Below are 66,056 nucleotides of genomic sequence, written 5' to 3'. Positions count from 1 at the left end.
TAATATTCCCTTGTGTGTGTGTACCATAATAGATGTAGCCAAGACCTACCTGAAGGCCTGTTTTGTTTTCAGTTTAAAAAAAAAAAAAGCCGAGATAAACCTCTGGTTCCTATTTTATTGACTGATTTTACTATGTGATTTGAATTTTATCCACAAGGGGGAAGCAGGCTACTGTGAGAAGACAAGCTGAGATTTTAAAAAAACAAAACAAACAAAAAAAACCAGAAGAAAAACAACCCAACAACAACCACTAGAAAGGACTTTGGCATACATAATAAGCCTACCCCCAACCATGTGAGGTGGATATTAATCTTTCCGCCTTTTTATGGATAAGGAAACTGAGTGTGGGGAGAAGACGCGAGGTGTACAGATTATCACCAACCAGTGCGCCAGAGGAGAAATTCCGAGCTGGCCCCTGACTCCCTACGGCTGGCTCTCTCCTTTTCACTGCAATTCCAGAGTTGACAGCAGTTAAGACCGTACCCCCACGTTCAGTTCCGTTCTAGAAACTGCTGGGATCCTACTCACAAATAAATAAGAGCATCCCTGCTCCTCGGGGGGGTTATTATCAAGTGTGAGGACAGGCTTATACATGAATAATTGATTAACGAAATGCCCACCAGAACGCACAGAGCCCAGGAAGGCAGGGAAGTTGCTTTGACAGTGAGGCTGGGCACAGCTTAACAAAGAGGCACGATAACAATCAGAGTTAAGGCTTATTTAGCATTTTCTCTCTAAGAGGCAGAATCTCATTTAAAGCTCCCCACAGACCAGGAAGGTATTATATCCTTTTTACAGAGAAGAACGTTGCAACCCATGCCCTTAATGTTTGTTTGGCAGGACCTAGGAGGGATGGCAGATCTTCAATGGGCAGAGCTCGGAGAAAGACTCGGAGAAGAGGAAACACAGAAACAGAATCTGGGAGGCAAGAAATACTGGCACTTTTGTGAATACAAAGGGATCAGTGTGCATGGGGTGTAAAAGAGGAAAAATCTGAAGAGATTAACAACTAGAGGGAGAAAATGGAGCCAGGCTGGGGGAGGCTGTGAACAATAAGCCAAGGAGATCTTACAGTATTTTATACTCAGGTGGGGGACCACCCACAGAGAACGGCATCCCCTGCGCTTTATGAAGATTATTTTGGGGCACGGTGTGAGGGAACAAGACCAGTTAGGGGTGTTATTAAAACAATCCTGGCTAAAAATAAGAAGGAATGAGAGCCAAAAAACATTGCTGAGATAAAATCCACAAGATCTGACGTCTCATTATGAATTGGGGAGAGAGAACTATGGTTAATGTTTCCATGTTTGGGCAACCGGCAGAACATGAGTGTGTACACCACGGGAGGGGGGAGGGGAGGAAAAGATAAGGTCATTTTTGTTAAGAGATTGAGGAACCGGATTGGCCTCTGGGTGGGGAGTTAGCAGTAGGAACCTAGTGATTTAGATGTGTTAACCTAAGAACCCGAAGAAATGACCCCTGGAGGCAGCCAGGGAGAATCTATAGCTGAGATTCAGTGGGGCACGTTCATCCCCTAGGAGCTGTTGAGAAGAGACTGCTCCAAGTCCTGGCCGCTCTCTGACCCGTGAGCTGGACCTGGGTTACAACGCACATTGCTTCCTGCAAAGCCCCCGTGGAGAATGACTGTAATCTATGCCCATTCTGACATAAACCAGCACCCCTCCCCTGCCTCCTGGTACATGCCGCTTCCTGGAACAGGTCATTGTCCTAACCTGGTCAAACATGGACAGTACCTTCCCATACCTGGTAGCATTCACGTGCTAGCACCCGTGAATACCCCCTTTTACTTTTTATGTAATTCTTTGGCTCCTGCCAAGTGGTGCAGGGATCCATTTGTCTTGCGGCCACCCAAGACACGCCTGCTATATAAGTTTCTCTCAAGAAACTCTATTAATTAGCAGACTGACATAGCCTGCTTCTTCTCCTGCCCTCCGCTTACAGAGGCAGATTTTCAGGCCCAGGACCTTTTTCTGAGTCTGTAAGCACTTCAGGTAACCTGTAATTCCAGTGCCAGATTTCTGTCCTAGGGAAATAAAATCACGTGTGCACAAGGTGTAGGAAGGCTATTCACAGCAGCACAGTTCGTATCCGTGAAAGGCTGGGTGAGGGGAGAAGTGAGTAAATAAACCATAAAACATTCACACTGTGCCATGGTTAAAAATTAAGTAGCTCTGGCTGGTAGGGCTCCGTGGATTGAGCACTGGCCTGTGAACTGAAAGGTCATTGGTTCAATTCTCAGTCAGGGCACATGTCTGAGTTGTGGGCCAAGTACCCTGTTGGGGGTGTGTGAGAGGCAACTGATCTACCAATCGGTGTTTCTCTTGCATATCAATGTTTCTCTCCCTCTTTCTCCCTGCATTCCCCTCTCTCTAAAAATAAATAAATAAATATCTTTAAAAAAAATTAAGTAGATTAAAAACACGTTCATGGACAGATCTCTAAAACACACAGTAGTGAGAAAAGCAAGTTGCAGCACAATAAATAATGTGTGATACTACTTATGAAAAAAGGAAACAAATGCTGTCATATATGTATTCTTTAATGGTGTGTGTGTGTGTGTGTATAGAGAAAATTCTGGAAGAATAAGCATACTGCTAATTATGCTAGAGGTGAATTGTGACAAATATGGAGAGCCAAGGGGTGAAATGGGATTTTAGCTTCAGCTGTCAAATTTGAATTTTACAAGAAGAATGTAATCATGTATTACTCATGTGGATAAAAACTCTCAAACTATTAAAAATAAATACATAGATTCAATGGGAAGAAGAGAGAATGAAAGAGATAGGGACATTCTGAGACTCTGGGTCTCAGACTCTGGGGGAATTTTCTAGAAGGGCAAGGTGGAGGGGGCAAGCGCCGCACTCACCACCCCAGCAGAGACCACCAGCCGGACGAGTCCTGTGAGCTCAGTTAGTTTTTAACAACTTTCAATTACAGCCACAATCCCTGTGTCCTCGAAAAGTCACATGCCCCACCACTTGCCCTGGAATGAGGCTGTGTTTGCGCTGTTCTTTTCTCAACGGTAAATATCCTATGACTTTTCCTCCAATTCTTGTGTTTGGACATGCCCTCTCTTTCCCAAAAATACCCCAGTGGTTGTCCTCATTCCAGTCCTTCAAGCTGCCTATGAAATCCACTTCCCCCACGTCCATCCCCAGCAAACACCTACCTCATCGTTTGTCCCCCATTCAGAAATAATCCCAACAGATCGCTTGTGAGAGGATTAAGGGGTCTTTTATGGACTCCCCAAGGGACACCTGGAATAGATGTAGCTAACACCGAGCACAGAGGCGCCAGACACTGCGCCAAACTTCATAGAACGTGTCTCGTCTAATCCTTCCCACAACCCACTCGGTCAATACTCTCAGCACCCTCATTTCACAGCTGAGACTTGGGGTGTGGTGGGAAGCCTGGGGTGGGTGCGTGTGCACCTCACTACTCGAGTTTGTCCTGAGGGACTGAATGAAGGTGGGACGCAAAGACTAGGGAGGAGGGACAACTGCTCAGGTGTTTAGCGGGGGTTCAGTTCTCCAAGTGCCTGCAAAGCCATGATTTCCTTTGCTTTCACCACAGGGGTCTAATGGTGGGGGGCCTGAGGGAAAATAGTCAAGCTTTAATTCCCTTAAAGTGGCAACCACTGGGTCAAAGGCTTTTCGGGCCCACTCACCTAGGAGGCGGCCTTGAGCAAGTGGGCAAGCGGTGATCACAGACAGGATGTGTGCTCTCTGTGGCCCCTTTTAGCCTGGCTCGTTAAGGATCATTAATTCCTGGCAGCCGCCCCTTCAAGTCTGGAACTCTTGGCCAGCCACCTCCGGCCCTCCACGCCCGCCCATCCGGGAGATAAAGCTAAGGAGCCAGTTTCCCTGTTTAATAAACAGGCTGTTTAGATCTCGCAGTGGTCACGGGTGAGGGGCAGATAGGTGGGGAGATCACGGCCCTCTGCAATGGTGAGCTTTCTCATAAACATTTGCCCAGGGAGCCCTCTGGGATGAAGGACAGCTGCGGGCCCATCGCCCACGCGGGGCAGAGCGCCAAGGCCCCGGGCCTCAGCTCCTTCGCCCTCCTCGCGCTTAGAGCCTGCGGGGAAGCTCACGGGCCGGCCTTGCCCACACTTCAGCCAGGGCCTTGACTGACTGGGAGGGGAGGATCAGCAACAAATGGGCAGTGGCAGGAGAAGCAAGAAAGGGGGTAACCTGAGAAAGAACTTCTTCCTCTCCAAAAAAGTTTGTAAGTTAAAAACATAAAATTTATAGATGATAGGAAGTTGACAGTTTAATGTAGTGTAAGAAATGTATGATTTCTATTATACAGTCTGTCTTGCCACCTGTGTGGGAATCCATCTGTGATGTTCACTACCATATGCTCAGTACCCACCCCAGGACCTGCCTATACTCAGTACTCAATAAATATATGAAAAATGAATGAAAGTATGGGTGGAGAATGAAACTTGGGTCAGAAAACCTGCATTTTAGGGTTTAGCTCCATGACTCACTACGACCCTTGGGCAAGTCATTCCGTCTCCACAAGCCTCCGTGCCTGTGAAATAGATACCATGGTAGTTTGTACTTTAAGGCCTTTAAAAACATCAAGTTCAGGCTGGGTAAGTGTGGCTTAAACAACAAATGTCAAGCTGACGACTGTATTTCTCCAGAGTCCAAAAGATTGCCGGGTGTAGCAATCTATTCAAAGAGCCTTGCCAAAGCAGGCCCAGGGGAAGGCCGCAAGTGTGGCTTTAGGAATGGCAATTAAACATGAAAAGGCCTTGTAAAGCTTGGAGAAATACACCCTCCAAGAAGGGTTCAATAGGCAAAAGAGATTCTTTCTTCCCTAGGGTTTCTTCAGCTTTGCCCATTCAGAGGATCAGTTAGCATTATCTGGAGCACAGATAGCCTTAGGTCTGAAGAGCTTAGAGCCTGTCTAATCCACATACCTCCCCCACCTCCTACTGGGAAGAAGACAGTAGCCCAGTGAGGGGTTTAAGGGTCTAGTGACAAGGAGCAGGTAGTCTAGTCTCAGCTCAATGCTGCTGTCAGCGTACCACGTTCAAGAGGGAGAATATGCAAAGACAGGGAAAGAATGCCTCCAAGTAGCAACGTTTTATCTTTTCTTTTTTGTTTTTTTAAATTCTCACCTGAGACATGTTTATTGATTTTAGAGAGAGAGGAAGGGGAAGAAATAAACATTGATGTGAGAGAGAAACATCCGTTCACTGCCTCTCGTGCACACCCCGAGAGGGGATCGAATCTGCAACCTAGGTACGTGCCCTGACTGGGGATCGAACCTCACACTTTGGTGTACAGGGACGATGTTTCAACTAAATGAGCCACCCAGCCAGGGCAGCCATGGTTTAAAAAGGGCTTAAAGAAGAGAATTTAATTCTTACAATAATCTTATACTGTAGAATTATTATTAGTCTCGTCTTGCAGATGGGGCAATTAAAAAGAAGAATTAGGTCTATTAAAACATAAGGTGAGAACTAGATCCCAATGTCCTATTACACTAGATGGGAAAAGGTAGATCAGGAGCAAGGCAGGCAGCTTTGGGAACATCTGTCAGTGGAGTCCAAGGGCCACATTTTGAGTAGCAAGGAGCCAGGTCATCTCTAAGGATCCCCTGGCCAGGTAGTCTCTAGGAGGTTGAGATCAAAGCCTGAGATGAACAAGGACCGATTCTGACCTGTGCCCGAAAAGACTTCAGAGCTCAGCGTGAAGGCCAGGTTACTTATTTCCCATAGTCTCCAGATCGCTTAAGAAAAAATAACTCTACGTCCAGAGCTCAGTCAGGCTTTCAGCTTCAGGGTCAGCTTACCCGGACCCTCCTCCCTAACCCATTTCTTAGCCTCGCCTACACTTCACTACCTGAAAGCAAGAGACAAAACTTTCTGAGCCACACCCGCCCCCTATGGAGTGGGGGAGGCAGAGGCTTGTCCCTAAATAAAGGCACAGGATGAACAAGAAACAAGACACATTCTCTTATTCCCCCACTTTGTTTTTCCCATCCATTCATCCATCCTTCCATTCATTCATTCTTTAAAAAACTATTTATTGACTACTTTATGGGCCTAGTGCTCTGCTAGGGGCTGAAGTTACAACAGAGAATAAAACAGATATGGTCTTGGACCTCATATTGGCTTACATTCTAGTTGGGAGGAGGATGGATAGACCATAAAGACATAGATAAATAAATGAATGAAGTTATTTAAACCTGTAAAAAGAACAAAAGACTAACTAAACATGCAATAACAGAACAAAATGATGATGGTCTTCTTCTGCCTACTGTCCTCAAGGTAAACTCCAAGGCCATCAAAGCCCGTCTCCATCTGTCCTCGTTTACTGCCCCAACCTTATTTCTTGTCACTTTTTCCCTTCAGCCACAAAGGACATGGAAAGAGCCAACCAGCCTTTGATCACATGGTTCCTTCCACCCCAAATCCTCTTTCCCTTTTCCCCTACCACTTTCATGTTTCTCACCAAGCTCACTAGGTACTTCCACCTGGAAGCTAGCCCTGCCACCACTGGTCCTAGGGTAGTTGTCCCTCTGTGCTGTCCCTTTGCACACGAGAGCATCGATTATTCTGTGCAGTTGGTTTACTGTCATCAACTCACCACGCTGTGGGCTCCTTGAGGTCAGGAATCATGTTTTATTTGCTCTGAATGGTCGAATCCTCAGCAGCTGGCACAGTGCTTAGCACATAGTAGGCACTTAATGAACACCTGTTGAACTAATTAACACTTAGTAAGTTTGAGAGCTCAGGAATACGAGGAAAAGACACGGGCAAGACATGGTTTTGGAGACAAAGAATGAATTGGAAGGAAAAAACTTCAGTCCTTGCTGGAGTTCATATCCCAGCGTCTTTCGGTCCCCCCTTCCCCCCATCAGGGCCTCCTTAACGGCTTGGTGTGTAGGCAGGGAAGAAATTACGGACCTCAATTAACAGGGGGGAAGGTCACTTCCCCATGAGATGGGAGACATTGTGGAGCCCAACCTCTTCATCTTGCCGGGGACGTGGGATGGGGTGGTAACATGCAGACTCTGAATTAAGCGTTCTTGCTCATTTAAAATCAAAATAACCATTTGAGGGGGACAGCAACCACAGAGGAGAAAACAGCATGATTGACCCATAGTCACCCTCACCCTGTCACCCAACCCCAGCTGGGCAGACGCCCAAGGGCACCACCCCATTTATCCTCAGGAAATCCTCCCGTGGGGTCAGTTTCTGAGAAACTGTGCAATTATAGACCGAAGAGCACAGACAAGACCTCTCAGTTTTAATTTCTTCATTTCAGAGTTGGGGGAGTCCAAGGCTCAGAGGAAAAGACTAGCCCAAGGCATATACTGAGACAGGATCAGGACTGCAGAGTCTCAGTCCAAAACTCTCCAGCACCTCCCAAGTCCCCTTGACATGAACCTTCAAAGTTGGGGACGTGGTAAGAATGATGTGGACCCGACTTGACCATTTTTAAGCTGAGGTCCTGTTGGGAGAAGAGAGGCAGGACACGTAAGAGGCTACCTAACCCATCTGGTTGTCCTGCTCTAGAGTTTATTGGTTCCCTCTAGATCTCATTGGCTTTGTGCATTGTTAGCTAACCACAAGGAGTAGGAACTGGGCTGTTTACAGTTTAGTGACTGTTTATAAAGATTGTTATTGCTACTCCAGTACTGTGGTCTCCCAGCTAACAATGACCTAGAGAGGTTGGAGGGTGGGCGGAGTGAGGCGGAGTATGCCTCTGTTAAGAGGCATAGGTAGGGAACCCTGCTAAGATATGGGAGAAAGGGTACTTGTTTTGGGTTCCAGCAACATATAAAAACATCAAGAGAAGGGAAGGGAATTTTTTCTTTTCTTTTTTTTTTTTAGAGAGAGAGGGAGAGGGGAAGGGAGGGAGAAAGAGAGAGAGAGAAGTATCAATATGAGAGAGAAGCATTGATTGGTTTGCCTCTCGTATGCGCCCTGACCAGCGACCGAACCCACAACCCAGGCATGTGCCCTGACCGGGCATCAAACCTGTGACCTTTCAGTATGCATGACGACGCCCGATCAACTGAGCCACACTAGCCAGAGTGGGAAGGGACATTTTTAACTGAAAGCTTGGAACTGTATCCAGCCTAGATCCAACTCTTACGGACACCTGTATTTGCTGTGGGAGCCTGGACAGATCACTCAGTCTCTCTGAGCCTCAACCTCTCAGATGAGAGGGTTGAATGAGATAGTTTCTAGGGCCTCTTCCCCCTTTTATAACTCTCCCTCCAGTAAAGCAGACATTGGAGGGAGTGGGGGTCATTAATTACATTATACCATGTGCAAAACCGTATTTGCCAGGCCAAGTCCTGCTGAAATTAAACCAGGAGACAAGAAAAGCAAGCAGGCCTGAGACTGCTCTTCTTAGAAGATCTGCTTGTGCCGTTGGTCCTTGGTTGGCAATCAGGAACTTTGATTTCAAGAGCATTTCTATTGTTCCAGAACTGATAAGAGCAGCTCACTGTGCCTCAACTGTTTGTACCAACAATGTGGTTTGTGCTGAACACCTGCTTTCCTCCTGGGAGTGTACAATTACATGCAAGGCAGATGATGCCCGCATGGCTAGCCTGCAGCACAAGTCCTGGGCGCTGAGTCTCTAACAAGCATCCCTGGTAGACAGCGCTTGACATGTGTTGTCGCAGTTTGTTGCTAGAGGAATTCAGCTCATCCTGCATGGCTCACCTGGGAGAGGACTCTTGGAAGCTTGTACCTCGTTTCTTCTAGACTTTGTCCCATGCATCTTTTCCCTTTGCTGATTTTACTTTGTATCCTTTCACTGTAATAAATCATTGCTTTGAGTATGATCACAGGCTGAGTTCTGTGAGTCCTCCTAGTGAGTCACTGAACCTGGAGGTGGTCTTGGGGGAACTCAGACAGGAGACAAGCCTAGATTTCACAGAGGCTATAACCCTATACTGATCTCTTATTTTCACAGAGGCTATAACCCTATACTGATCTCTTATGAACAAATAGCTTAAACCAGCGCTATCCAGTAGAAATATAACATCAGTTCCATGTATAATTCTAAATTTTCTAGAAGTCATGCTTTAAAATTTTTTTAAAGTGAAATTAATTTCAAGAAGAATGTTTTCTTTAACCCAATATATAAAAATATTAACATTTCAACATATAATGATATAAAGATTTATTGAGATATTTTTACTTTTTTTTTTTTCATAATAAGTCTTCAAAAACCAGTGTGTACTTTATATTGATAGCACATCTCGATTTGGACTAGGCATATTTCATGTGCTCACTAGCCATCCATTTAGTGGCTGCCCATTTATGTTGACAACCCAGGCTTAGAGATACTGGCAAGTACTCTGGAGACAGTATATCCGGGTCAGAATCCTTGTTCTGCCACCTACCAACAGTGTGACCTTAAGCAAATAGAGTTAACTTCTCCATGTATTTGTTTCCTCATCTGTAAAATAGAGATAATAATGTTAGCTGCCTCATGAGGGTGCAGAAACTTCAAAAAGTGCACAAATCTAACACCGTGCCTGGTGCGTATAGGATGTTGGGTGAATGCTGGCTGTAACTCTTATCACCCAAAAGCTTAACCCTCGAGATCAACTTGCCTGACTCCTTGTTCCATAGAGGAGGAAACTGAGGCTCAGAGTTTGGACGACACTGGTTTCCAAAGCAGAGTTCTAGCCACCTCGCCTCCTGATAGACTCCCTGCCTCCTGACTGCCTCTCAGTTCTTCAGTTTCTCCCCTCAGTTTCTGCCCCTTCTTCAGAAAACAAGCGTCCGGCCCTACCTGGGTTCTGCAGCCCTGTTTTGATCGCAAAACAGGGCCACTAGCTGAAGTTGGCATTGAAGCGCTGGGGGCTGGGCCTCCCTGCTGTTGCCTCCATCGGGGTCCATTCGTTGGGCCGGCTGACCCCATCACTGAGTCCGGCACTTACTCAACAATGGTGGGGCTGGATTCCATTGTTTTGGTTTTTACAGCTTTTTCTGTTTATTACCTCATGTTCTATGTTCCTTGGAGACACAGAACATCAACACCTTTTTGAACCCCCTTCCAAGTCATCTGCAGTCCCTATTCACCCTCCAAGCATGTATGCTGGTAAGTAGTGAGCTTCCTGTATGTCTCAAAAAAAGAGGGTGAAGAGGGTGGGTGCCCCCTTGCGGGGGATGCAGTAGAGCACTTTCTCAGGTTGTCCGCAAAACTGGCTTCCGATGTGTCTACAGCATCTGCCTCCACCCCTCCTTTCCCAAAACCCAATGCCAATCACTTACTGTCCTCTGATGAGCTCACTCAGCATAACTCGCCTGGCTTGTGAGTCTTCCTATCAGGTGGAATCAGACCAGTTTTGTGGGCTCAAACTTGTTAACAGGTGCTGACCTGAAGCTCTGCTTATTCTTCAGGCGAAATAGTGTTTTATTTATTTAATAGGTTTTTATTGAGTCCTGTGCAAAGTACTGGGAATAAACCTTTTGGGTGCCTTATGATTTAGTGTAGAAAACAGACAAGAAATGACAATAAAGCATCACAAAGGGTTAATATAGAAAGTGTCAAATGTTCTAGAAGCCTTAAGGGGACCTGAACTATAGTAAAGGGACTGTATAGGGAGCCCTGAACCAAACTCTTAAGAAGTGACCCTGAAGCTGAGACCTGAGAAACGGTAGGAGAGGACCTGTTCAAGAGAGACAGCGGAGAGCTCTAGGCACAGAGAGGAAAAGCCCGGAGACAAGAGACTGAAGTCCAGCACAGCCAGGATGCAGGGCATGAGGGGTGTGGCGAAAGGCGGGAAGCCACTGGACTTTGAGGACATTGCCTGAAGCACGAAGGAATTTGGACTTTATCCTGAGGGCAAGAGGAAACAGCCTAGTGGAGAACAACATCTTTCAAAACAGAGGGTTCCTGGGAACAAATCGACCAAACTGTGCTTAAAACGCTGCTGGTGGGAAGGCTGAGGAGTGCTGTTTTCTTCCTTGCCTTCCTGCGCTTTGCGCTGAGGCTCAGGCCTCCTCTGGAAGCCATCTCGCAGCCTGAAGGCCTCCTCAGGGCCAGGCTGCGCTCCCCTCAGCCCTCACTCCACGGCCCATGAGACCAGGACTCCTGAGTGTGGCGCAGACAGGCCTTCCTGAGACCCGTGGCTCTGCAGGGCCATGGAGACCACTGCCGGGAGGCTGTCAAAGACCCTTGTGTACCAGATGGACCCGCTGAGGCCCAGAGAAGGAACGTAACTTGTCGATGGCCCCACGGCAGGCCCCAGGCCTTTAAGGCCATCTCTTTTCCGCCAAAGAAACTGAACAGCAGGGCTGGGACTAGGGTGAGGCAAGTCAGGCACACAGGGCGCAAAATTTCAGGAGGTGCTCACTCTCAGACACCAGCTCTGCACGCGCATGACCGTAGGTGCTCAGCGTGCCCCATCCTAGGTGCCCACTGGCCTCATCAGAGTCCTCGCTGTAGTGAACATACCTTGAGAGCAGAGATTATAACTTCCAGAAAACTCTTTGACATCTCTCATGGTGTTAACGTGATGCGAGGCACACATTTTGAGGGTCATTCAATGGCTACAGATACAAATGATCAGTGGATTTCTGACAGACTGATAGGTCTCATCATCATATGGATGTTTGTACCTTTGGGTACATATGACAATCAAAAGATGACAGAACAAAATGAAGGGGGCCCGAGACTGGGGTCTAGAGACCTGGGTTCTGGTCTCCTCACTGCCACCTATTTGCTACGGGAAGTTGGGTAAATTATTCCCCGCCCCCGGGCTTCAGTGAAATGGGTGGTTGAATAAATCACATTTATTGAGCACATACTCTGTGTCAGCCACTGTTCAGATGTGTCTGTGCTTTAACTCATTCACAGACTTCCTGGCTGGCATTCAAGATTCCCTTTGTTTCAACAAGCTGTGGTTTGAGGTAAGGAAGGCCTCACAGAAAATGTGGGACTGGAGACTGGCCTCTCAAACTCCCACAGGAACACGTCTTAAATCATAATAAAAACATGGTATCTCAAGGTACTTCTCCATGAGAAGACGGAGACTCACTTGTCCCAGAATCCCCTTTGGAACCCGTCTGAAGGCAGAATCTCAGCCTCTGCCCCCAAGATTCTAATGCTGTGACTCTGAACTGGGGTCTGGAAATCTGTATCACAAACTTTCCAGGTAGTGAGACATGTGGGAAGCACTGACCTCAATGCGCGCCCCCCATCTGTGGACAGAATCATACCTGGACGGCACAGACCTGGAGCTGCCTGATCTGATGATCGGTATCTCCAAGCAGGGAAATGAATTCACTGATTGAGCAATGCAGCAAATATTAAGCACCTGTTATATTCTAGGCTCTGTTCCAGGTGGTAATTATGGTCCCTACTCTAGAGGGACTCCTGGTCTGTCACTTATTTTAGGAGCAAGTCATCTAGCCAGAACAAGCAGGGCTTTAGAAATCATCAACCACTCCCATGACACAGGGGGGAAACTGAGGCCCAGACAGGGAAAGCCATTGGTTCAGACTATACAGGCAGCAAATGTATTTTCTCCTCCCAAAGCAGCTGAGGCACCCCGAAGTCCTCCTAAGAGCGGGCTGCATTCAAAATCCTAGGGCAACCAGTTTGGTTCTTCTTAAACATTAAACCTACACAGAGTAAATAAATGTTCCTGGAAGTCTAACTTCCGATCTGGCTGACATTTTAAATCCTCAACATACCTTCAACCGGAATGGGGGCAGGAGGGAAGTGGGAACACCACGGGGTGCTTAGAGCCTGCGAATATGAAGTGCGCCCGAGGACTGAGCCCTCCCATCAGTTCTTCGGTGCTGTCTAGAGCGCTGGCTGTGCTGGAGGGCGCTGTGCCTGTCTCCTCCTGCACTTGAGAGCCAAAAGAAGGGGGGGGGGTGCCTTCCAGGTGCACGAGGACCCGACTCCCCACCTCTTTGCCCAGACTTGCTTACGTCACTGTCGCCCCGAGCTCGGGGAGGGGGAGACGAGGTTAAATCGTGCCCGCCCCTGAAACGCCAGCCGTCCTGCGATTGGCTACAAGGACTCCGGGCCGGCCGCGGATTGGTCATCACTGAGGGCTTGAAAGGTGGCTGAGAGCGCCGGACACCTCAGTCGGACGGTGGCCCGGGATCGGACAGCGTCTCAGGCGCGAGCCCGAGACGTCCTCCAGCCCGCCATGGCCCGGCTGCTCCGGGCATCGTGCCTTTTGTCCCTGCTCCTGGCCGGCTTCGTCCCGCCGAGCCGGGGGCAGGAGAAGTCGAAGGTGAGTGAGCCTTCGGGGTGGGGGGCCGAGGAACGCGTATAGCCCGCAGGCGTCCAATCCTCGGTGGCGAGGCACCCCTCTTCCTGGGCTCCCCCCAAGGAGGGCGACACCTAGGTGAGAGGGATGCCCTATACTCCGGTTGCTTCCCTCTCGTGCGGGGGGACCCGCACCCCAGACCATCGGTCTCCTCGCAGTTCCATATGTGGGAGACGTGGGTGCCCAGGGTGGGCAGAGTGAAGAGGGGAGCAGAGTCCCTCTCCCCGAGTTTGCAGTTTCTTCCCCCAGGCTATCTCAGGGTCGCCTTGCTACATCCATGCCACCTCTGAACCCGAGCTACTGCCCTCCAGTCAGACCTGAAGGGGGTGCGGCCACAGAAAAGGGCCTAGAGCCTGGGCACCTGGTTGGCAGCGAGGTTCCCAGGGAGACTGACAGGCCCCAGGAGCAAGGGAGGGATAATTGCAGCTGGGGTGGGGGGTGCTGTTTTGAAGAACTGCCTTGGGGGTTCTTCTAGCTCAAGAAGAAACGCAGGTAGAAATGCACTTGGATTTGGGGCATTGGTAGAAGAAGCAGACATCTGTGACGGAAAGAACACTGCACTGCATCCAGGACCCTGACTAGGTCCCTGCTCCTTTCGAGGCCTGTTTATCCACCCTCAGGAGGTGTATGGGGGGCGGGGGGGACAGTGGCCCAAGGGAGCTGATGATTTCAGCAGGGAGGCTTGGAGAAGCTGCAAAATCCACACACTGTTCCCTGAAGGGGTTCCTGCTCTGGGGCAGCCTCCCCACCCACCACCTGCTGCCCACACTGGCCTGAGCACACCTGGTAGTCGGAGCAAGCTGGGGACGCCGGCTCAGCAGGAGAGCAGAATGTTCCTGCGCCTCGGTCTCTCCCCAGCCAGTTGTGTGACCCTTAGCTAGGCCAGGATGACCCAGCACGCCTATCTCCGTGGATCGTGTATGCCAAGGCAGGCCCTGTAGACTTCCCCTCTTCCCCAGGATAGGGAGGCAGAAGCTGGGCAAAGACCCAAAGAGAGAGCTTTCCGTCTCCAACCTACACACACACTCTCACTCTCTCTCACACACACACTCTCTCTCTCTCTCTCTCTCTCTCACACACACACACACACACATGCACCCCATGCTTGTGTAAGCTGCAGGGAAGCTCTGATCCTCTGGGTTTCTAGTATCTTCTACATCTTTATTCTGAGATCTTAAGAGTCTATGATTCTGTTTCCAAAATCTTATCCACTGCTCAGGAAGCCCATTACAAGCACAGGGTTCCTTCTGTCTGCTTCTATCCCCTATCCTGTCCTCAGCTGAAACCCCATTCAGTGTGTCCATCCTTGGAGTCAGCCTAGACTAGATGGCTGTCAAGCCTCCTCCTTTGTATCCAGACCTGTTCATAATCTCCGACTGAAGTGGCATTTTCCAGAGCAGGAATGGGACTGATTTCAAGATTAGGGTGTGGAGTGAGGTGGGAACAGACCACCGGCAGGTCAGCACCATGGAGTCAGACCTATACCCTCAGTTTGGGGAGAGCCAGAGAAGGGAAGATTGGGCCCTCCCTCAGGGAGGCTGGAAGTAACAACACGCACCCCAAGAACAGTGCCATAGCTGTGTGTTCTCTGCAGAACTCTGGGAAGGAATAGGGGGTTCAGAGAGAACAGGGTGGGTATGGTCTAGAAAAGTCTCAGGGTGAGGTATGATTATATCAGATGCTACTCGCTAGGACTTGTTGGCTAATGGTTCTAGGACTCAACTGCTTACCCTACCCCCACCCCAGGGCCAAGAGGTGGGGCATGTGGAGCATGGGATAGACCGAAGGTGATGGCCCCAAAGAGATGTTTGCCTCCTCCCAATAAAGGCATGGGCTGGAGGACAAAGGGAATTCTCCTTTCCTTGCTGTGCCCCTGCTGCAGGCCAGCTTAAGGCTGCCCGGACTCCCTGTCCTAGCTCTACGAAAGGGCTGTGCAGATGCTGGAGACAGTAACAACTGCTGACGTGCACAGGATCCTAGTAACCGCTGGTTTCTAGGTGACTAAACCAGGCAGAGAGAATCATGGAACCAGAGGCTGACGGAGCTGAAGGGCCCTCAAGACAGCACTGAATCTGACCCCATCTCCTAATGGAGGAGCGGGGAGAGGAGCAGGCACAGAGGCACGGCCAGGCCCAGGGGTCAGGTCTCCTGCCCTCAGTCAAGTTATCCTTACATAGCACTGCATTGATGGGGGTGGTGAGATGGGAGAGGAGAAAGCCACAAGCCCAGCAGCCCCAGCCAGCCGGGGTCCTGGCGGAGCCCCCACCCGCCTCCCGCTCTCCCCATCAGAACTCTCCTGCCTCGTCTGGCAAGGGTAGGGGAGGATCGAGGCACCCCCGCTGCCTCTTCCCTCCGTCTCCTCTGGTCTGGCCTCCCCCGTGGAAGGTGCAGGGCTCTGGGGTTCCAGGGGCCCAGACGAGGGACAGGGGCTCACATGAGAACTGGGCTGCAGTGGTGAGTGCAAGCCATGGCTTCCCTGACCCTGGGCTACCCTCTGACACCCACCCCCACCCCCCGCGTTGGTCTGGTCCCTCCTGCTGGGGACACCCTGCCATCTAGACAATAATGTGGGAACAACAAGGCCCTTTGCCCTTGCTGCGGGCAGAATAATCACTATCCCTTGATGTGGGGATATCTTTCGGAGAGGCTTTCAGCACAGTGTGACCTGCCAACAGATTCTCACAGCCATTTTGGAGAGGCTCAGAGAGTAAAAGTGACTTGCCCAGGGCTACACAGCCAGCAAAGACTAAAAGCTAAACAGAGGAGACGCCCATTGCCCCGCCCCCACCCCCGCTACTACGCCCAGAGTGGATCTGCCTGTTGTTTATGAGCTTTCATTATTTGGACAACCTCTTGGCTTTTTTCCCTCTCCATTTCCCAGAGTGTGTTTTCCAGTCAGGGCAGGGTGGAGGAGGCGGAGAGGTGTGCAGGGAGGCCTTGCCTTCCGGCTGCTGGGCCTCTGTGACCAGCTGGGCTATGGTCATTGTGCCCTTTGCTGTTTGTGTTTTGAAGTGGAACTGACCGCAGCTGGGGCCACGGAGGCCCAGGGGCTGGAGGAACGCTGGGCTTTGGTCTGAGGCCTGCCGTTAGCATCCACCAAGTCATGGAGTGTGGAATATTAGACTCATGTAAAGCAGGGAATTTGTACCAAAGCCAAGAGAGCTTGCGGCTCTCAGGGGATGGAGGATCCCTGCCTCACCTGGCTCAACAGGCCTGTGGCATCTTCAAGGCAGAGCTGGCTTTTCTTCACCCTCCGGGAGCCACGCCCTGCCAGTCCAGATGGTTCCCTTCACCCGTTTGAGCGAAGGAGGTACCTCACCTTGACAGCAAGTCTTCTAGGACTGATGGGAAGAGAGGGTGTGGATTTGCTTCTGAAACTCCAATCACCTGTCTTCATCTTTCTCGGTTAGTTTGCCTTCCCACCTCTCATAGGTAGTCAGGGCCAGGAAGCACCTTAGAGATTACCTGATACAATAGCGGCAAATTCTTTTCTTTCCCATCACGACCAGCCCACCTGCTGACTGTGTCATTATTGCCACGACGCCCTTTCTGGAGCAGAGGCAGATTTTTGTAATCTGGGCCGGAAAAGAAGGAGGAGCGGAGCGGAGTCAAACGCAATCTCCCGCTGGCTAGCAGTAATCCCGCTGATGTAACGCTCTCAAGCCATCGTGGCTGAGAATAGCTGGTCCAGTTCAAGGTTCTCATTTTATAAAAGAGGAAATGGAGGGCCAGAGAAGAGAAAGGGCCAGTCCCGGACCACACAGGGAGTGAGTGAGTGGCAGAGCTGGACATGGAATCCAGGTCCACTGACTCGCAGTCCATGGCTCTGTCCCTACTTGTCATGGAGCAGCAGTTGGGCAGAGAGGAAGGCACGAGGGTCGTCACCCCAACTGCTCACTCGCAGGGACGTCTAATAAATGTGAGCCGCTGTTCTTTGCCCTTCATCCTCATGGCAGGTCTGTCCCCAATCCTGGCGCCCACTCCCACATCCCTGTAACGACAGCCTCAGCTTTCCAGTCCTCCAGGTTTGGAATCTCTGAATCACCCCTGTCCATCCCTCCACTTACTTCTCTCTGCTCAGGTCTTCCCTTACAATGGTCTAGTTCAGGCCCTCGCCATCACTTGCCTGGGTTGTTACAACAGCCACCCACCCAGTCTCCTCCCTCAGCCCATCCAGTAACACAACCACCGGCACCAGGGCAGTCTCCCTCGGGACCTGGTAAATATTTATAAATCGACATGTGCTGTGAGGTAATGATTACAATAAGTCATTCTCTAGGCTTCCATAGCGCTCAGCAGCATGCTAAGTTCTTCCATAATCATTCCCTGGCACAAGGAACCCTTGGTTCCAGTCTAGTTCCAAAGCTTGGAGGTGTCTTGGCATCTCTCCTGATCTTTGAAATGGAGATATCCCAGTTCCCTTCCAGCTCTAACCGCTCCCTGGCGCTGGGTCTGTTGCAGACGGACTGCTATCCTGACGTGAGTGGCACCATCTTCGAGTACGGAGCCCTCACCCTCAACGGGGAGGAGTACATCCCCTTCAAGCAGTATGCTGGCAAATACGTCCTCTTCGTCAACGTGGCCAGCTACTGAGGCCTGACGGGCCAGTACGTTGGTAAGAGCCCACCCCGCCTCCCCTGCTTTATTTGGAGGCTGCAGAGTTGGGAATATTTCAATCACAGGTGCTTTTCTGGTGCAAGGGGGAAGGGGTGACCATGGTCATGAGGTTCCAAACCATGTGTCCCCAGTTCTGTGTTCCATGGTTTTGTGAAGATGGTGATCTAAGCCTGAGATTTGATTGCCTCGGAAACGTTCTAGAAGGTTCCCTGTTTTCCTTTTTCATCCCCGGTCACCGCACCTGCCCTAAAAGCAGAGGGATGGAGGAGACTGGGTTTGTGTCCAGTGTCCTTTCCCTGGAGTAAGAATTGGTAGCTTCGTCTTGCTGAGAGCTCCTCACCTGCCCTCAGCCCATCGCCCTCGGCGCTTCTCGGCTCGTCTGGAAAGCAGGCAATAGGGTTGAGGCCCTTTCACGGGGGCTTGGTGATCTCTAGTGTCCCCCCTCCTTTCCTTTTAGCTGGGGCAGGGTAAAGAGGGATCATGAAGGACACCACCCCCAAGCTGAGCACAGTGGGCTGCTGGGTCGCGGCGAGGGGCTGGCAGGAGACAAAGGCAATCTGAACATCCTGCCTGGCAATTACAGGCGAATTCCTGCAAGCAGAGCGACAGCGGCTGGAGGTCCCAGTGGTCAGGGGCGCTCTGTCTACAGTGCTTCTGTCAGGCCCCTGGGATAGAGCAGCGCGTTTGTGCGGGAGCTGGGTTGGGTACTGGCCTTGTACAGGAGGCCAGGGGCCACTGAGGGAGCTGGGCCGGGGCCTCCCTCGGATCCCTGAATTCCGAGTCCGGGAGGGCCGCGAGGGCCTCACCCAACCCCAGGGAAGCCCTCTGCCTTCTCCCAGGGATGGATAGTTTTTGCTCCAGGAAACTCAATCCTGAGTCCTTAAGGAGCCTGGCCCAGGTGGGGGACTTTTGCCATGGCCAGGTGACTAGCTTACGTTACCTTTCTTTCCCCCTCACACCTCCAACCCATCCGGCTTAGAGTCGGGAGGATGGGACTCGGACCCCAGCACTGACACATTCACTGAGTGACCCCTGGCGAGCCCCCCGTCAGGCCTCAGTGATTTCAGCTGTGCCCTGGGCAAGCAGGTGGCGGTGTGATGAGGCAGGGCTCGTTGCCAGGCTGTCCGGTCTCTGCTCTCTCCCCCGGCCCAGAACTGAATGCACTACAGGAAGAGCTTGCACCATTTGGTCTGGTCATTCTGGGCTTCCCCAGCAACCAATTCGGACAACAGGAGCCAGGAGAGAACTCGGAGATCCTACCTTCCCTCAAGTGAGTGCTCCGTGTGTCCAGAGAAAGCTCCTCCAGCACAGCCAACCCCAGGTCCCAGCCCAGGCATCTCTTGCATCAGCTCCCAAGAACTCCTCTCCCTCTCCAGGAACCTCATTAGTGATCAGGGGAAGAGGGGAGAGGAGAGGGACAGGGACGGGAATGACTGGTTGTGAGTGCATTATGGGAGGAGGGGGGTGCACATAGGGGGAGGGGTCACTGACAAGGTACCAAACTGGAGAGGCTGCAGACCCACCTTACACCTATGCACATTCAGTATTCACCGGTTCCCACTGCCCCCTACAGAATCCAACCTAGATTCCCAACACCCCCTGCCCTGTTCCGCTCCTTCCTTTCATTTCTGAGCCCTGTGCCCATCCATCACCATGGGACCCACCTAAGAACATTCCTCGTAGGCATGTCCGACCAGGTGGGGGCTTTGTCCCCAATTTCCAACTCTTTGAAAAAGGAGATGTGAACGGAGAGAAAGAGCAGAAGATCTACACGTTCCTGAAGGTGAGTGCGCAGCCACCGTTGTGGGAGTGGCTCTACCTAGCTACCACTGGCTCTGGACAGGGCCAAAGCCGCTCTGGGCTCCGGTCAGGCAGAGACGAGGCCTGTGCCACCCTGCCCCGTTCTTGGGCTATCAGGAATATCTTATCATCTAGCATTCCAACTAGAGAGCTTTTCACACCCTAGAATCTCATCAGCCCATTTTACAAACAAGGCTCAGGCCCCAGAAGGGACAAGTTAAAGGTCTTACAATCTGCTAAAGCCAAAGACGGTTCTGAGATCGTCTTTGACCTCCCAAACTGGTGCTCTTTTCTCTGCATCAGGCTGTTCTCTTGCCCCAGGGAGGAAGGTGGGAGGGGCCTGAGGCAGGGTTAACATTACTCATCCCTGTTCCAGAATTCCTGTCCTCCCACCTCGGAGCTCCTGGGCTCACCTAGACGCCTCTTCTGGGAACCCATGAAGACCCATGACATCCGCTGGAACTTTGAGAAGTTCCTGGTGGGGCCAGATGGTAAACCCATCATGCGCTGGTACCACCGGACCACGGTCAGCAACGTCAAGATGGACATCCTGGCTTACCTGAAGCAAAAGACAGCCCTAGAGCTCAGTGGGAAGTAATTGAGGCCTGCCCCGCCCACATCCACCACGCAGGGCTGGGGAGGGACTCTTGTTCGGGAAGGAATCCATTTCTCCAGCCACGCCACACTCCCACCATAGACCCTGTCCTGTTATACAAGGCCCCAGCCCGACACAAAAGTGTGCATATAATTATGTGTATTGCTGTGCACGTGGGTGTCTGCCCACATGCCTACAGGTGTGTGTGAATGCACCCAAGTGTACAGCTGTGTGTGTCTACCTGAATGCCCAGGAACGTGTACCAATGTGTGCCCACAGCTGTGTGCTGTGGAGAGGGCGAGAATACCCTTTTCTCTCCAGTTCTCTGCTCCAGTGATAACAGTTCACTTTCAGCAGAGCCCAAAAGAAAAACCAGCTCTAGATCCAATTCTGCTCTATCTGGACCTCAGCTTTGGGGCCAGCATCTCCCACTGCCTCTAAATACCACCACTGAAGTGCCCAGAAGTTTCTGGATCTGCCACTGTCCAGCCTCTCTCCTTCCTGAAGGGTCCTCCCAAGCCCCCTGCCCCACCCCATAGTGTTCCCTGAGCAGCCAAGGCAGACGTGAGCGCAAGGGCCACATTCTTACGCCAGGAGTGGCGTCTCCATGAAGGAGGGGCCCGAAGCCCTTGTGGCGGACCTCCCCTGAGCCTGTCTGAAGGGCCAGCCCTTAGTGCATTCAGGCTGCAGCCCGCAGGCAGGGATGCCATCCCTGCTACTTCGGAGGATGTGCCCTCACCCCTCACCCTGACCCACTGGCCTGAGACTCGTCCGTTTGCCCAGTAAAGGCCTTTCTGCAGCAGCTGAGCCTACTGTGGTGCTTCCTCAAAAGGGCCGGGGGAGGGAGGAAAAAAAGACATGAAGGGAGTGCTTCGGGCCCCCTTTTTGGTTTCTGCATAGGCCCACTCTGCTTCTCTCACTCAGCGTCTGGAGTTTACAGAACATCTATTCTCATTCCCCACCTTCCATAATTCTCCGAGGAGGCTAGGGCCGAGGTGAGGTGTTTCATTTGCCAGCAAGGAAACTGAGACACCCAGAAAGGCCCAGGCCTTGCAGTGTCTCCTGATGAGTGACACGCAGGACTGGAATTGAGACCCAGCTCACCCGGCTCCCAGCCCAGGCTCCTCCCACTTCCCCTGGATGCCCCACTCTCCCGGGGGTCCTGAGCAGGACCCCAGGGGTATCAGCCAAGGCTGATGGTGATGCTCTCGGGAGACTGGCGGAAAGGCACAGAGGGCAACAAGGATTGACTGGGATGGGGACACTCGTTGGGACATAAAAACACCAGTCACAGAATCTTCCATTTGATTTATGTCCAAGATTCGTGCAAAGAGCTGCCCAGGCAAGGACAGCCACCCCAATCCGGGCCTCCAACACCACAAACCTCCAGCGGTGGGGCGGAGGGACTGGCAGCTTCAGGCTGGACCCCTTGGCCAATGTGGCTGGCATGGCCTTCATCCCAGGCTGCTGCGGCGCTAGTAAGGCTGCCTTGGGCAGAGGCTGAGGCCCCGCAGCAAAATCCTGTTATACATCTTCTGTTCCCAGAGGCGAACCTACTCTTCCCGCAGTTCCTCACAGAAGGGAAGGGATGGGCGCGGTCTACATCTGCTACTACAGAGCTCGAAGCAAAAATCAGACACACAGGAATTGAACGTGCTTCCTGGAGGGGCTGGCCCACTTGTGGGGAAGTTGTGAAAGAAAGGGGTCTCAGCTGCACCCCACTTTTGAGATTGACGTCCCCTGGCGGATTCCACAAAGGACGGCAGGTCCTCTCTCCACTTGGGTGCAAGGCAGCGAGTTTTTTCCAGTCACGCCAAAGGGCGGGCCCAGACGGAGGCCTTCTGGGCAGACCCTCCCCAGTCTGTAAACAGTTCAGGTTGGTGCCCATCTCAGCTTCCTGTCTGGCTGACACTCTGGCCACACAGAGCACGTGACCTCGAGTTTTTTTGTAACCCGAGGTCCACTGGCTCTGCAAGACGAAGGTGGAGCCAAGTGACGTAATCTGGTCTCACTGAGGCCCCTTGTGGTCATTTTTTGTGGAGTCTAAATAAACAAAAATTTTGAAGACTTAAAGATGAGGTAGTACAGTAGGTTTCAAAGTCCTGTGGAAACCAATACAGTGACAGTGAAAATAACAGCTAGAGTGATTGAGTATTTACTGAGTGCCCAGCCCTGGGCTAAGCACCTTAGGTACGTTCATCATTCCACCCATTCACTTCAGCCCTATGAAGCAGGCAGACTGCTATCCCTTTATAAAGGAGGAGGAAGCAGGGGCACAGGGCGGTTTTTAAAAACATGTCCCAAGTCCCAGATCTAGAAAGTATTGGAGCCTAGTCGGTCTGGCTCCAGATCCTGGAAGTGGGGCATTTTCTGGAGGATGGGACAGCTGTGCCCATGTGGCTACCTCCTGCCTCTCATCAGAGCAGCCTCCGAGGGGCCCACAGAGCCTCCAGGACTCTGTGGGGAACATAAGAAAGTGACTGAGCAGCCCGCTTCCCCGCTCCCAGCCACCAATTCCTCCAACCACACTCCCACCAGCGGCCTGCCGCCTCGGCTTGCACACTTTCTGAGAAGGGGCTTGCTACCTCCTGGCAGAGCCCGCGCCATTTCTGCACAGCTGAGGCCCTTCCAGAAGTCCTCAGTACTAGAGGATCGTGCTTACCTGGTTCTGCAGGCCTTGCCATGGGCGAGTCCATCACTTGGGAGGTCTGATTGCGCATCCCTCCATAGGGTGGTCGCCAGTTGTATTCTGGCTGCAACAAGACTGGTGTTTAGTAATCAATAACCACACTTGAAAATTACAATAGCAGCTATTGTGCCAAAATGGTACTAAATACACATTCATCAAGTATACAGTTATCCCTTGGTATCCTCGAGGGATTGGTTCCAGGACCCCCCCGCCCACCAAGGATCCCAAAATCCACAGATGTTCGAGTCCCCTATGTGAAATGTTCTAGTATTTGCATGTAACCCACATATATCCTCCCCTATACTTCAAATCATCTCTGGATTACTTATATAATACAATGTAAATGCTAGCTAAATAGCTGTTATACTGTACTGTTTAGGGAATAGTGACAAAGGAAAAAAAGTCTGTATATGTTTAGCAGAGACACAATTATTGTAGGCCTAACTACACAGTACGTGTAAGCAACAATGTAACGTTTTTTTTCTGAATATTTTTTTTTGTTGAATTTATCGGGATGATGGTGATTAATAAAATTATACAGGTTTCAGGTGTACAATCCTATAATGCATCGTCTGTATATTGATTGTATTGTGCGTACACCACCCCAGGTCAAGTCTCCTTCCATCACCATTTATCCCCTCCTTACGCCCTCTACCTCTCTGAGTATTTTCAGGCTGTGGTTGACTGAATCCATGGATGTGGCCCCAGGGATACGGAGGGCCGACTACTCAAATCCTTACAACAATCCAGGCTGTCACCCTCATTTCACAGGTAAGGAAACTGAGGTTCAGAGGGGTTATGTAACTTTTTAAAGGTCATCCATCTAGGAAAGCGGCCAAATTTCTGGATTACGTGAATCCAGGTCTCTATAACCCCAATGCCTGAAGCCCCACACTATGCCCCAGTGTTTAAAGATGCGTGTAAAGAATCGTCGCAGGGAGAGAAGCTGGAAGAGAGGCCGGAGAGGAGGCTGCTGTCACTGTCCCAGTGAGAGTGGGGTGCTGAGGGGGAGCTGTGGCAGAGGGACTGGACAGGACGAGACAGGTGACAGCAGCTCTTGGGAGAAAGAATGAGAAGCAAGGAAAAGAAAAGAGCAAAAAAGAGAGAGAAGAAAAAAGAAACTCAAAAAAGAAATGAGACGGAAGAGAAAAAGAAAGGGAGTGGATGCATGGCGAGGGTCAGCAGCGCCTGACTACAGGTGGGAGTCAGGAAAAGCCAAACCCCCACTGTGACACGCCTGGCTGGGTGGGTGGAGGGGGCCCTCCTCGCTGCTCCGCCCTCTTGGCCTTCCCTGTCCTACGTCAGTGACGCTGAGCAGCTCTGGACTGGACTGCCCTGCCCCTGGGATAGCGTCCGCCCGCACACCCGTGCTGTGAGGAAGGAGCCCAGGCCGGAGTCCCTGACACCCCCTCACTTGGCCTTGCCCTCTGGAAAGCATCTGGCGCGGCCTCCGTGTGCCCTGGAGTGAAGAAGGGTCACAGACTCACCAGATGGAAGAGGCGCGAGTTGTGGGGTGGGGGCGGGTGCTCCATGGGCACGGGGGGCGGGAGGTATCGGATCTGGGACCGGTCCTCAAAGCCGTGGTGCGGCACCATGGCTGGCATGGGCGGGTAGGCGTAGGGGTAGGCCGCGCAGAGGTGCTCCGGGTGGGGCTCCACGTGGTAGCGCTCTGCCGAGGCCTGCAAGGAAGGCTGAGGTCTGGCTCCAGCCTGTGCGGCCGGCCACAGGCCCTCCCCAGCAATGCCCATCTCTCTCTCATCCTCTAGAACTTTAGTTGTCTGAGGGCAGGTGCCTGGGCACAGAATGCTGCTGCGTAGGCACTGAACACTGGTACATGGTCAGGGAAGGCTGGCACATGGGCACAGATGGCTGGGACATGAGCGTGGAATATCAATAAGGATGACAGCTCATGTGGCCCGAGCAAATACCCTGTCCCAAGTGCTGCTCTAAGTGCTCTGCCTGCACGACCTCATTAGCTGGCTGGGCGCCTGAACAAACACCGCCTCTCCCAACAGACTGCAGCTCCCTGAAGGAGGTCAGGCAAGGGGAGTGCCGCTTCCTTCCTCAAGACCCCTCACCTTTGCCTTCCTCTTCTGCTGTTTGAGGGCTTCTTTCGCCTTCTCTTCATCTTTGAATGCTTTTAGCTAAGAGAAGAAAGGAGGGAGAGATGATTGTTGGCCCCAGCGCTTCCTGGCCAAGCCTGCACTCAGGGCTTACGCAGCCCCCGGGTTGACCAGCAGATGCACGGGGCCACCCGCCTGGCTTTCCCTCCCTGTCCCAGCCCTGGGGAAGGGCCCTGTGGGGCAGAGCGCAGTCCGGGCTGGTGGCCACAGGTAAGGCCTGTTCACTGTACACAGGTCAGAAGGGCTCCAGCGAGCTCAGTGTTTCTGGGCTTCCATATTAACACTTTTTAGTTGCACGCTGAGAAACAGTGGGAGACTCAGGGCCAATCCCTAAATTGGCTTTTCAAAGGCATAGAAAGCGATAGTGGAAAGTCAGAGCCAGAGGTCAGAGTGGGGGGGGGGGGTGTCTTGCTGAGATACTGAGGAACTTGGTAGCAGAGCTGGAAGGAGAAGCAGTGAGTGATCTGACATCCGGCCTCCCCAGGGACCCTCCAATCCATGCCCCCGGCCAGCACGAGGACCGGCCAACGGCCCCCTCCGTGGGCCAGCTCTTCTCACCTGGGCATTCGACAGGGTGACCTGGGCCTGCAGTTTCTCCACCTGCTTCTTCAGCTCTTCCTTCTCCTCATTCATGCGCTCACGGTCGCTGCGCTCCCTCTGGAAGTCCTCCTCAAAGATCTTCACCTGGGGGGCAGGGGGCGCGGTAAGGGAGGAGGGGCAGCTGAGTGGAGCCCTGGGCCTGCTGCTGGGAGTCACAGACGTCAGAGCTGGCGTCACCGCATCTTGACAGCCTCCCCGCCCTCCTCAACTACAGAGTCCTTCTGGATCCCTTAGTTTTATATTCAACACAGGGCTTCGTTTAAACAAGAGATCTCTGGCCATTACACAGTCCGGTCCCTTCTCTCTGCTTCGGTCCCAGAGGTGGAGGCCGTGGGACCAGAGTGTGGATGGAAGACCCTCCAAGAGCACAAGGCCTGCAAAATTCCCCCCAGGCTCCAGGGGTGCCTGGCGGGGAAGGGGCTGAGACGGGGCTCTGCCTCTGCACCTGCGGATTCAAATCCTAACTGGTTCCAGGTGACTTAGCAGCACCCACAGCACAGCACCACGCAGAGACACACAGGACAGCTATGACCTTTTCAAGCACCTTTCAAACCTCCTGTGTCCCTCAAGGAGAAAGTCTTCATTTTATGCTAGTGGGCCTTTAATGCCTCTCGAGTATGTGTGAATTTTCCTTAAATGACAGCAAAGGGGACTCAAGTTCAGAGTCTTTATCAGACAAGAGTATCCAGCTAGAGTTTAACACTGGCTTTTCCTGTATTTCTTGCTTACAGAGACTTTTTATTTATGCAAATAAACAGGTTTTTCTATTTATAGTAGTGATATAAAGCTCCCTTTTAATTACATTTATTGGAAGTAATTTATTTAAAATTTATTCTTAACATACTAGGTAAATCATGGCACAGTCGGGGTATAAGAATGGCTAAATCCTAGAGGTGGCAGAGAAACGACCTACTGAAGGACACACTGCTGGAAAGGATAAACCTCTAACCAGACCAGGGTGCTGGCCAACAGCTAGAAAGTGAGCTACTAACTATAGCTCCCACATGATTCCAAGCACCTCCTGGGTGCTCAGGGGTGCTCCAGCTCCCATCGGGCACCTCCCACCTGGCCTCCTCCCCTCGGGCTCACCTGCTGCTTCAGCAATTCGTTCTGCGTGACCAGCTCCTGTTTCCTGAGGAGGCCCCCGGCTCCCTCAGGGCCCCCAAAGGCTGTTGGTGGAGATGACGGGGCGGCCTGGATGCTAAGTGCTTCCTCTAGGGCCTGAGATCAGGAAGAGAGAAGATGGGCCCATCAGCAGAAGCCCTGAAAGTTGGGCACTCCTGGCAGGGTCATCCTCAGGGACCTGCTTCCTGATGCTAATGATGATAATAATAATAACCACCACCACCAGTGCTATTTTATAAAATGCTACCCTATTTATTAACACTATACACTTATCATTTCATTGAATCCGCTCCACAGTCCTGGGAAGACTATCATCCCCATTTTCCAGATGTGAAAACTGAGGTTGGGAGGCCTGAAATGATTTGTCCAAAGTCACAGAGCTAGTTAAGTAGCAACGTGGGGATTCAAATCTAGCATGTGCCGTTAACCAGCAGCCTAAACTGGGGTCTTCATGTAGAAGGGAGAATTTCCCTTTCCCTGAGCACGTGTGGCTCAATCCCAGCACCCAGACCTAGAAGGAATATTAAGTCCTTCAGGGGAATCTTCAGTCTCCTCGACTGCTGCCTTGCCTGAAGATCTTCCGCTTCTACAACCCATTCCCACCAAGCCAACCCTCCCATCCTCAACCCTTCTGCCATCAGATTAGACTGAATTTTAATTTCAACTTGCTCACACCTTAAAAGGTTTCTACTGACGGATTTCCTCCTTCAACCCTGTTAACGTGCCACTTGAGAACTTTGCAACACCTCTCAAGATGGGCCACCCTCGTCACCACTGAACTTCAGCCCCAGGGACAGCAGGGCCTCTGCTCGCTGTGGGTCAGCAGAGCCCACACTTGGTCCCCTTGACTCCCCGAGAAACACAGGCAAACAGCTGAGCCAGGAGTCCATTCGGGATGCGCGAGGGGAGGCTGTGGCTCCCTCCCACCTCCTACTCCCTCTGCCCCATGTTCTGGTGAGAGGACGGAGGTCCAGGGGCAGGGAGAGCCTCGCACCCGTCATCCACACCTGTGTCTCTGTCCCCAGCTACACCAAGGAGACCTGGAGGGCAGTGATCCTGCCTGTGCCATCTCTGTGACCAGCGCCATGGACCATATTCTGCCTGGATTTAGACCCCAAATCCCCTAGCTCAGGACAAATCATTCTGTTCTCTGAGATCAAGTCCCAAGGACCTCAGACTCAGCATAATCAATGCTTTTCAAACACCAAAACCACAAGGGAGGGAAAAGCTGGCCCATGATGGAACGGCTCCTCCAGGACTCCAGAGGACGTTTCCTTTCAAAGTTCCCTCCTGTCGCTGCCTCCCTCTGACTCCTGCATGGGAAAGGGGTCCGGGCTGGAACGAGTCCAGCCAGGGCTCGGAGGGCAATGTGGAGGCCCAGAGAGGACGGGCCTGGCCCAGCCCACTGCCGCACGCCTTGGCTCAGAGGACAGGGCTCCTACTTTACCCAGCCCACCCTGGGCGCCCCGTCTCCCTGGATCCCATTCCGCAAGGGCGGGAGCCCTCAGGCCCCTGGTCATCCACTCCCAGCAGCGAGTACTTTCTGGACGCGTGCTTGGTGCCAGGCACTGTGCCAGGCGCCAGGGGGCTATGTCCTAGAGAAGACACGCACGTCCCACCACTTCATGAGAAAACAGAATGTTAAATAAGTAATCACAAGAAAATGCGAGAAGGGGCGTGAAAGGTGTTGTCGGAACCCCAGGGGCATAGAACAGGGTGACCTGAGTAAGATTCCGGGAAGGCCTCGCTGACCTGAGCAGCGTGGCACTGTGTGAGGAAACAGCACGCCCAAGGGCAGAGAGGGGCCGGGCAGAGGCTCGTCCCAGGCTGGCCACTCAGGGTGCGGGGAGGGAAAGGCAGCGGCAGGGGAATCTCAGGGCGGCACCGAGGCCCCCGGCGCCAGCGCCCTGACCCAGACGCACCCCAGTCGAGCTGAGGGTCAGGGGTGCTGGTGACGGCGGGGTGTGGTAGCTGGGCTCAGGGAAGCTCTGCCTGCCCGAGGGACCAGGGCCGAGGCGCCCACCTTGTTGAGTCGCTGGATCTCCTTTTCCTGGTAATCCCGCTGCCGGGTCAGGGGGCTCAGCTGATCCTGCAGGTGCCTGACCTTCTTGCGCAGCTCCTTGGCCTCTGTGGACAGCCGCTCCTTGTCGGTCTGCAGGGAGCACAGCTTGGTCAGCAGGAAGCCCCTCCAGGAGGCCGGGGCCCCTGGCCCTGCCTGCCCCACACTCACCCAGGCGCACCCCGCCCTCGCCCCTACTCAGCAGCCCTCAGCGCTCACACACAAGGCACCTGGGGCTGAGGGCAGGAAGGCCCATTTTGGTGAGTGACAGGCCCGGGGCTCTGACACCAGCTCCTCCCCCAGCCGGCTGACACCTGGGGCGCTGTCACAGCCCTGCCTGGTCTAATCTTACCTGTCTGCCACAGGTAAGGGCTTCCTAACATGAGTCACAGGTGCGCTTCAGGAGGTCTGAGAGCCCCAAAACTGAATGTGAAAATTTCTCTGTGCAATTTGCTAGGAAGAAACGCCCCAGTTTCTTCCAGATTTGCACAGGCATCTGCTGTGACACACTGAAAGTGAGAACTGCTGAGCCTCTCTAAAGGACCTTTCTGCTCTTACAGTCTCTGAACCTGGAGGAGGGGAGACGCTCAAAGACTTAAACGCAGCATAAGGCCCAGAGTGTTCTCCACATAGAAACAGCACTGTTAAGTTAAAGGAGAGAACACTATAGTCGAGAAGAAATCAGGGAAGGCTTCAAGGTGGAGGCGCTGACCCCCACCCCCACTATGGAACAATCAGGGCTTCTTCACTGCAGACGGCCACAGCTGAATTGGCCTGTAGATGGCATCAAGTCCTAGCCCCTTTATGTGACGGGAAATGACTACGGGGAGAGGGAAGGTGACTTATCCCTGGCTACACAGTGAGCTGGGGCTTGAGCCCAGGTCTCTTGATTCTGGGGCTCTCCCTCAGCTCGCAAGTCAGAGAAAGTGTTCAAAACGGGACGGCAGCCGTAGCTGGCTGAGGGCACCTCGGCCAGGGCTTGTGGGCGCTGTCAGGACTCCTGCTAAGGACGCCCCAGGGTTAGCGTGGCTTCTGCCACCTCATGCCCATGCTCTCCCCCAGCTGAGGGAGATGCTGTCAGGTCCGCCCACTGATGTGAGCCAGGGGACGGGACCAAAGAGCCAGGGGTCTTGCTGACAGTCACAAGATGTGACAGCATTCAAGAGAAAAGATAGCAGTGTCCTCCCCAACACTTGTCTTCAAGGGGAGGGGCAGCCACGGAGAAAGGCTGACAGCTCAGATAAGGCCCCTGGGTGTCCCATGCCGATGAGAGGGAACTCTGAAGTGCAGTCTGCGTTGAAAATGTCCACTTTTAAGCTAAACAGTAACAGCCTGGGCCCAGTTCCCATGAAAAGGAAGACATTGCAACATAAAACCTCCCACGAGTCTGGGGGTCAAATGGCCTTTCCTCTTTAAGCTGTAACAGGATCCTGCAGGGCCGTGGCTGGTATCAGTCGCACGCATGACAGATCAGATGCTACTGCTTCAGGGAAAGCATTCTTGGCCCCCCAGAATGAATCTGGTTCCTGTTTCTGCCCTCTCCCTGATCCCTGTAACTTCTCCTGTGTAGTCCTTAATACTTAACACACTTCTGCTAATTTGCTTCTGTAATCCATTGTTTAGTGTCTTTTCCCCCCCTCAAAGCTGGGATTGGACTGTTCACCGCTGAGTCTCTGTGCCCGGCATGATGCCAAGTGCACGCTCTGCTGAACAATGACTCGACGAACAAATCAAGAAGCTCTGTCTCTTGTTTACGCTCCTCCCCCACAGTGAGCCATCACAACTCCCACCAACAGCACCCCGCCCCCAGCCAGTGCGCCAGGGCCTGCCTTCTCTCTCTCTGATATTCTGCTTCCTTAGCCCATAAGATTTTAATTGAACAAAAAGTCCCCCTGAAGGAAAATAAGAAAATATAAAAGCAATCACTAACCCAATCTTCTCCACTTTTAGAGGGAAACTGGGGCACAGGGAAGGAACGTGCCTTTGCCTGTGGCCACACAGCCCTTTAACGCCAGAGCCAGAGCTGGAACCCCGGGTCTTCCGACTCCTGCCCCACCTCGTTTACGCCACTGAGCTCCCAGTTAGTAGGGAGGGAGGAGAAGGCCTCCTGGAGCTGAACCCGCGGGGCCCAGGAGTCACACTTGCCTCCTCCACTTCAATCTTGGACTTGGCCAGGAGGAGCTTGCGGTCAAAATCACGCTGCTTCTGCTCCCGCTCAGCTTCCAGGTCAGTCACCTGCTTCTGCAGATCCGCCAGCTTCTGGCGCAGCTCAGTGATCTGGGTTCAGAGGCAGAGGGATGGGGTGCATGAGGGCGATTGTTCAAAGCTGCTGAGAAGGAAGCAGCAAGCAGGACAGTGGGGATGCGCTGACGGCAGCCGAGAACCTGGGTGCAGCCTTGTCTTCCCATAACTCCCACGCTACCTTCTGCTCGTACTGCTGCTTCATGGACCGGAAATGCTGATCCCATTGCTTGTTCACCTCCAGCAGCTGTGGGGAGAGATGGGGGTTGGGAGGGGATAAGCAGAGAAGGACCACAGAGAGCCACCTCCGTGCACACCACCTTCCCGAGGAGCGTGCCGGCTATGCGAACGCTGGCTACCGCCACTGCCTCAAGCCCCTGCTTCTCAACAACTCAACATGGCTCAAAGAGGTTCCCCTTTATCAACTGCCATCTTTTATCGCTGCCAGGACGGTGAGACTACCACCAAGACACAAAAACAGTCCATAAGTTCTGTGTACAATTATGTAAAACATACCCATTTACAGGGTAGTTTGGGACTATGCATAAAAAAAAAAAATTTCATTCTCTCTAACCCAGTAATTCCAGTCTAAAGAAAAGTAACCAAGAGAAACACTTGCACATAAAAATCTATGTACTGCACTGACAACTCAACAATGTTTGTATTATAAAAAAATCTAGAGGCCAAACTAAGCACAGGAAAGTACAAGATAGTCAGCCAATGGAGCACTGTGTAGCTATTCCGAAAACCCACACGCTGCCTCAGTTCTAAGATGATGGCACTACTTGCTTGCCATTCTCTCAACATGACAATTCCTCAGGGACAAAAAACAACCCCACATCATTAAATAAGTAAAGTAATTGAAAAGGGTATCCCAATTTCTGAAATACAGAATAAAAAGCACTCAGAATTGAAGGTGTATTTTTATATATACTTATATACACCTTCAAAGTAGTTTATTTTAAAGAAAAAGAAAAAATTTTCAATGCAGTATGTATGATTTTTTTCTGCCATTTTAAAAAACGGGTTCTAGATCAGTAAGTACATAGAAGAAAAAAAGGAATCTGTAATGAATTGTTGTTAACTGTGGTCATCTTTAGGAGATGAGATTCTCAAATCTTTTTATATTGCCTTATGGCAATACAATCAGAAAACTAAAATTAATGTGCACGTAAGCAAAAGACTAAGGGAGCCCGACTTCCGAATGTGCTGGTGGCCCACGGAGGCAGAAGGGCCCAGGGCCCGGGAGAGGAGCCTGAACTCTGTGGAGAGGACGGGCTGAGAGGACAGAGAGGGCCTGGCTCCACCCGGAATGTGGCCTGGGGGTGGGAGACGGCAGACAGACAGGCAGGAGGCACAAGGGAGTGACCTCAACTTCCGAAGACTCTCAGCTGGTTAGAAGTGGTGCCACGAGAAGGCATGGGATTTCTCCTGCTATGACAGTCCCTCCCTAGACCAGCTACGTGGTGACAGATGCATGCCAGGCTCCCTATTCCTGAGGCTAAAGCTCACCTACCTTATCGCAACCTCTTTCTACCATTCAGAGTTTAGCGTTCCTAAACTATCCCTCCCCTGCCAACAATTTTAGGCTGTGCCCCAAATGCCACCTCCTCCTCAGCATGACCCTTGTCAGCAAGGGGACTGATCAAGAGACAAGAGACCAGGGCTGGTCTCTCCCATGACCAGATGGTTCAGTGATCACCATGGCAACTCACCATGGTGACTAAGGGCGAGCCAGAGCCATGGTGGGGCCTGTGTCCTCTGGGTCCCAGGAGGCCACCTACCTCTGTGCGCTGCTGCTCCAGCATCTTCACCTTCTTCTCAGCTGCACCCAAGACTCCCACCTCTGGGATCTTACCTGCTGTCACACTGGCCTGGGGAGAAGCACAGGGGGGCCTTTAGCAAAGCCTCGAATAACTACTCTCTCACCACTCAGAGCCCCTCTAAGCCCCTCACTCAGTCTCCCATCTCTCTACCCTCCCATCCACCAGGACACGCTACACAACCCGCCATGACTAGGCCCCTTGGGGAAGCCCCCTGAGATCACAATCCCCCACCCGCCCCGGCCCCGCAGCAGCTCACAGGCCCACCTGCCCAACACCTGGCCCCCCTGCCTCGCAGCCACTTCTTTCCCGGCTGAGGCTCTAGCTCTTAAGTACTGCCACCTGCCTCCCCCCACCCCGACGGCCACGGGCCATCCGCTGGTCTGGAAGGCAAGAGTGATCTGTTTTTAAGTGTTTTATAAAATGATTATTTTAAAATGCTTTTAGAAAATTACAAAAATAAAGGTGTGTGTATGTATGATTAGTACGTGTACATGTACTTCCTAGATCTGTCCTCTGAGAGAGCCTAAAGCAGTGACACCGCAGTAGCAATGTGCACACCTAGCGCACAGATCTTGGCTTCTAGACACCATTCCCCAACAAAAAGGGGACAGGGTTCCTTGGACAAGTGGTTAATTCCAGGGCCGGGGCAGGGAATGGGTTTGGAGCATCTTAATGAAGCCAGAAAGTAAGAAAGCACTTAATAATAATAACAATAATAATGGCATGTCAAATGCGCATAGGAGACAACTTCAAAGAGCTTCCTATAGCCAAGCTGGAACAATGAGAACAAGAAAATAAATCATGATGGTATTGGATTATAACCCAAAGAATAAAATAAAGATCCTTGAATCCATACTGGTAGAAAGAAATAGCTGAATAATTAGGTGGGGAGAAGGGACAACTCTTCCTTACAGAAAGACTTCCAATCAGTGACTGCAGAAGGAAAGAGGGAAACACAAAATTGCCATTCCAATACCACAGTTAATCATAACCACTGCAGCGAGATTCACCTACGGATACCGAAATCAGTGAGCGAAAGTGTAAGGAGAAACAGGACATTCGCACAGCCTCGAAGTTTCTCCTCAGAAATAAGTACTTATTAATTACAGAGAGAAAATACACCACTTTCTATGGAGAAACCTGATAGACGCCCACTCCACCACGTCACCCCGGTTGGCAGAGATAAGACACACTGGCATCACACAGCCTCGACACGACGCACAAGGTCACTCCCGTGGTGCTCCTGCCCGAATCCACTACCTCAAGCCAATTGTGAGAAAACGTCCATGAAACCCAAACTGAGGGACAGTCTACAAAATGACAGGCCAGGAAACCCCACAGTGTCAAGCTCATGAGAGACAAGGCACCTCTGGGACGTGATACAGACTGGAGGAGACTAAAGAGTCATGACAACTAAATACAACGTGGGATCTGGAATCAATCTTGGTACAGAAAAACATGAATGGAAAACTGGTGAAACCTGAAACGTCTGCAGTTTCGTTAGCAGTACCGTGCCCAAGTTCGTGTTCTAGTTTTGATCGCTGAGCTATGGTTGTGCAGGGCTCTAAGGTTGGGAGTGAGCCCTGAGGGCAGAACCTGGGAGGCTCAAGTCTCCCCTGCAGGCTAAGGTGGGTGAGCACACCACAGGACAGGAACGAAGGGAGCAGGCTGGGGGGCCTCCTGCAGGGGGCGCTGTGCTTAGCATTACTGGGGAAGGAGAAACGGGGGCGTGCCAGGCTCGAGAGAGTACGCTCTTAACCTCCACAAAGAAGAGGTAGGAGTCAGATTACTTGGCTGCTGGCACCCAATCTGCCATTAAAATCAACAGCTAATGACGGCTGACCACGTGCCAAGCACTAAACCTACTCTACAGGCATCACAACCTGGAACCCGCTGACGTAGGTTAGTATCTCCATTATGCAGAGGAGGAGACGGAGGCCAGGAGGTGTATGTAACTTGTTCAGGGTGGCAGCAGCATTCCACCCACGCTGGACTCTGGGGCACAGGCTCCACCGCTGGCCATGCCTCCCACAGTGCCTTCCTCTGGGCAGGATGGTAAGAGTATCTGGCCTTTCCAGGAAGTCAAGTGAGATGAGTTGACATTAAAGGGCTTTGGAAAAATGAAGAGGCCTGTCCACAGAACCCCAAGGACCCAGGGGAGATCAGGGGAGTCCCCAAGTCACTTCCACAAGAGGGCAGACAGGGCAGGCTCTGACGTGAGGGTAAACGAAGCAGAGAGGGGCTCCTCGGGCAGGATTCAGAAGGCCACTTCCCTGCACGGCTCCCTGCTGGACCCCAGGCCTGCCGGAGAGCAAGTGTGCAGGATGGCACGCGACCTCTGGAAGGTCACCCTTTCCAGACTCCTGGCATAGCTGGGTCATAGAGTAATAGTCCTGGCCTTCCTACCTTACACACAGAGAAGGGATCCAACCAGAACAATGGGTTTACCAGCCTTCGGTAAACTCTTCAGTAACAAGTAATTAAGTTATTTGGATAATTGCAACTATTACATAGGTGTGGGGCTTGATAGAGACATCAAGTCCTGTACTGCAGCCAGGGGAAAGGCACAGCCAGGCCAGGGAGGGGAGAGCCAGCTCCTGCTCGGGGACTGCGTGTGAGCCAGGGCGAGGGCGGGGGGCTGTGGGCCAGGGTGGGGGGGGGGCAAGCGGGCCAGCCTGGTGGCGTTACCCAGCCATGCCCTCCTCTCTCCATGTCAGAGGCTCCAGGACAGAATCACAGGATCTTAGCAGAGCCCCCTGAGAGGCTGGCAGGGGCTAGCACCCTAATTCTGCCCAGAATATCTGAGATGTGAGACTGATTTTGGGAGCCACCCTTGACAAACGGGGATGTGTTTAGGGAATGTGTTCACAGTGATCAAAGGACTCGCCACCGCCTTCTATGAGCAAAGGCCGGAGGAAGTAGAGCTACTCAGCTTGGAAAAGACAGGGCTTGTAGGGGGCACAGAGCCACGGTCATGGCCGGCAGCCTGAGTGTGTGTCACAGGGAACGGATGTCCCGTGAGCCTGAAGGCAGAGGAAGGCAGTGGAAGCGCCAGGGAGGTGGACTGTCAAAAGCCCAGGAAAAGCCACCTAACAGCTAAAATCTCCAAATGGTGGAGCTGGCTGCAGCAGGAGGTGGTGAGCTCACTGCCACAGCAGGCGGCCACAGTGGCTGGACGCCGGCCCCCGGGGACACTGTGGAAGGAGCTTCTGACCACATACCTGCGACTGTCCGGCCACCCCCATCTTGCCTGCGCCTTCCACCTTCGGCGAGCCTGGCCGCCCGCAGGCGTCCTCTTTGCCGCTGCTCATCAACAACTTCTTGAGCTCCATGTTTTCCTCCCTGGGTCAAAGGCAAACACAGAGGTCACGTTGCTGGTCCTGGGCTGGGGAGGCCAGGGGCCTCGGACCCACTACTCATCTGAGTGGCAGCTGAGTCCTGGGGTGTAAGGCAAGACCCTGAAACCTGTTCTCAGGTGGAACCAAAAAGGGCATCCTTAAGCCACTTGTGGCCATCTGTGGGCCTCCCTAGAGGTCGCCAATCAACGGCAGGGCTTCCCCAGCAGTGGGATGACAGTAGATAGGAGGCCTTCAGGACGCATCCAAACCTGCATTAAGTAACCCTGGACCACACTCTAGTGAGAAAGGTACATTTTTTCCAACTATGTTTGGACTTCCTGTGTAGAGGATGGGACAAGTCTCAGTTTGATGTTAATAGGCCTTGAGCACCTTTCCCGTGCTCTCCAGTCTCCCTCGTTAAAAGAGAGAGAGAGAGAGCAGGTTTCAGGCTCGGAGCCTTCATGGGCAATGGGACTTTGCCAGACTTTACGAATGTCCTCCCATTTTCATTGAATATATTGTTGGAGTTACAGTTTACTTATTAGAGGTAATGCTGTCTTCCACTTAGTGAAAGCTTACTTTATAATGAATTTAAGTCAAAAAACATGGTCCAAACTAAATTCTCAAATAAATAATAAGAAGGTAGGTGATAAAGATGTAATAAAAGTGGCAATGCGGATTCAGGTGTGACTGAAATATAGAAAATGTTTCTTTAAGCTCTGTTTGCCAGCTGGGTTTCTGCACGATGACAGAAAAACAGAGAAGTAAAGTGGTTTTCCCCAGGTCACACAGCACGGACTTGGATTCTTGCCATCTGGTCATGAGTCTTTCCTCCAGCCTGAGTTTTTTGGATCCATGGATAGAGTCACTGTAGCTATAAAACTCCAGATGCTTGGAAGTAAATAAATACATGCAGATTCAAAGTGGCACAGTGGCTCAGCAGTTGTACATTACTCGATTTGGACCTCACATGTCTGTGTCTGGGACTCAGTCTCCCTCTGCACAATGAAGTAAAAGGTTAGTCCTCATGATCTCAAAGGGCCCTTCGAGTTCTGACGGTCAAGATCAGTGTTTCTCAAATGTGATCCTGGGCCAACTTACATCATGGTCACAGAGGCCCTTTAGAAAATGCAGATGCCTAGGTCCTGCCTCAGACCCCTGGGCTCAGAATTCTGGCAGAGGAAGGAAGGGAGTGTGAACTTGTATGCCTTGCCTGACCCTCGGCGATCCTGATGCATAAGCAAGTCTGGGACCCACTAGCCCTGACTGTTCTCAGGAAAACATTCTGCAAACAGAATGATGACCAGCAGGGGGAGCAAAGTCCCAAGCCCTCTCTCCTACAGCCAGTAAGCAGCTGTAAACAGGCTAGGCTTAGGGGCAAGTTCCCAAGAAAGAAGTGCCATCTGTACAGGCCTGCTTGAAGTTCTCAATGCACTTTATACACAGACGCTCCCCAAGGTACCCAAAGAGAAGAATCGAGAGACATCCAAAGCAGGGCTCTGGGCGCAGGCCTCAGAGGCCTCAGTCTGGAAATCAGGGCCACGCACCACCCCTCCTCCTGGCCATCCGACTCCTCACCTCTGCTCTGAGGAGCCTGGACTTACCGCAGCCTCTCGGCAGCCTGATCCCGCTGTTCCAGGCCCTTGTCCAGTTTGGCCTTCAGGGCCTCATTCTCCTTCCGGAGCTGCTCACACAGGGTCTGCAGGACACAGGGGTAAATAAGGGCAGGGAAAGGGTAGGGGTGCCTCCTTAGGGCAGGTTGATGTTGGAGGACAGGACAGGGGCTACAGCCACACCAGGTCCCTAAACATCATTGCCTTTGCACGGCCTGACCCAGCCCCTCTCAGAACAGCTGAGAGCCAAGCCACCAGGCCCACCCAGCTCCTTTATGCACCCCAGGAGCCAGCCATCTCGGAGGATGCCCAACCGAGAATCAGCCTAAGGACCTTGTGGAGAATCAACTCCAAGGCAGAGAGCTCCATTCCTTCTCCTTCACTGCTGTCCCCACATCCTAGAACACACAGAACGCTCTTCCCCACAGGCCTTCCCCTGTCTGATTTCTACTTCTGCTTCAGGTCAGCCTAAATGTCACCTCCTCAAGGAAGTCCTCCCTGACTTCCACATCTCAATGAGTTAGCTCACCTCCATCATCCTTGCTCAGAGCCTCCTGTTCTTGGTACTTGTGACAATTAGAGCTTCATGTCCTTATTTTCTTAATATCCAACTCCTACCCCCTCCACAAGTCTGTGAGCAACTAAAGGGCTGGGACCCCCTCCCCGTTCTCTGGTCCCAGCCCCAACTCAGGACGTAGCACAGGCTGACACTTAACTCTGTTGAAGGAACACATGACTGAATGGCCAAATGAATAAATGAACTGAGACCTAGGTACCCTATGGAGCTTTGTCAATTCGGAAAGCAGGCAAGGCCTCCAGTGTGGTCAGCAGGCAAGTCAAAAAACAGGATATTGGGTCAAGATCTCACCAGTTCCTCAGGTGTGGCCCAGGCCTCCTTTGCCTCTGAGACACAGTAATGTGAGCTATGAGGACAAACAAGACCATGAGAGGGCCAGCATCTTGTGAACTGTCAATCACTTGATAATATCCAAGGACTTGTGTTCCAAGCGCTTCGAGGGAGGTGGTAAGGAAGATGGACAACCAGACTCAGGGTCTCACTGATGGTGGGGGGGAATACCAAATAGTAATGGCGCTGCACCGTGTCATTACTAAGTACTCAATCTTTCAACAAATACTTAGTGAGCACCTAACCGTGCCAGGTACATGGCTGGGTGCTCTTCCACTCACTGCCTCATCCCTCATCGGAGCCTCACAACGTCCGCAAAGCTACATAATTCATCTCTATTTTAAAAGTAGGCTAATGCAGGTGAATTAATTTGCATGAGGTTGCACAGCTGTTAAAAACCACCAAGGGCATTAAACTCGATCTGGCAGGCCCTCACCTGGTCTCTCTCCCTCTCTCCTCCAGACGTAATTAAGAGCAGAGAAGGGAGGTAACAATGGCCGTGAGCTGGGCAGGGGTCAGGGACTCTGAAATTTATCAGACATTCCACGCGTTCCCTTCCATTGCCATTCCCCCGGGGCAATCATATGACTAGTTCTGGCCAAGGAAAGACAGGTGGAAGTGATGTGTCCCGCCTGGCCTCTTGTCCCCGGTGGCCATCGGTGCCTCGTATTCCAAAGTGCACGAGATAAATGGGCCACCAAACTAACTGTGGAGGAGAAACAAGTCCCTGCCACGTGGAATGAGAGAAAACTTTTATGTTCTCCAGCGATTTCAGAGTTGTTTGGTTTGCAGGAGAGACTTGGGAAGGCATCAAAGCCTGAAACCGGGGGCTTGTCAGGCATGAGGGGTCCAAGGCAAAGAGAAGAGAAAACTACTGTAATTGGTTCCAATGCCTAGCAGACGCCTTGCACAATATCCAGCCTTGAAAATGTTTGTCAAGTAAACCAAAAAACAAATCAACAAGTGAATGAAGAGGAACTGGATGAATGTGCCTCTTCCCATAGGTGGGGCAAATACCCAGCGTGCCACAGCCCTGGGTGGGGCCTCCAGGGAACAGAATGTCCTGCTCCTGGCCTCTAAAGGAAGTCCAGAACGTGGCCTCTTGTGCTGTCCACCCTTCTAGGCTAGAGGGCTGTTTCCTCCAAGTTCCTGGGAAAATGCCCTTGGCACAAAGCGGCCGATGGAGAAAGGTCGTCACAAACGTCATCACACTCCATCAAAGGGGCTAAGAGAGTTCACCTGTGAGTGTGTTAGTCTGTTCGTTCATTCACTCATCTGTTCACCAAACGTGCATTAAGCACCTATTAAGTGCCAGGCACTGGGATACAGTGATGAATATGACAGACGAGGTACCTGCCTCTCTTGTGAGGCTTACGATCTAGCAGGAAGTGCAAGGCAAAAAACCACAAAGTAAATAAACCACCTAATAAAATAAAATTACTACAAACTATGGGACAATCTAAGAAGGAAACCAACAGAGGCCTGATATGAAAAGTAACAGAGGTTGACACAACCCCCTTACATGAGGCCCAGAGTGGATCTCCATTTCAAACCCGAAAAGCTGACAGTGAAAATCACCTCACCCACGCACGCAGTGCACCCGGTTCAGCTCCCGAGAGCTCAGCCCTGACACCCCTCAGCCTCGCTGACATCTGAGAATCTCTCCCACAGCCCAGCTCTCCAGCCTGCCCCTCAACGCACCCCTCACTCGGGGTGGAAGGGGGCTCCTGCGCTCTCCCTGGAGTCCTCTGCTCCCCACACTTCTCCTCACACTGTGTCTCCAGCCTGGATGCCCCTCTCGCTCTTGCCATTCAACCCAGGCCCTTCTCAAGGTTGCATATGGTAGACTTCGCCACTGACTGGGCGCTTGAATGCTGGCTGACGTGAATGAAGCCTCAGACCAGTGCGTGGTGTAGGAGTATTTAGGAGGGAGGAATAGCTCTGTCAACTAAGGGGACAGGTGCTCGGGTCCTCTAGGAGCCTCTGTTTCACCATCTGTGACTTCTTTCCTATCCCCAAGCCCCTCAAGGCTAAGATCCCCTGCCCAGGACAAACGTCTGGTCCCGATCAAATCCTAACACTGACCACTTTCCAAATGCTTACTGGGTTCTAGGCTGTACCAGGCACTTCATTGAACAGTCACGGCAATCCCGTGAGGTAGGCATTCCCAGAGCCATGCTACTGATAGGGACAGTGAAGGACAGAGAGGGTAAGTGACTTGTCCAAGGTCATTCTGCAGTAGAGTCACTGCTTCAACCAAGGACCACATGGCTTCAAGGCCTGGGCTGGCCTGCGAAGTAAATCTGACTTCATTCCCATGGCACAAGGAAGGTTATGAAAGGAAGCTTCCTCTCCTGGGGAGGTAATTTGGGGCGGTGGTTAAGAGTATGGGCTTTGGAATATGACAGGCTGACATTCAAATCCCAAGTGCACCATCTACCAGCTTGGGCAACCTTAGGCCAAAAAAAATAAAAAATAAAAAATCGCTTCTCAAGGGTTGTGTCCCAACCTGTGAGGTGGAAATAACAATGGTCCCCCTACCTTTGTTCCCTCTCTTTACCCACCTGGCTGTGGAAAACAAGCCGGGGCTGTCGCCACCCTGCCCACATCCCGGGCCCTAGGATACCCGAGCCAGGAAATCTGCACTGCCCACCCCATATTTCCCAATTTCCTTCCTCTTCCTCCTTCCTTCCCACAACTTCCTTACCCTGCTCACCACCACAAAAGAGAAGCCCAAAGGCAGCCCCCAACATCAACGTCATTCTCGGAAGTCCCCGAGATACCGTGGGTTCCCAAGAAGAGCTGGAGGAGGTGGAGAAGGAAGCACCCTGGTCTTCCCGGGCGACCCTGCCCTGGCCAGCCTCACCTGCAGGATGGAGGTGCGCTGCTCATTCTTGTGCACCTTGGAGGCCAGCCTGTTGAACTCCAGGGCCATGCGGCCCAGGTGGGTGAAGAGCTGGCTGTGGTCCGGCTCCTCAGCACACACACTCAGGGTGGTTTCCAGGCGCTGCAGGTGCAGCATCAGGTTGCTGTCCTCGTGGGGTGGGGAGCCCAGCTCCTGGTGAGGGGCAGGGGGCGAGGACCATTCTTTAGCGGCGTAAGCATTGCCAGCCATTCTCTCTCTGCTTCCCCATGCCTCATGACTCAGTTTCCCCCTCTGATCCCAGCTCATCCCAGGGAAGTTCTCCAGTTACGCAGGTTCCCATCTAGGGCTGACTCACAGGGCCGGACCGGGTCTCCCAGGCCACCAGCTGGCTCGCCAGCAGTGGGGCCACTCTCCTCCCACACTGCGGGCCTCGCTGAGGGCCTGAGCGGGATCACTCATCTGCTGGGCCTCAGTGTCCTCATCTACCAAATGGACACCCGCCCCTTCCCTCCCTTCTACCTCACAGGGTTCTTAGGAGGGCGAACGGACACGTGAGAGGAGCAAGCCCAGGAAAGGGCTCTTACTCTAGGTACAACCCTGCTTCTTTGGCTCAGGGAGTCTTGACCAGGGAGCCATGCAGAGGCCAGAACTGCCTGACTTTTGTGACTATACATGTGTCTTCTGGGGAATGGCTCAAGCATCATTCATCAGCTTCTCAGAGGAACCAAGACTTGATACAGGTTAAGAATCCTATCTCTAGGTATTTCAAAGCATCCCAACCCAGTAGCCTATATAAGAAAGGAAACATAACACGGGCGAGACAGTCCAATTTCAATAATCAACCAATCGATCAATCTCTCTCCAACATTCCCGTCCCTAGAACATTTCTTCCCGAGACGGTGCCTTACACCGTACCCCAGGGTCCGCAGGGCACCTCACAGCTGACTGCCACAAGCTCAGCTCCCCTGCCAGGCTTCTGAGACTGGACCTTTCCCTGCTGGAGGCCCCTCGCCTTCTCAGCCACCATTGCCATCGTGTGCCCTGTGCTCATCCTTGCTGGACTTGCCCACGTTCCAGCTCCTCTAGGAGGCCTCCCCTGAACATGTATGGAAGTTTCAGGAGCTCAGAGCCATGCAGAACGTCAGGGGTCAGGCCAGAAAACCAAGGTATGGGGAGAAGGAACTTGCCCAGGGTCGCCCAGTGGCAGAGCCAGGATGGGAACAGTTTCCCGAAGGTCAGGGAATGCCTATGTAATATTGTTAGCACCTTATGCTAATGGGAGATATCACTGCTTCTCTGATTCTGTGTCCATCCCCCACTGCCTCTCTTCACAAAGGGGTGGAGGTGCCGAATGCTGCTCTATTTCAGGCCCACGAATTGCTTCATCCTCTGATCTGCCCGGTTAGTCTACAAGTTCCTGGAGGGCAGGGTGGCCGTCTTGTCTTTGTTCAGCACAGACTAGGCACATGGTGGGACTAAGGAGGAACTCATTAATGAGATGAAGTTACAGGTTCAAGGTCATTAAGCAAATACTTTCTGAGCAGGGGGTTCCTACTGCCTGTGCCAGCCTCTCAGAGCCCTCAGGGACAGAACAGGACAAAGGGACAGAAGTTCCCAGGTGACAAAACTCCAAACCTTTCTAATACTCAGCCTGCACAAAAGGCAAATCACCTGCCATAGGCTGCTCTGGGCCTCCCTGACCCTTTTGTCTTCCACCCGGTGGAAGCCGACTGGCCCCAAGGCTGAGTCATAGTGTGCGGAGATGCCCGGAATTTGGTGAAAGCCAGCGGGGCTGGTGCTGTGCCCAGGCTTTCACAATGATCGGGCGCCTGTGTGACCCAAGTAGGGGAAGTCACCAGCAAGGGATTTGCATAGGCTAGTGAGAAGCATCCCCTGCTCTGGCCCCCCATGTATCCCCAAGTGACTCCAGAGCGCCCAAGGGACCTGAGTGGGCCTTGTGCCTCTCACCCTGGGCAGGTGACTGAAACAGAGAGAAGACATGGGATGTGCGCAGGGATCTGCCATCCACTCACCATCGTGTTTCTGGTGCGGCCGCCGCTCTGTGGTGGCGAATTCTGCTCCTCGGCAGGGACCACTTCAAATTCGGATGAGGTGCCCTGTGCAGAAAGGGTGTCAGGGGCTGCCTGGGAGCAGAGCCCCTCGCCCCTCCTGCAGGAACCCACGGCTGCGAGGAGCAGGGCAGAGATGGAAGGGCACACTCTCTTCTCACATCCAGGTCACCTGACCGCCCCTCCATGCAGAGCTGAGCTCCCGGCCGTCACACATTGGTTCCTGCAGAACCACGCCGCAGGATTCCCAAAGGGTCTGCCCCTAACCCGCTCACCGTGTGATCTGAGCTCACACCCACTCTGTGACCAGCTTCCTCATCCGTAAAACAGGGAGACTGGACTAGCTGATCTTATACCACTAGACTTTAGGATTTTTTTTTTTTAACTTGCATTTTTAAAATAGTTTCATGAACTTCAGTATGGCGGTAGGGTTCTTTCCCCTTTGGATAGACAAGGAAACTGAGCACTTTGTTACTTAATGCAAAAGAAGGGACTGAACCAAAGGTCTGCGAAACCCGTGTTCCTGCTGTGGCACCAGAGCTGTCTCCCAGGCCCTTGTGTCCCCGGCTGGTCACCTGGAGAACTGCCAGCGGTCAGTGTGGCCAGTGTTGAGTGGTCCTGTGCCAGCCTGGCCAAGCCAGCCCCAGAGAGCCCAGGTCTAGGATAAATCCCTAAGATGTGTCAACAAATTTGGATTTCTCTTCAGGATTCACCCAAATCCAGGGTGGTCAAGCACTCCCGGTCGTTTTCTCATCTCTGAGCCACACCAAGTAGAACGTACTGGTTGTGCACCCAACAGATAGGCCGATGGTCCCTCTGAACTAGCAGCTGGTCCTGGAATTGCTATTGAACCTGGTCTACAAAGGCGATGTCAGCCTTCCCTCGGAAGGGCAGATGTGTGATAACGGATGGGAGGCTTTCCGCTCACAGCTTTTGCTGAGCCTCACGGCCACTAGGAAACCAGCTCTGAATCTTGGCCATGCCCTCAAAAAGTCCCCCTTTCCCCTCTTTCTTTCCCCTGCTGTCTATGTGACCTTGGAAAGCAATCTTCTCACGCTGGACCCGATCTGTAGGATGAAGATGCTAAGTGATAAAACCCCTTGAGTCCCTTCCAACCCTAGGATACCAAGAGAAATTTCTCGAGGCAAATTCATAGGCAGTTTCTGAGCCCCTCTGAGGATGTGAGTTCCATGTCCCATCCATCTGTTTTCCTAGCATGGTGCACAGTCAATACATGCTTCACATTATACAACTTGGTGCATGAGAGGAACCCTTGTGCATACCAGGGTCTTCCTGGTAAGTTTTAACTGTGACCTTCATTTAAAAATGGGGAAACCAAGACCCCAGGGAGACTGAGATCAGCTTGCCCAACATCCCCCAGCAAGTCGGACTCTGGGCTTCTAGACCCCGACCTCCTCTGTTCATGTACTTTCTATTTGTCAAAGGGACCTTGAAGTCCAGGCGACTTTCAGCTAGGACTCCAAATGCAACTTACACTGGATGGAGGTTTTGGAACTGGCTCTGGCTTGTCACTGGGGTGTGCAGGGTTGGCAGAGGGTGCTGGGACATTTGCATCCTTTCCTAGAGAGTTGAGAAAACATAAATGAGCAGCAGGGAAACGGTAAAAGCCCAGGTACTGCCCCCTCGAGGACAGCCCTGGACAGAGGAGCTCTCAGAGCCTCGGAAAATATTTGGGAAGTGGTCCCTCCAGGGCCAGGGAGCCTGGGGAAACAACTGGCCCTGGAACAGTGGGGACAGAACCGTGGCAGAGAGACCACCTTCCCTGGACTTGCTGGCCACTGCTCCTTGCTATGCTGGACCTGCCTCAGTGATGACAAGGATGAGGACTTACAATGAACAAAGTGTTATTATACTGTCTCAGCCAATTCTCACAGCAGCTCTGAATTCCCATTTTAAAGGTAAAGAAACCAAGGCATAGAAAAGTCACCAACTGGCCCATGGTCTCGCAGTCAGCAACCAAACACCCAAGACTCACACTTGACTATCCCTCCCTGACCCCCTGAGGCTCTTGCCACAGGGAGTCCCTCGAGGGCAGCTGCACAGCGCACTCTGGGATGGACCCAGTACCAAGCTGGGCTCAGAAAGCATGGCCGAAGGGACAAGAAGAGGCTGGAAACGCCCAACTGCCACACGGGGGACCCTGAGGTCATCATTTTCCTCCATTTGTCCATTCAGCCAATGCGACCACCAGCGAGATGGGAGGGTGGCCCGTTGGCCTGGGCTGAGACTGAGGGTGAGGCTGCAGCAGGAGGCTTCTGCGCCCCATGGGTGCAGACCTTTCCCCCACTGGCCCCAGGCCTTGCCCTGGACTCAGAGACATGCCCGAGGAATGCACGGTGACCACGCACAGGACTTTAACCTTTAGTCACAGTCAAAACTTGCCATTAATAGGTAACATATGTAACCTTACATCTGAAGGCTACTTACTGCAGAAGGCTAACAGGCAAGTCTGGGTTCTTCCATGGGCCTCAGCTTCCCCAGTTGTAAAATGGGAGGGGGGCCAGGCCAGAGAGCTTTTGACTCACACGCCAAACCTGAGTGGCTTGAAGGAGATGCCTGGAGCGCTCTGCCTGGCACCAAGAGGCTGCTCATTAAATATTTGCTGAATAAATAGGCTAATGAAGATGGTGAGGCCACATCTTGGGTACAGTGGATTGCTGTGATCCATAACTAATGTTTGCCAGGGCCTCGAGAGCACTGAGTCACCAGCCATTTAGGGACAAGAGTATTCTGAAGTACCATCCAAAGCATGACTGGGAGGATGGCCTGGGGCCCAGGGGTAAACCGAGGAGATGTGGACTTCTAAACAAGAAGTCCCCTGTTGAGGGTTTAGGGATGGGAACACAAGGAAAGGCAGGGGACAGCCCGGGGGCCCCTTGGACCTGTGAGCTCGGGCAGGTGGTCAAAGGAGGCCAAAGTGGGAGATGGCGGCGGGAGCAGCTCATTGTCCTTGACCAGCTCCTCTGCCTTCTGCCGCAGCCTGGATGCTTCCATCTGGGACTCTTCCAAAAGCTCCCCTGGAAAGAACGGGGAAAGGAGGAGCAAAAGGAATTACTCAGCTCTGTGCGTGGGTTCTCCCCACCCCGTGCTGCTGAGCCTGCTTTGGCCTGGCTTTTCACGCTCCAGGCCCTGGACTTGACTCCCACCATTGCCCTGTGGGGTTGAGTGGGACGTACATCATTCCAGCCAGAAACAGGCCGATATGGGAGAGGGCTCTGCAATCGGGGAAGAAGGAGTGGAGGGGAATCTAGATCCAACTCCTGGCCCCCAGCACCCTCTTCCTGCCCCACTCCCGCCACAGCTGGCCGGGCCTCCACAGAAAGCCAGGGCTCTCTGAAACCCGCACCAGGGGCCTGGGTACCACCGCAGCCTGCATCCACAGTCAGGGCCAGTTTGAAGGGATGAGGCTCTCAATAATACCAACCACCCTCCAGGCCTCAGTTTTCCTTCCCCCACAAGAGGAGAAGGGGCAATTCCACTCCTTGTTCCCCAATCTGCCATTCCAAGCAGCGGTCTGCAAAGCAAGGAGAAGGCATTTGGGAAATTGGGGAATTGAGCTTGCCCCCAAAGCATAAGGCTAGAGAAGGCGGCAGCAAGGCAGAGGAAGAGTTTTAGGAGTTCGGAGGGAAGAGAGACCCCTCTGCACAGGGAAATCAATGAGCGTCTCTCACGGAGTGGAAGTTGGCATCTGAGCTGGGTGCTGATGGACAGGGAAGACTCAGCTGTGCGCAGGGGTCGGGGGTTCGGGGTGGGCGGCGGTGCTGCTCTCAGCAGTGGAGACGGTTTGAGCAAAAGCCAGGAAAAGAGAGACCAAGGGCCCTGCTCCCACCTGCTCAACACTTGGGGCCCGAACCCTGGTTGCCCCAGTGATATCGGTTCTCCCCCTCTCTGGTGCTTCTTGGAAGACAAGTCCCCTCTGTCTCCATATCCACAAACTGGGCCTTGTAGCTCCCTTTTCCTACCCCACACCTCTTTCTCGGTCCCTCAACGTATTCTGAGTCCTGTCCTCATGGTTCTGGGGTGCTGGGGACTCAGGGTGGGGAAGGCTGCCACCGTGCTATGGAGGTGCATGAAGACACAGCTGTGGGGCAGAAGCCATCGCAGGGCCAAGAAGGACAGCAGGACGCCGCGGCTGGAGGCACATGCCAGCTGGCACTGCAGGTTACAGGAGGCAGCTTGTGGGGAGAGTGCAGGGTCGGCTTTACCTAACATCTTTATCCCTTGCATTTTTTCCTTTAGTCGGGAATTCTCCTCCACTAGGCGCTCAAAAGCTGCGGACGCCTCTCCCGGAGGCACGCTGCCACCAGGGTCGTAGATCCGATAAGGTCCTCTCCCTTCCATGAGGGTGGCTCAGCCCCTGCCGCGGTGCCCGCCTGGCTGTAAGGACAACAGCAGGAAATCAGGGGGCTGGCCAGACCACTGAGGCACCCCAAAAGGCAGTCCGCACAGCCCAGAAGAGAGCACAGCACTTCAGGCTGCTCTGGCCACAGTATGGCAGAGCAAGACGGTCACCTTTTTTGATCTGGACGCTCTGCCTCTATTAGTGCAACTGAAGAATGGCATCAGTTTCTTTCAGCACCTTATTGCACTGCTGGTTCATTTGGAACAGTAATCAAATGTCTGGCGCAACGTGGATGGAGTATAAGAAAGCAGTGGACTTGGAATCAAAAAACTTGAGGTCATGTCCTCTCGGTGGGGTCGAGAAGGAGCGGGACCCCGCATCACAGCATCCCCGGCACCCCACACAGTGTTAGCTCTGAAGGGAAGGCCCAACAACACACACCGAATAAATAAATGGCCCAACCATTAATGCACTGTGAAATCGTGGGCAGTCCCTTCCCCTCTCTGAGGGGAAATGAAAGTCTTAAACTAAATTAGTGATCTTTAAAGTGAAATGCTTATGCCCTAAGGGATAGGCAAGTCAGTCCAATCCCAAGTTTCATTTGTATGTAGGTCATCATTTTTTTAAAAGAAAAAGGAAAAAACTCTCTTATTTAATAAACTAATTGATACTGTCACCCTCCTCCATCAGTCTCACGTCACATATGGTCTGTCCCTTGCACTTCTAATGAACAGATGGATTTTCCACCAAACCACTCTCTACTTACACAGTGTTTTGCATTAATCTGTTAAATTTCCTCTGCTTTCTTTCATTTGAAACCACTCCACAAAGTGATTTCAGAATCCTAATTCTATGGCTTAGTAGAGAAACTTCTTTCCTGCATTTATTCATTCATTCGACAATTATTTATTGAGCACCTAACTCTGTGCTGGACACTAGTTTGGGTGCTGGGAAATTACGGGCCAATGAAACAGACAAAAGTCCTTCATGGAGCCTACATTCTAGCGGTGGACATGATAGATAGATAGATTGCTAGACAGCAGACAGACAGACATAGTATTAGGGGTGATGAAAATGTCTATGGACCAAAATTAAACACGGACGCATGAGGTGGAGACTTTAATTGTAAATGGAACTGTCAGGCAAGGCCCCACAGAGGAGGAGTTATTGTAGCCAAGACCTGAAGGGAGGGGAGAGAACTAGCCATGCAGACATGGGGGCAGACTACTCCAGGAAGGCAGAACAGTACGTGCAAAGGCTCTGAGGCTGAAAAATCAATCCAGCCTCCAGCACCACAAAGAGCTTCCCCTACACAAAAGAGTTCCACCAGACCTCAGGAGGACGTGGGGCCCCCGAAACCTCCCGCCAAAGATCACCACCCCCAGGGCAAAAACTCTTTCAGTCAGGAATCCCCAGTGGCCCCTTGAGCGCCCACACAATGCTCCCTGATAGAAAAGAGTGAAAAAGGACGAACACTAACGGCCACCATTCATGAATCATCCACTTGCCAGCCGCTGCACTCAACGCCTCAGGTCCATTATCGCCGTTGAGCGGCATGACAACCCTAAAATACACATTTCGTTTTACAAGGGAGGCTCAGTGAGGTTAGGGTTACCTGGCCAGCAGGTGACAGCAAAGATGCCAATCCTGCTCTGCCTAAGAAAGCCGAGTTTGCCCCTTGCTCCCTCGTACAGCAAGCCTCAGCCAGAGGAGTTCAGCCAGTGTGTAGGGTAACGTGGGGTATTAGGTGCCCCATGGGCTACCTCCCCTGCCTTGAAGCACAAGAAATAACAAGGACTTTGCCCAGAGGGTCCACATTACTATGGGCCAGAAAGACAAATAAAGTTCTGGTAAGCAGGACCCCGTCCTCCAAAGCCTGACAAACAGAGAAGATGAATACACACTTTGAAGGCACCCACGCCCTGCTGGGCCCCACAGAGGCAGAGGACAGCTGCCTACCCGCCAACACAGAAGCCATCACTCAGCTTGGTGGGGAGGGCGGGGGCTTGTTTTCAACGTGAAAGGTCAGTGCTGCACAACAGAACACGAAAGCCCTGAAATGCTCACTGAATGAAGAGACAGTGTGGGCAAAGCCCTCGGCACAATGACTGGCATAGAACAAGGTATGCAAAATGTTGGCAGATGTGTGCGGCGGAGGGCGGGGGGGGCGGGGAGGGTTCTCACTTGATGCTCCCTTTACTCCTCCAGCAAACATGTTACAGACCGGTGTGGAATGTATCTGACTGCTGTAAGCATTTGTGCCTTTGACGGAGAACTTCCTGCTTTATGCAGGTCTGGCGCTTGGAAGCTGAGCCATGATTGACAGCTAAATGGAGTTCACAGAGGGGGTGACTGAAAGCTGGAAGGGGCTTATAACCACCTTTAGTGGTAAGTGGAGGCAGCGGTCCTGGTTCCTGCTCACACTCTACACCCATCCAAAATGGAAGTGACAGATAACAGGGCATGGTCGTTTGGGTATGATTTTTGCTTCACATCTGGCTTGCCCAAGAGACTGTAAGTTCCACGGGAACAGGAGGCAAGTCCATCTTGTCTACCAGGGTATCTTCTGAGTGGTCCAGAATAAAGCCTCAATAAATCTCTAATCAGAGCACAAAGAGATAGGACCAGAGGAGCCTCTAACCCTGCGTCCTGAGAGGCTGTGCGCCCACATCCCGAGAGCCTGACTGTGACCCGCTGGCCAGGGGCACTCGGGACAACCACACACTCCTAGAATCAGGGCGGGCACAGCCCTGCTCCCTGAGGGGTGCCCCAACGCTACCAGGTGACACAGCGGGATGCAGGACGGAGGAACTGAAACCCCATCTCCACATCCTCCAAGCCACACAAGGCTCAGGCTCTCCCTCAGCACCGGGGAGCCGACACGGAAGGGGGTTCAGGAGGCAAAAGAGGGGGCAGGCGGTGCTGCTCTCCCCAGCTCCGGCCTCCGAGGCCTCAGTGGGGAGAAGGACAGGCTGCCAGGCAGTGGGCGGACGGGAGAGAGATGAAGCAGTCTACCGTGAGAAAACCCTCCCTGGAGACCGGGGAGCCACCCGAGGGAGGGTCTGGGCTTCTGGAGGAAAGAAAGACAAAGAGAGAAACGGGGAATTTCCACGTCCTGCTGACCTCACGCCCAGATGGCCGTCAGCAGTTCCAGGATGACTGCAGCAGACAGGAACTCTCCTGCTCGGCAGCAAGGTTTTGGTAACCTTTCCTGGAGAGAGGAATCATTCCCAGGATGACGGGGCTGCACAGGACGCTCCAAGGGCAGCGAGGCCAAGACCGTGACCAGCGTCCAGGGGCTTTCTGACCCTCCCGCATGGTGTGAAAGCCGCCGGTCAGGGCCAGAGCCCGAGGAGGACCAAAGTCACCAAAAGTCAGGACAGAGTGGGCACCAGAAGGTCCCTACTCTCTCGCCAGCCTGCCCACTGCCCCTGCCCTCTGTTCTGCTCCTGCACTGAGATCCCCCCGCAAAGCAGGGGCCACACCCCATGTTCTTGTGGGGTCTGGCCCAGACTCCATATCCACCTGGACCTGGTTCCAGCAGCTACTGATCAGCAGGTGAACAGCTGGTGGTGAAGGGGCAACCAGCTCAGACCTTATTCTGAAACAAGACCTCAGCTGGGGGCTGGGGGGGGGGGGCGGGGGCGGGTGGAGGGTAAGAGGGCATTCCCACAGCCTGCCCTGAGGGATGCTCGGGTGTCCACTGGAACCAGAAAGGCCCGGCTTGGGGGCAGAAAGAGGCCCATACAGACAGGCCAGGCAGTGACCACAGAGTGTGAAGATGGAAGTGATGCTGTTGAAACTGAAGAAGCCGCCAGCCTAAAAAAAGGGAGAGGGTGGCAGTGACAGACAGCAGCTAAGGGAGTGGGAGCGTGGGCCCAAATCGCAGCCTCCACACAAGAAGAGGGTTGAAAAAAGTGAACTCCAGAATTAAATTTACATCCCAGCTTCTGCCCTGAAATGCTTCAGCCCATCTGAGACTGTCATGTGCTATCACCAGGAGGGAGGCTCCCAGGCCCCCAAATGACAGAAATTTACATAACCAGTAACATTTGCAAAATACATAGTAGTTTCCCAAGCACTGTTTTTCCATCTGATTGTCACACAGCCTTGGGAGGAAGGTAGGACTGATGTCTGCTTGACAAATGAGGAAACTGAGGCCGCCTGGGGGACTCCATCAGCCCAATCTAACACGGCGGGGCACCGGCTGCCTCCAGGGGCCGGCTGTGCCCCCCCAGCCCTCAGGGGAGCGAGGATCTCCCTGCCCCACAGGCAACAGTCCAGGCAGGTCTCTGGTACTGCGCACTGGGAGGTCACAGTGGCCAAGGGTCAACTCCCCAGCCAGAGGCAAGCGCTTCCAGGGATGCTGGTGGGTGCAGGTGACAGAGAGGCGAAGGAAAGGGTCTCCAGGAAGGAAGACAAAGGACAGAAAGTCAGAGGGTCCTAGCGTCTACTCCGCTACCCATGGCCAGGGGTGAGCCCGTCTACTCCCTGCACCTTGGTCCCCTCGTGTGCACAGGGAGGAGCGTGGCCTATGGACTGACTGACTCCCAAGCCTTGGGAGCCAGCAGCAAGTCAAGGAAAGAGAGGACTCAGGGCACTGGCGATAATGCAGCCTTGATGCCAGGAAGAAAAGGGTCCAAACAGGGCAGGATCTAGGGCGAAGCAGGCAAGGCACGCAGGGTCCAACACTGAGGGGGTGCAAGCACGTGACCCTGAGCAAAAGCCCCCCTCCCAGGCTGCACCGGGGGCCTCACCTGTGCTCGCCTCGCCCTAGTCCCCGCTCTGCCTATCCTGCAGGCTGCCGTGATACTGGACCAGTCCCTCACCTCTTCCAAGCCACTGCTGCCTCATCTGCAAAATAGGAATAATGATAGAATCTACCTGCTCTCAGGGTAAAGAAATTAAATGAAACCGTATGTGTACAGTTGGAAGTTCTCACTTCACTCTTCCTCCTCATTTGGTTTATTTAACAAGAAATGTATTCACTTTATAATACAATTTCCAAAATAATAATAATGTGTATATAGTTCTTAGCTAAGTACCAGGCACATAGTAGGTTCTTACTAACAGGACGAGGCAGCCCCCTGGCTGTGCCCAGCTGATTTAGGTATGGGTCAAGTCTCCGCACCCCATTTATTCCTTCTTGTAACAAGTTTGTAGGTTCCTCGGTAGGCTCAGCACGCTAGTTTGTAGCATCTACTCAACATCTGATCATTTCAAATAACGGTTAAGCAGGGGTACTGGTTTGATACCATACCCAGTGAAGATGTAGACCCATGAAACCCACGGACCATGGTACCGCACTCATGCAAGACTGAGAATCATTTGAACCTCACTATCTTCAATTGTAAATGGATATGTCCTTCCATTCCCCCCAGGGATTAGAGGAAGTGAGGCATCAGGACAGCAAACCAGTATCTGTTCACACCCACTTCTTGGTCAGGGACGCTGTGGGCCCAGGACCATCCATCAAAGAGCACTCTGTGCCTCTTGACAACTGTCGGCAAAGGCACAGCACCTACTTTAGACGGTGTGTCCTCAGGGAGCCCACCCCGGCAACCTTGCCAGCGAGGACCCAAGGACTTAATAGGTCTTTGCTACCGATTCAGCAATAAAAAGGCTGCAGGCGTGGGGTGGACTATGAGGAGCTGGGGCTCCAAAATCATGGGATCCAGTCACGGGACACCAGGGCCAACCTCTCCCCTCACTGAGTCTCAGTTTTCTAAAAGAAGGGGCTCGCCACAATAGCAATAATATAACACAGCGGGGAGACAAAAGCCCCTTGTAGTTCTCACATTCCAGAACTTGCTAATTTATGATCACCCCTTTCTATAACCTTATGCTCTTGAGAAGGCTACTCTCTGCAGCTTCAATTCCTCCTAACTCCTGGGTGGACTTCCCTGACCCGTGAGCCACCCCCGCCTGCCAAGTGCTGTAAGGGGTGCTATTGCCTCCCCGAGAGCGGTGAGAGACTCCCACGTAGTGTCTGCAGCCCTTCACCAGGCCCTCTCCTCCTCCCGTGTCCTCCGTCCTCCCCTTGCCCATTCTCCCCTCCCCTGACCCAGCTACAGAGGGACCCCCACTGCCTCCACTTGGCCTGCAAGACCCAGGCTCCACACCCCCAGCCTGGGGACAAGAGGGTGGACCGGGGCCATCGGCCAGCGGGAATCGCTGCACAGGGCGACCAAGGAGCACCTTGCTAAAGCTGGGAGCGGGCCTGAGAGGTGTGAAGTGCTCCCGTATCCCAGGCCCGGGGCTGCGTCATGATGTACATTGCCTCATTTTCCTCCCACCACCGAGATGAAAATTACTACCCGTTTACCAGCAAGGAAACCAGTCCTCTTGGCTAGATAGCATTTCCTCTATTTTTCAGATGACAAAGCAGACTCAGAGAGGTTAAGTCACTTGCCTAAGGACACACAGCTGGTTAGTGGAAGAAGAGCATCGATCTGCAGGGCTCCCATACTGGTGCCCTTTCTGTTGACCTGTGCTGCCTGAGAGGCCGTGAACTGAAGCTCCGGGGGAGGACGTCAGTCAGTCATGCTGTTGGCTGTCCGGAATGTGCCCCCAAGCTCCCAGCCCCTGCCTCCATGTGTCTCCAACCTTGTACACAATCAGATTCCAGGCTGCCCTTAATCACCATCTCCGTCGCCAGGGCTTAGAATCTCAGGCTGGAAGGAAGCTCAGGGCAAGTTCAGCCCTGTGCCTGTGCAGTCCCTAGGGGAGCCAAGAGACTGCAGTCGACTATCTTTAGTGACCTAGGCGCCCCTCCCCACCTCCCACCCCTACCCAAGGAGCCACCCCCAGGCAGCCAGCACTGGCTGTAGCCAGGCTACTCCCAGGTCTGCTTCCACCAGCCCCTGCCCTGCCTCTGGGGTCCTCTGGATTAGGAGCCAGGTGCCTCTCTTCTCCGTTTCAGCCCTCGAGAGATCGGGACCCTGCTGCGTTCTCTTGAAGCTGCTCAGCCCTTGTTCCCTCCCGTTTCTCCTAGGGAATGGCTTCCAGGCCCCTCTCCATCCCTTCCCCTCAACACTCCCCCGCTCCCCCCCATCTGCAGCTGGTCCTGAAACCGAACACAACACTCCAGGTGTGGTCTGCCTGACCAAACAGAAACTTTCACCTCCACCCTTTTATATGTATTATGTTTCTACTGATCTCACCTAGTAGAAAAACACCAGTTTTACTTATAGGTGCGTCACCCACAGTAAAGCAAGCCCTTTCTTGATGATGTCAACAACCTGCTTGTATGCCTGATTGGCTGAGAACCAAGTTCTCTTGTAGAAAAGTATGCTTGAGGAGGTTTCAATTATTGAAAGGGCCACAGGTAACTGATTGAGTAATCCTCTATCTAAGAATCTAGAAATATTTGTATCACTGTGCACATGGGTGGACAAAGATGTGCAGTGTCACGTGTTTTGTAATAGCAAAAATGTCCTGAACGTCCATCCAAAGGGGACTGGCTTAATAAATTATGGGGCACTTATTCGATGGAATATTATACACCCATCAAAAAGAATGAGGCGGGCTGCTTTGCAATGATGCACAAGAAAGATGCCCATAAAAATATCATTAAGGAAAAAAAAGCAAAGTATGGATTTATATGTATAACAGGAATATACTTTTTAAAAAACATACAACCGTGTGTGCGTATAAAATCTTAAGTACGCATAAAAAAGGTCTGGAAAGATACACACCAAACTGCTACTAGTAGACAGCTCTACAGAAGAAATTCAAATTAGGGGATAAGAATCAAAAGAAACTTTTATTTTACATACAATTCTTTAGCTCTTTACAAAGGAAACCTAATCCTATTCTTTTTTTTTTTAATTCTCACCCAAGGACATTTTTTTTTTCCATTGCTTTTTAGAGAAAGTGGGGGGCGGGGAGAGAAACATCAATCGGTTGCTTCTCGTATATACCCCAAACAGGGACTGGACCCACAACCTAGGTATGTGCCCTGACCAGCAACAACACCCATAACCTTCCAGTTATGGGACGATGCTCCAACCAACTGAGCCACACCAGCCATAGCAGTCCTGTTCTATTTTTTTTAAATTAATTTTAAAATACAGTGGGGACAGGGCAGGGGAGAGGAAGAAGAGAGAAGATAATTTTCACTTTTTACTTATACCTTTTCTACTGGTTGAGTTTTGGGGGATTTTTTCCCCCCTCCAATGAGCATGTGTTATTTTGTAACTTTTTAAAGGGAGATTTAAAAATGATTTTTAAAAAATGTAAGTGTCTTGATAAGGTCGGAACAATAGGGAAAGACTGTTGTCCTGGCCCTAAAGGAGGCTGCAGGGCTGTGGGCAGGGGTGAGGGCCCCCTTACTACGTGCCTGCTTCGTGTGGGCAGACAAGGCTACAGGGATGCGCCCACACATCAGAAGGGAAGGTCCCGGAGCAAGTTTTCTAGTCAAGGAATTCGGTGGATGAAGAGTTAGCAACTGCAGGGGAGAGTTTCAGCCTGGAACCTGCCAGAAAGGATCTGGCTTCAGGAAGGTCAGGGCTGACCTTGAGGTGGCAGAGGTGGGACGTGAAGCACCAGACTTTGATAGCCACCCTCAGCTGGGAACAGGTGCGAAGCTCCCTGCCCCTGCCCGTGGGTCCTCGCACCAGGCCTGACACCTGCTGTGCTGGAGAAGAAGCTGGGTGGAGACAGGTGCAGGGGTTGGCTCAAGGCCACACAGTTCCCAAGGGACACAGCGGAACCATCACCAGTCCCCACACTGTGCTCCCTGTGGCCAACAGCCCTCTAAGGAGGGCTACAGAGGCAGCCCAGGCCGCCTTCGCCGCCGCGCACACACCTCCTCCCGCGCGCACACCTCCTCTCGACTCCTGGGATCCACAGCCAATGCCCCATCACTTCCCTCCCAGGGGCTGGGGCCCTGCCCAGGCGGACCTCGACTATCAGCAATAGGGACCAAAGGCACTAGGCCCAACCTTGGGACAAAACGGTTGGAGAATCCCACTGTCCTCTGTCTCCCAGTCCCCAATATGCCCAGAGCTGGTTTGTGCGACAAAAGGTTTCTCCCACCCTGTAACTGCCCCCTCCAAGAGGGAAAGTGACAACTTTTGAGAATTCCTTTACACCAAATAGGAGGGCAAGCGGGTTTAACGGGTTCAAGTCCTGTCTCTCTCCCTCCCCAGGTGACCACGAGTGACCTCACTTTCCTTGTTTCTCCCTCTGGAAATGCTGAGAGGACCAACTAGAAACCAGGTAGCTCTCTGTAGAGTTTAAAGTGCTATCCTGACAGGGGCCTGAAGGGCTAGGAAGGGGAGGTAAAAGCCAAATATATGTTGTTTTAAAAGCAAAAGCTGGAACTACCTAATGAAGAAGAAAACGAGTAAATACAATGGGGCAAGTTCATGCTAGGGAGTACTGCACAGCCATAAGAAATGAATGAACCTTTAGTGACCCAAAGCTAGAGATACCAACAGGGATGAATCTCACAAATATATTCAGCAAAACAAGCGAGTTTCAGAAGAACAGAGACAGTATGATAGCACGTAAGTAACGTTTTAAAACGTATAAAACAATACTACATATTGCTTAGGGAGGCATGTATTTATAATGAAACCATGCAGAAATGCAAGAGAATAAACCCTAACTACAGGGGCAGGGAAGGGGATAACCAGGGAGAAATTTCAGGTACACAGAAACGCGTCCGAGTGCATGGCCAGGTATCTGTCTATCACCCTCTTCTGAGAGATTCCTTCCTCTTTTCTAAAAGTCCACATTGCTGTCCTCAGACCCTCTCCCCAGGGGCTGGAGGGGGTACGGCACTTGCAGAGGCAGAAGCAGGGGCGAGGAGGGACCCGGGTTCCTCAGCCTTCTGATGACGCTGGCCCGATGGAGGCAGAGGGCAACGGCCAGCGGAGCAAGTACTCTCTGGCGTGGGTGGAGACCGAACCAAAGGCCCCTGACTCATGGGACACCCCCACGCCCGCCCTAAAAATACCACCTCTGGCCTCTGAGTATGACTCCTTGGCGACACGTCTCCCACAGCACCCCTCCCTCTGCCCTCTGCCCCCCCACACACACACATCCATCTGCCTGGGTCATCCGTTCGGTTCACACGCGCTCAAGGACACAGGACACCCCCCTGGGGTGAGGTCCTCGGGAGGAGAAGAGCTCCCCAAGGAGGGCAGCCCTCAGACAAAGAGCCAGCTGCTCCTCAGACCACTCATCGGTTCCTATCGAAAGAATGACTGTCCTGGGCCAGTCATGTGGAAAACACCAAGGACTTCCTGCAACCTGTCTCTAGGGGTTGGGGCACTTCTCCCTGCTTCCCTGAGCTTTCTTCCTGGCAACTCTCCAGAGGACCCCACACACCCTCCCTTCAAAGAGGGCCAGCGTAAGGGGGACAGTGGTACCGCATCTGGACACAGGGAGGGTAGGCACGAAAGGCCTGGCCCAGCTGGAAAAGCTCAGCAACCGCTGGAAGCCCAATCGCTGGCCTACAGTTTTGAGATCTGGAAGAGGGCAGCCTTAGACACCAGTCAGTGCAATCCCTTCCATCTGTGGCTGGGACACCAAAGCCAGCAAAGTGGAGAGACCTGCCTGAGGCCGCACAAGATGGCAGTGACATGGGGAGGTGACCCGGGTCTTCTGGGGGCCAGTGGTGCCCTCTTGGCCACACCATGCTACCGCTCTGCCTGTTTTCCTTTCCTCCCTCTCCCAAAGTGGCCAGGTGAGCAATGAGGGAGCAGAGGAGGTGAGAAAGGAAGAAGCTTCACAAAACCTTTCCCACAAAAGGCCATGTGTTACAACACAGGGGTCGGGGTAGGGGTGCTGCCTGCCAGGTAGCGCGCTCCCTGACCCTGAGGTCAAGCGGAAGCTGGATGATCACCTGCTAGGGTGCTGGGTGCTGTTGAGGGCATTTGGGCCAGATGTTGCCTGAGCCCCTTGCACAGATAACCTTCCGCTATTCCAACCAGAGACAGAAAGATGTCTGAGACAAAGCAAAGGTCGACCCCGCCAGAGAGGACCCAGCATGGTCCACAGGTGGCCGCAGGTCAAAGGCAAGTTTTCCTGAAGCACGGAAAAATGGATCACCCTCATCTTCCCCTGCTGAAATCCCCTCAACATCCTACTGCCTCATTAACAAGGTCAGCAGCGGGCACTGGCTGCCGGCTTACCCTGCACCAGCCCTGTGCTGAGTGACCGACACCACTGATCCGTTCATTTGCACCGCTCTCGGAGGTGGCACGGACGGCACGGAATCTCACAGATGAGGATGCAGGGGCAGTGCCCACCCAGGTGTGTCAAACTAGCAGGGGTGTCCAACCAGGAGGGCCGTGAATGCGGCCCAACGCAAAATCGTCCATTTACTTAAAACAGTATGAGATTTTTTTTTTTTGCAATGTATTTAATGTGTGGCCCAAGACAACTCTTCTTCCAGTGTGGCCCAAAGATGCGAAAAGACTGGACACCCCTGCTGGAGTCTAAAGCCTGTGCTCTGCACCAGGGGTTCTCACAGAGCCACCCGGACCAGAAGCAGCGCCACCAGCACCCCTGGGTCAGACGTCATGGGGCACAACCTAACAAGCCCCCCAAGTGATTCTGATGCCTGCTTAAGTTTGCCAACTAAATGCTCCGATCACTTCCCAATGCTGCCCACAGGGAAAAACTGACGAGTCTCTCTGCCTGGAAGTCAAGGCCATAGGGTTTTTCCTAGCCCAGCGGCTCAGCTCCCACAACCCAGCAGAGCCTTACCCCGAATCCACTGCGCAGGCCCGCTTTGCACCTCGTCATCTTCCTAGGGCCTGGTCTTGGGGTCATCTCCCTCCAGAAGCCCCCTGTCCACCTGGTGCCCCAACACTGCTTCGCAGCCCAGTAAGACTTCCTGCCGGGCACACACTGGCTTCCACATAGCACTCAGAGCACATTTCTCCCCAGTCCATGACCAGTTCCTCAAGGGCAGAGCCGATTCCTTATGCGCCTGAGCATCATGCCACTTTCACAGCACCGGGCAGGCGGGCCAACAGGAGGTGTTTGTTGACTGGCGGGAGGAAAAAAATGCCTCGGGACGCAAGTCCTGGTTCTCGTCCTGACTCTGCCACCACCCCTCCGGGACAAGCGCCTTCCCATCTCCAGGCATGTTTCCTCATCTGGCAAATGCACCATTATGCTAGTTTCATCAGTTTTACTTATCCATCGAACAAAGCCAGTAGAGCCTTTCCTTAGGGACACCCTCATCTAGTATCAGGGATGCACACATGAAACTAGAGAGGTCCCTCCTCTCACCCTTCAATCCTAGGAGTAGAGAAAGACAACAAACAAGCAAACACTGAAACTACTGTATGCCCGACACTAACTTCTACACATACACTTTCTCACTCATGAATAAACAAGATTGTTTCAGAGCATGACAAATGTATGAAAAAAAAAACACAACAGTTTTATGACAGAAAGTGAAAAAAGGGGCTACTTTGCATAGAAAGGTCAGGGAAGGCCCCTCCAAGGAGGTGACATTTGAGCTGAGACTTGACAGACAGGGAAGAACCAGCCATGGAAAGCGCTGGGGAAAGGTGTTCCAGGCAGAAGGAACAACACATACAAAGGCCTCACGGAAAGAGTAAGCTTGGCAGGGAAGAAAGGCAGGTGCCAAGGCTAAACCGCAGTGAATGCAGAAGTGAGGGAGCGCCCAGTGGTGCCCAGACAGGGAGGTGGGCAGACAACCTCTTACAGTTCTCAGGTACTCCAATCAGGTCGGCCCGACCCAGCCCGGTGCATCCGGGCCCAAGTCACAGCAGCACGGGGGGTAAGGGTGTGAGTCAGACCCCACAGCTTCCTGGGGCCCCAGAAGACCTGGTGTGGGCATAGGGGTACACACCAATCCTCGGCATGAGCACCACGCCATACCCACGGGTTGGGGAAAACAGGGTCACATTAGTATACAAAGCAGAGAACACTCATGGCTGCAGCTTCCAGAGGGACATGATCAAGTGCTTCCATGAAGTACCGGTCTCCGATCACAGTATTTTCCCAGGACACGGCCAGGGCAGGAGCCGTGGTCGGTAGAAAAGAAACAGGATCCAGGGTTCAAAGCTTATTCGTTCTGGCCAGGTCTTAACCTTTTTGGGCCTCAGTCTCCTCATCTGAAAATTGAGGCTACGAATAATGATTATGTCCTAGGGTTGTTGAAAAGATTAAATGAGATATTGCATGTACAACACCATGCCTGGCACATGGTTAAGTGTTCATAAATGTAAGCTGTTATTATTACCATTACTGGTTTTTCACTGCCTCAGTTCCCTCTGCTCTCAAATAGAGACATTGATACAACATCACACCACTGCTATGAGTTTGTACTAATAAATATTCCAGCTTATAATACAACATCCTTTGTCAGGAATAAAAAAAAAAATTTGAGTCTCCTTTCCTGATTTCTCATCAGATGCCGAATTCCCCTCTACCATACCCAACTGTTTGGAAAGTGAGTAAGTGCTGCTTAAATTCCATTTTGACTATACTGTGAAATAAAAATGATGCATTAGGAATCCACAGATTCCCCTGCACTGTCATTCTGCAAGGGGGTGGGGATGGATGTTGCTGATTCTTCTGCATCATCTACAAAAGTCTCGCCCTCTCCCCATGAACCAAAACACAATCTGTCAGCCCAGTCACACAAAATTCCCCACTCCATGCACAAAATTAATGAACATAAAATGCCTCCGCTTCCATACACATCACTGCATGCACACAAATGTTCTACAGTGGAAAAGTCACCCATACGTAGAAACGCCACACCCAAAATCACTCCCACAACCTCAGAACAGCTACCCTGCACATGCACACAAACGTTGTCTCCCACACTGTGCCAACAGGCTCAACAGAAACAGCAGAGCAAGGACTCTGGAGCCAAATGCCAGTTTTTGAATCCTGACTTTGCAACTACCTATCGTTGTGACCCCAGTCACCAAGTGCTTTGGTTGAAAATAAAATAGGGAGAGTAATAATACTAATTTTGAAGATGGATGTGACAATTAAATGAATTTAATGCATGAAAAAGGGTTTAGATCAAGCGCTTCGAAAGCGTCCAGTGATAGTTATTATTTTCCTCTTCATTACCTGTGCACGCTGCTTCCAAAACTGGTCTCCCACTCTGTAAACAGACTCGTGCCCGCACACTCCCTCCACCCGGATGGTGCACACCGCCTGCAAGCTCTGAACTCGCCCGTACTGCTTCTAGACGCGCTTACCTACGCAGTGCGCACGCGCACCGACCACCCTCTGCGTGGGGCAGGGTTTCCCCACACAGTCGGATCCCCCCGCGGACCCGGGAGGCGCCGGACACTCGGGGACCTTATGTGCCAGACCCCAGGAGCCCAGCAGCCCAGGCCACTCCTCGTCCGGTCACTGCTGAGGCTCTGAACAGCCCGGTCCCAGAATCCCTTCCTCCCGCTCCATCTTCAGGCCCGGCCTGCTTACCTGAGGGTGAGGGCCTTGAGGGACAGCGCCCCACTCTCCCTTCCAATCCCAGGTCCAGGGACAGGCTAGCGGCCTAGGACAGGCTGCGAGGCCGCAACACTCCACCGGATCCAGGGAAGGGGCTGGGACGAGGAAGTGCCCGGGAGGCCGGACTGCCCTACCCCTGGGAAAGTCCCTGGAGATTGACAGATCGGTCGTCCAATCGCACCGCAGTGTCCGGGCGGGCCCGCGGCCAACGGGGTGGGACCCAGCGAAGTAAACAACTCGATTAGTAGTCGAGTGGCCGCGGGTATCCAGTTCTACAGGACGTCCACTTCCCCTGGTATGGGTAGCTCCTGACTGCGCTCCCCGCCCCGGAAGCCTAGGGGTCCGGAATGAGGCTACAGCCTCTTTGAAAGCCCAAACTTAGAGTGGAGATGAGCCGCAGAGACCACCCCACAACTTCCTGTGCCGAGGGGCACCAGGCTAGAGCGAGGAGGGAGCTTGCCAAATGGCACGTAAGCATTTGGACCTAAGCCAGAGCTAAAAAAAGCTCTGGAACACAGAGTTCGGTGCAGGACACTCCCGGACCTCTTAGCAGAGCTCATAGACATTCCGAGCTGAAAGGACCCTTCAGGAATCTTATTGTTACTGTTAACATTTACTACTACTTCAGACATTGTAAGCATTTTGCATGCATTCCTTACTTTGCACAGACAGCCACCCTAGTGAGCTGGGTTTTAGTCCCCTGCCCCACCCCATTTTTGTTGTTGGTTGTCTTTTTTTTTTTTTTTTTTTTTTTTTTTTTTACCGTAAATATACAATGCTCAGAGAGGTTAGATGACTTCAGTAAGTGTCTGAACTAATATTCAAACCCTGGTGGACAAATCCAGAGTCAGCCTCCTGCCCTGCCTACCTAATATACCTTATGTGGACCAATCGTCCAAACAAGCTGTGGGATTTCCCAGACCCACAAGGAGTATTAACTTGGTTTACGGTTGGAAACACTTTTTTCCCCCTCTTTTTAAAATCATCATTTTATTTCCAAGAGGGTAAGTTTTAATGTCAGGAAGGATTTGAGGAGCTCTTTCACAAAGGCCGTCATTTTATAAAAGCAGAGATCTGTCAATCAGCTGTGATTATGTGCGAACACACACACACAGAGACACCCCCCCCCACAAGTATACACCTAATCCCAGCATTCTCTTTTCAGACTTTATGACATCCTGCATTGCCTTCACTTCAAAGGTGTTAATTTAATTCTGAAAACAATATTAATCCTAGTTCATCTTAATTATGAAAAGAAGTATATATACACCCAGATTTTGAAGAAAGGGAGGGAGGAAGGGATGCAAACACCAAAGCACCATTGAGTATCACCAGAGGGAAGGAACAGGGAGATCAGAATCTATACGGTGGCCCTCAGGCATTGCCTCTGCCCATGGGGTCTTCCCAAACCCATTTACTTCCTGTTTTTCATCTGTACGTCCCAAATGGCCTCTCCTTAGCACGTTCTCTTCCTAATCCAAACCCAAGTCTTCTCATGAACACTGACATTTACTTTAAAAAGATGAAGGGTCTCCAACTATTTCTGCTTCCAAACTATTTCAGCTATTTTTATAAAATGCCTGACTGACTCTAGGAGTTAGGAAAATAATTTCATTTTCCAAAATGCCAGATGACTCCTATGTGGGTTTTTTTGAAAATGCTCTAGTATGACATAAAAAGGTCACACAGTCATCTTTTTGCCTGATTTCCTACTTTTGGGTAATTTTTCTTAACAATTACAATGTGTGAGAAAACTCCTCTCTTCAAAGTCATGACCACACCCACCCCTTCACTCTTTTAAGTCTTCGACTTAAGAACATCCCACCCCCCAGGTTAGAGGCCCTGGCGACCATGGATCACATTGACAGGTCGGTAAATGGAGGCCTCAGTGTAGTTAAGGACTTGCTCAAGGCCACACATGTTGAGTGATGCATCAGGACCTGGGCTCCCAGACGTCTGTACACTTTCCACGGCACCATGTTGTCTTTACAATGTCATAATTTATCTTACTGTCTTACGGAGACTCAGCACTCATGAACATAGGCTATGAATTTAACTAATGGGGTTCTAACCCCTACTCAACCACTTACTACCTGGGTGGCCTTTCTAAGCCTCAGTTCCTCTCTGAATGTGGAGATAATAATTGTACCTACCCCTCAGGTGATCATGAAGATAAATGATATAATGCAAGTAAAGCCCAAAGCTTGGCACACAGAAGGCACTTGAGAAATGACAGTGGTGTGTAGCCATGGATTGAATCCACTGGGTAGAACATCCCAGTTAAAGCCAGAGATACAGCATCCCCAGGTTATGTCTCACCATCCCTGGCCACTGTGGGACCCTGGACTGGGGGCCTGGCAGGGTAGGAAGCAGGTCTCCTAGCCGGTCATCCCCTTGCTCCCCCTGGATCTGAAAGAAGATATCCAAGCCAGGAGGCTGGGCCTGACATTGGGAGCTGAATGACTCAGGCAGCTGAGAACTTCTTGCTCTTCCAGAGTGACAACAAGCACCTCTGCAAAGCCCCAAAGCCCCGCCTGGGAGGACATTCAAAAAGACCTGTGTTTTGTTTTGTTTAAAGCACAGTCTCCTTTCTGCCACTCCCTCCGCCACCTCCATCCACCAGGGCTGCTCCAAAGTCAGACCTAAATCTACATTTGAGGGAAATAAAAAAAGTACCTCAAAACCCACCTACAACTGATTGAGCTCTAAATCAATTGACTGAAGAAGAATGGAGACTACACATTAAAAAAAACCATTAAAAGGTAACAGTTGTGGAGTATTTGCTGTGTAAAGCATACATTTTTATATAACGTATCTCCCAGCCACCTCTACGGTCAGGACCATTTACCATCCCCATTTCTCAGATGAAACTAGGGTTTGGAGCTGTTAGATGACTTGGTCAAGGTCTTTTACGGCAACAGGTAACTGGAGCGGGAAGATCCAGGCTCTTAAATTCTTAACATCCTTAAGCATTGTGTTAGGAAATCTTGCCAGCTAACAAGACAGAACTAAAAATGCCAATTCTTTTAAAGGGTTGCTAGGAAGGATCAAACCCAGCCTTTTTCTTGTGGGGATGAAGCCACTGCAGAGGGGCAGGGATGTGCTGGAGTTTTTATGACTTTGTGGTTAGTACTTGGGACTAGAACCTAAGTCTCTTGCTTCCAGATCAGCGCTATTGCCACATGCCCCACTTATGGGAAATGAAGCTTCCAAAGCAAACAATCATGTGTACCATTCTATTATGTGAATTAGTGAGTTGGGCTTTGGCTAGGGGGAGAGTGAAACTTAAGGAAAACAGCTAAAGAACGAGGAAAGGAGCAATCCTGGGCCTGGGTCCTTCCTCAGATCCGGCCTCACATCTCCATAGCCTGAGGCCGTCTTGGGAATGTAAAACCCTATCGTGAATTCTAGGTGCTTTTTGGCATTGGGTGTGTGTGTACGTGAAGAAGAGATTTGATTT

General features: G+C 52.2%; 2 protein-coding genes across 9 annotated transcripts; one reads left to right on the top strand and one right to left on the bottom strand.

Moving 5' to 3' along the window:
- Positions 1 to 13,092: 13,092 nt before the first annotated feature.
- On the top strand, positions 13,093 to 21,113 carry GPX3 (glutathione peroxidase 3). The gene is made up of 5 exons (XM_054568165.1): positions 13,093 to 13,263; positions 17,761 to 17,914; positions 19,069 to 19,186; positions 19,600 to 19,699; positions 20,093 to 21,113. Exons 1-5 carry the CDS (start codon positions 13,177 to 13,179, stop codon positions 20,312 to 20,314), a joined length of 681 nt encoding a protein of 226 aa, XP_054424140.1. The 5' UTR covers positions 13,093 to 13,176; the 3' UTR covers positions 20,315 to 21,113.
- On the bottom strand, positions 21,105 to 62,721 carry TNIP1 (TNFAIP3 interacting protein 1). Of its 8 annotated transcripts, XM_054568158.1 has the most exons (19): positions 62,570 to 62,721; positions 52,888 to 52,984; positions 47,994 to 48,165; positions 46,671 to 46,805; positions 45,263 to 45,348; positions 43,732 to 43,815; positions 41,699 to 41,890; positions 37,917 to 38,011; positions 36,196 to 36,316; positions 32,933 to 33,022; positions 31,330 to 31,395; positions 31,053 to 31,184; positions 28,872 to 29,000; positions 26,813 to 26,944; positions 25,682 to 25,807; positions 25,079 to 25,144; positions 24,488 to 24,679; positions 22,974 to 23,064; positions 21,105 to 22,354 (listed from the first exon to the last, which is right to left on the bottom strand). In XM_054568158.1, exons 3-19 carry the CDS (start codon positions 48,127 to 48,129, stop codon positions 22,320 to 22,322), a joined length of 1,908 nt encoding a protein of 635 aa, XP_054424133.1. In that variant the 5' UTR covers positions 48,130 to 48,165; positions 52,888 to 52,984; positions 62,570 to 62,721; the 3' UTR covers positions 21,105 to 22,319. The 8 variants fall into 8 exon arrangements, with proteins under 8 accessions (XP_054424133.1, XP_054424139.1, XP_054424135.1 ...); XM_054568164.1 differs by lacking the exon at positions 47,994 to 48,165; XM_054568160.1 differs by lacking the exon at positions 52,888 to 52,984 and having other exon boundaries at positions 21,105 to 22,413.
- Between the last annotated feature and the right edge of the window lie 3,335 nt (positions 62,722 to 66,056).

Source organism: Pteronotus mesoamericanus, unplaced genomic scaffold (genome assembly GCF_021234165.1).
Source record: "Pteronotus mesoamericanus isolate MK-2021 breed Mesoamerican mustached bat unplaced genomic scaffold, CSHL_Meso_final contig_2, whole genome shotgun sequence".
Lineage (NCBI taxonomy): Eukaryota > Metazoa > Chordata > Mammalia > Chiroptera > Mormoopidae > Pteronotus > Pteronotus mesoamericanus.
Note: the sequence above shows the minus strand (reverse complement) of the source record. Positions and strands in the feature narration are given on the sequence as shown.

Excerpts from the sequence above, each read along its gene's own strand:
- TNIP1 (XM_054568158.1), bottom strand. The coding sequence starts at position 48,129 with ATGGAAGGGAGAGGACCTTATCGGATCTACGACCCTGGTGGCAGCGTG. Across the intron at positions 43,816-45,262 it reads TTCCAAAACCTCCATCCAGT|GGCACCTCATCCGAATTTGA; the intron begins GTAAGTTGCATT and ends CTTTCTGCACAG. Across the intron at positions 26,945-28,871 it reads AGATCCAGCGACTCAACAAG|GCCCTAGAGGAAGCACTTAG; the intron begins GTGGGCGCCTCG and ends TCCTGATCTCAG.